At 46.6% G+C, this 72,089-nt stretch overlaps 2 protein-coding genes across 4 annotated transcripts; both read left to right on the top strand.

The window, feature by feature from the left end:
- The first annotated feature begins 16,913 nt into the window (after positions 1-16,913).
- LOC118209884 (aldehyde dehydrogenase family 3 member A2-like) lies at positions 16,914-36,424 on the top strand. 2 transcript variants are annotated; one of them, XM_035385603.1, is made up of 11 exons: positions 16,914-17,067; positions 22,873-23,038; positions 23,899-24,130; positions 24,208-24,293; positions 24,505-24,713; positions 24,831-24,948; positions 25,376-25,517; positions 25,699-25,865; positions 26,725-26,824; positions 34,654-34,892; positions 36,027-36,424. In XM_035385603.1, the coding sequence occupies exons 2-11, from the start codon at positions 22,880-22,882 to the stop codon at positions 36,045-36,047; spliced, it is 1,473 nt and encodes a 490-aa protein (XP_035241494.1). In that variant the 5' UTR covers positions 16,914-17,067; positions 22,873-22,879; the 3' UTR covers positions 36,048-36,424. The 2 variants fall into 2 exon arrangements, with proteins under 2 accessions (XP_035241494.1, XP_035241495.1); XM_035385604.1 differs by lacking the exon at positions 34,654-34,892.
- A 5,315-nt stretch (positions 36,425-41,739) lies between these two features.
- Positions 41,740-52,481, top strand: LOC118209883 (aldehyde dehydrogenase family 3 member A2-like). 2 transcript variants are annotated; one of them, XM_035385601.1, is made up of 12 exons: positions 41,740-41,860; positions 42,757-42,918; positions 43,322-43,553; positions 43,686-43,771; positions 45,145-45,353; positions 45,713-45,830; positions 47,627-47,768; positions 47,878-48,044; positions 48,586-48,685; positions 49,137-49,399; positions 50,368-50,424; positions 51,830-52,481. In XM_035385601.1, the coding sequence occupies exons 2-11, from the start codon at positions 42,763-42,765 to the stop codon at positions 50,380-50,382; spliced, it is 1,488 nt and encodes a 495-aa protein (XP_035241492.1). In that variant the 5' UTR covers positions 41,740-41,860; positions 42,757-42,762; the 3' UTR covers positions 50,383-50,424; positions 51,830-52,481. The 2 variants fall into 2 exon arrangements, with proteins under 2 accessions (XP_035241492.1, XP_035241493.1); XM_035385602.1 differs by lacking the exon at positions 41,740-41,860 and adding an exon at positions 42,106-42,121.
- The last annotated feature ends 19,608 nt before the right edge of the window (positions 52,482-72,089 follow it).

The raw sequence follows: 72,089 nt of genomic DNA on the forward strand, positions 1-72,089 counted from the left end.
TCTTTGGAGGCTTAAAATAATCCCCAGTGCGATCATTTTTTCCCGTAGGAAAATACAAATGCAGAAATTCCAACAAGCCGGGACAAAGAAGATATTCTGTCCACAGCCAGAGTTCTGTTCCATTGCAGTTCTTCTCTGCGCAGTTGCTCTTCCCCAGTTTAGCTCACGCTCACAGGTGCGTTCACTGTCACAGGTAACTCCGCCGGCCCCGTTGGGCACGCCTGCTCAACCGCTCGTTTAGTCTTCCACAAGTCTCCGCTTCTGGTCTCAGTCTTTAAAACTGTATCAGAAAACTCTGGAGCATATTTTTCGGACCGTATTTCTCGGAGCATATTTCTCGGACCTACTTCTCCTCCCACAGCCAACAGTCTATTCTTTTACTCCCCTTTCTTCTTTCACAGAATTCGGCCGGCGCAAAGCCGGATTTCCTGTGGGAGGGCTATCCTGATTGGATACAGTATGTGGGGGCGTGTGACCGAAAACTGAAACCTGGGCTATATAAGACCATTTCAGTTGCGCTCCAATTTGAAGAGCAGAATCACAGCAACAGGAAAGATGAATGCCTTATTTCACCGAATGGGCAGAACACGATGGTTCGCGGCTGTGCCAACGGAAGTGAACCATGTTCACTCTCAACGTATTGCGAAGAGCCGCATTACTATCACTGACAAAAGGATACACGGCACTGCCGTACGTGGAAATGTGGGTAAAACCAGGCCGCGTGAAGCGGCCCGTCCCCACGCAGCTGGAACCATGAGATACAGCAGCAGTGCTACGGCAGTCTACAGCGACCGTTTGTACGCGTCACGTACTACGCACAGGTTTACGAGCGCCAGCCAAGGCTCCCGAACGGCGAAATGGTGCAATGAAATGGTGGAAACCACAAGAGAACGCTATTACAAGCGCACGGTTCACAAAGAGAGTCTCCGGCCTCGTGAGACGTCTGAACCCCGAGAGCTCACCGTGGGCACTGCATTGCGTGCTCTGACTCGCGTCCTCATTGAAATCGTGAGATCATGGCTCTGAGGGCTCTGAACAAAACTTTGAGCTCTGACGTTGACTTCCTTGATAAAAATCTCTCAATAAAAGTTATTCTATGCACTCTGCTACATATTTTCTGTTTTCTGATTTTTATTCACTGACTGAATAAAAAACCAAGACAACCTGGAGTGCAACGCTCTAAAGACAGTGGAGATGGTTGTTGACTTCAGAGAGAACCCAGCCGCACCCGCCCCCATCACCCTGTGTGACGTCCCAGTCGACACTGTGGAGTCCTTCCGCTTCCTGGGCACCATCATCATCCAGGACCTCAAGTGGGAGCTGAACATCAGTTCCCTCACCACGTAGGCACAGCAGAGGATGCACTTCCTACGGCAGCTGACGACGTTCAACCTGCCAATGCAAATGATGGTGCACTTCTGCACCGCCATCATTGAGTCCATCCTCTCCTCCTCCATCACCATCTGGTATGCTGCTGCTACATCCAAGGACAAGGGTAGACTGCAGCGTATCATTTGTGCTGCTGAGAGGGTGATTGGCTGCAACCTGCCATCCCTCGAGGACCTGCTCACCTCCAGAGCCCTGAGGCGAGCATGAAAGATTGTGGCCGACCCCTCCCACCCTGGACACAAACTCTTTCAAACACTCCCCTCCGGCAGGAGGCTGCGGTCCATCAGGACCAAAACCTCACGACACAAGAACAATTTGTTCCCGACGGCAGCTAGCCTCATCAACAAGGCCCGGGACCCCTACTGACACTGTCTGTCATCCTGACCCCCACAGACGCGAAACAGACATAGCACCTGTACTTATTATAACACTTTGTCCCCTTGCACTGTGCTTATCCTTGCACTGTTTATTGTTCCTTGTTTACTGTTTGCACAATGTTTATGTTTTTTGCACTATGTTTTTTTAAATTTTATTTCATTTTATTTCATTTTATGTTCGCTGCAATGCATCGCCAGACCAAAACAAATTTCTTGTATGTGAAAACCTACTTGGCAATAAACCTGATTCTGATTCTGATTCTGAATCCTGTGTTTTACCTGGTGTTTCCCCGTCTCTCTTGACTGTTGGCAGCAGAGGCCAGTAATGCTGCTGTTGCTCCCATTGACAACCATTCACCCATTTGTTATCCCTCTGACTATTACTTTGCTTCAAAGACAATAAGTTTGAATACACCAGTCTGCGACAATACAGACTGGATGAAGTAGCCCAAAGCACAGATCTGAAGTAAGCAAATTCACAATAACGTCTTGTTGTTCAGGCTTGTAGCGACATCCGAGTCACAAGAGCTTACTGTTCACACTGGATTCTGTAGTCTTTGTGATAGCACGAATAATTGCTACTAAGTCTATGTTCATTTCTGTCCTCTGTTTTATTGTTCATTGTATTACTTCTACTTCCATGACCAACAGTTGATTCCTTTACTGCCCCTTTTACTTTCACAGTCGAAATGCAAAACCTCTCAGGTCTGCCTGCGGAAGTGTGGCGTTCGATCCTGACATACGGCTCTGAGCCGTTCGGCAGTCACTGATAGGGATGTGTAGCACAGGGAAGCACCTAGCTAGCTGCCTGGCAGAATATTTTCACCCTTTTTATTTTCATTTATTTTCTTTATTTTTATTTTTTTACTGTATTTACTGTTTCACTCTGTCTTCCTCAAACTTCTGTAGCTTTCAATTCGTAGAGATTGGAAGTACTATCGGTAGCCTACTATCCAAGCCAAAACAACAATCTAGCTACGTGTGGAAACAGCGTTAATCTCACCCTCTGTCTGACATATTTAATGCAGCTGCATACACAAGTGTGTGCGTGTGGATCATTCACTGCATTTTGATGTTCTTTGCAAGTCCCAAAACACTAAAGTTTAACATTTGCGTTAAACAGGCTACCATTGATCGCCGGTCAACAGTTTTTCTGCGCTCCATAAAGCCCCCTTATAGGTATTAGAGAGCGAACCGGCGAAGCCGCGCTTGGCACTTGCGGTGAGACTAACATTGAGTATATTAATACTAATAGGCGCAATGTATGACTACTAATATGCGTTATAAGTAGAGTGCCTTTTAAAATAAAATGAGGAAACATTTTTACCCAATGTAAGTTTATTTTGATAATTTGTCCTGCCGGCTAGACGATTTTTAGGAAAGTATTGTGCCGCATAAAAAAAACAATAGTCAAATGAAAAAACGAGAATAACGTCACGTTAAACATTTTGACAGAACATATATTTGTCGGTTAGCCGACCGGAGCCCCCGTCGGTGTAAGGATTCTCGTTTCCTTACACGAGGATTTTGACTTTGCGGAAGCCACAAAGAATAACATTCGGGTATGCGAATGCCTACGTTCGGATCGAGTCCGACTTCGGATATGACGATTTCCCGAAAGTGAGCTGTATATATCTGTATGGGCGCGCTTCATAGAACCATATGCGTCAGATTCAGTTGAGCTCCAATCTGAAGAGCAGAATCTCAGGAACAGGGAATATGAATGCCTTATTTCACCGACTGGGCAGAACGCGAAGCTTCTCGGCTGTGCCGATATAAGTGAAACGTTCACTGTCGACGTATTGCGCAGAGCCGCATTACTATCACAGACAAAAGGATACACGGCACTGCCGTACGTGGAAATGTGGATACAACCAGCCCGCGTAAATCGGCCCGTACCCACGCAGCTGGAACCATGAGAAAGAGCAGCAATGCTACGGAAGTCTACAGCGAGCGTTTGTACGCGTCACGTACTGTACATACAATTTGAAGAGCAGAATCACAGCAACAGGAAAGATGAATGCCTTATTTCACCGAATGGGCAGAACACGATGGTTCGCGGCTGTGCCAACGGAAGTGAACCATGTTCACTCTCAACGTATTGCGAACAGCCGCATTACTATCACTGACAAAAGGATACACGGCACTGCCGTACGTGGAAATGTGGGTAATTTCCCCACGCGTCCCCACGCAGCTGGAACCATGAGATACAGCAGCAGTGCTACGGCAGTCTACAGCGAGCGTTTATACGTGTCACGTACTACGCACAGGCTTACGAGTGCCAGCCAAGGTGCTCGAGAGGCGAAATGTTGCCAAGTAATGGAGGAAACCACAAGGGAAAGCTATTACAAGCACGCGGTTCACAAAGAGAGTCTCCGGCCTCGTGAGACGTCTGAACCCCGAGAGCTCACCGTGGGCACTGCATTGCGTGCTCTGACTCGCGTCCTCATTGAAATCGTGAGATCATGGCTCTGAGGGCTCTGAACTCAACTTTTTTCGGCCATCGCAAAGCCGGGTTTCAGTTCCTGTGGGAGGGCTATCTTGATTGGGTACAGTATGTGGGGGCGTGGGTCCGAAAACTGAAACCCGGCTATATAAAACCATTTCAATTGCGCTCCCATTTGAAGAGCAGAATCACAGCTACACGAAATATGAATGCCTTATATCACCGACTGGGCAGAACGCGAAGCTTCGCGGCTGTGCCGATGTAAGTGAAACGTTCACTGTCGACGTATTGCGCAGAGCCGCATTACTATCACAGACAAAAGGATACACGGCACTGCCGTACGTGGAAATGTGGATACAACCAGCCCGCGTAAATCGGCCCGTACCCACGCAGCTGGAACCATGAGAACGAGGAGCAATGCTACGGAAGTCTACAGCGAGCGTGTGTACGCGTCACATACTGTACATAGGCTTGCGAGCGCCAGCCAAGGTGCCCGAGAGACGAAACGGTGCAACGGAATGGAGGAAACCACAAGGGAAAGCTATTACAAGCGCACGGTTCACAAAGAGAGTCTCCGGACTCGTGAGACACCTGAACCCCGAGAGCACACCGTGGGCACTGCATTGTGTGCTCTGACTCGCGTCCTCATTGAAATTATGAAATTATGGCTCGAAGGGCTCTGAAATCAACTTTGAGCTCGTTAACTCCTATGATAAACATATCTCAATAAAAGTTATTCTGTGCCCTCTGCTGCATATTTTTTTTATTGATTCACTGACTGAATGCCGTCTATTTCCTGGTGTTGTCTCGTCTCTCCTGACTGTTGGCAGCAGAGGCCAGTAATGCTGCTGTTGCTCCCATTGACAACCATTCACCCATTTGAATAAATAAATGTTTTTTCGGACGTATTTCTCGGAGCATATTTCTCGGACCTACCTCTCCGCCCTTAGCCAACAGTCTATCCTGATTGTGTACAGTATGTGTGGGCGTGGGTCCGAAAACTGAAACCTATATAAGACCATTTCAGTTGCGCTCCAATTTGAAGGGCAGAATCACAGCAACAGGAAATATGAATGCCTTACTTCACCGACTGGGCAGAACACGATGCTTCGCGGCTGTGCCGATGGAAGTGAACCATGTTCACTCTCGACGTATTGCGAAGAGCCGCATTACTATCACTGACAAAAGGATACACGGCACTGCCGTACGTGGAAATGTGGGTAAAACCAGGCCGCGTGAAGCGACCCGTCCCCACGCAGCTGGAACCATGAGATCCAGCAGCAATGTTACAGAAGTCTACAGCGAGCGTTTGTACGTGTCACGTACTACGCACAGGCTTACGAGCGCCAGCCAAGGTGCCCGAACGACGAAATGGTGCAATGAAATGGTGGAAACCACAAGGGAGCGCTATTACAAGCACGCGGTTCACAAAGAGAGTCTCCGGCCTCGTGAGACGTCTGAACCCCGAGAGCTCACCGTGGGCACTGCATTGCGTGCTCTGACTCGCATCCTCATTGAAATCGTGAGATCATGGCTCTGAGGACTCTGAAGTCAACTTTGAGCACCGGCGTTGACTTCCTTGATAAAAATATCTCAATAAAAGTTATTCTATGCACTCTGCTACATATTGTCTGTTTTCTGATTTTTATTCACTGACTGAATAAAAAACCAAGACAACCTGGAGCTCAACGCTCTAAAGACAGTGGAGATGGTTGTTGACTTCAGAGAGAACCCAGCCCCATCCGCCCCCATCTCCCTGCCTGACTCCCCAGTCGACATTGTGGAGTCCATCCACATCCTGGGCACCATCATCACCCAGGATCTCAAGTGGGAGCTGAACATCAGATCCCTCACCAAGTAGGCACAGCAGAGGATACACTTCCTGTGGTAGCTGAAGAAGTTCAACCTGCCAATTCTAATGATGGTGCACTTCTGCACCGCCATCATTGAGTCCATCCTCTCCTCCTCCATCACCATCTGGTATGCTGCTGCTACATCCAAAGACAAGGGTAGACTGCAGCGTATCATTTGTGCTGCTGAGAGGGTGATTGGCTGCAACCTGCCATCCCTCCAGGACCTGCACACCTACAGGGCCCTGAGGTGGGCAGGAAAGATTGTGGCTGCCCCCTCCTACCCTGGACACAAACTCTTTCAAAAGCTCCCCTCCGGCAGGAGGCTACGGTCCATCAGGACCAAAACTTCTCGACACAAGAATTGTTTTTTCCTGACTGCAGCTGGCCTCATCAACGACGCCCGGGACCCTGTCTGACACTGTCTGTTATCCTGACCCCCACAGACACGAAACAGACATCGCACCTGCACTTATTATAACACTTTGTCCCCTTGCACTGTGCTTATCCTTGCACTGTTTATTGTTCCTTGTTTACTGTTTACTGTTTGCACTATGTTTATGTTTATTGCACTATGTTCATTTTATTTCATTTTCTTCATTTTATTTTATGTTCACTGTTATGCATCACCAGGCCAAAATAAATTCCTTGTATGTGAAAACCTATTTGGCAATAAACCTGATTCTGATTCTGATTCTGAATCCTGTGTATTACCTTGTGTTTTCCCGTCTCTCTTGACTTGGCATTTTTGCTCCCATTGACAACCAGCTTTTGGAGGGACACAAAATAAAAGAAGTCATCCTGACCACCAGCACGAACTGGAGATTCCAAAACAGACAACCTTGTACTCCCTTTGCCACCATTATTATTATTTATTATTATTATTATTATTATTATTATTATTATTATTATTATTATTATTGTAATACAAATAATTTTTAAAATATGTTCATAATTCCCACTCGCCCTGTTCTTTAAATAAAAAAATCCAATGTATGGTCACCCCAGAGTAACAAAAGTACTGAGCTGAAGACGGGTAATTTGTTCATCTGTCCCAGGTAACTCCGCCGGCCCCGTTGGGCACGCCTGCTCAACCGCTCGTTTAGTCTTCCACAAGTCTCCGCTTCTGGTCTAAGTCTTGAAAACTGTATCTGAAAATTTTGGAGCATATTTTTCGGACATACTTCTCCTCCCACAGCCAACAGTCTATTCTTTTACTCCCCTTTCTTCTGTCACAGAATTCAGCCGGCGCAAAGCCGGGTTTCAGTTCCTATGGGAGGGCTATCCTGATTGGGTACATTATGTGGGGGCGTGGGTCCGAAAACTGAAACCCGGCTATATAAAGCCATTTCAGTTGCGCTCCAATTTGAAGAGCAGAATCACAGGAACATGAAATATGAATGCCTTATTTCACCGACTGGGCAGAACGCGAAGCTTCTCGGCTGTGCCGATATAAGTGAAACGTTCACTGTCGACGTATTGCGCAGAGCCGCATTACTATCACAGACAAAAGGATACACGGCACTGCCGTACGTGGAAATGTGGATACAACCAGCCCGCGTAAATCGGCCCGTACCCACGCAGCTGGGACCATGAGAAAGAGCAGCAATGCTACGGAAGTCTACAGCGAGCGTTTGGACGCGTCACGTACTGTACTTAGGCTTACGAGCGCCAGCCAAGGTGCCAAAGAGGCGAAACGGTGCAACGGAATGGAGGAAACCACGAGGGAAAGCTATTACAAGCACACGGTTCACAAAGAGAGTCTCCGGACTCGTGAGACACCTGAGCACCGAGAGCACACCGTGGGCACTGCATTGCGTGCTCTGACTCGCGTCTTCATTGAAATGATGAAATTATGGCTCGAAGGGCTCTGAAATCAACTTTGAGCTCGTTAACTCCTATGATAAACATATCTCAATAAAAGTTATTCTGTGCCCTCTGCTGCATATTTTTTTTATTGATTCACTGACTGAATGCCGTCTATTTCCTGGTGTTTTCCCGTCTCTCCTGACTGTTGGCAGCAGAGGCCAGTAATGCTGCTGTTGCTCCCATTGACAACCATTCACCCAATGCGTTCTCCCTCTGACTTTTCCTTTGCTTCAAACACAATAAGTTTGAGTAAACCAGTCTGCGACAATAGAGACTGGATGAAGTAGCCCAAAGCACAGATCTGAAGCCAGCAAATTCACAATAACGTCTTGTCGTTCAGGCTTGCAGCGACATCCGAGTCACAAGAGCTTACTGTTCACGCGGGATTCTGTAGTCTTTGTGATAGCTCAAATAATTGCTAATAAGTCTAAGTTCATTTCTGTCCTCCGTTTTATTATTTATTATAATACTTCAACTTCCATAACCAACAGTTGATTCCTTTAATGCCCCTTTTACTTTCACAGTCGAAATGCAAAACCTCTCAGGTCTGCCTGCGGAAATGTGGCGTTCATTCCTGACGTCCAGCTCAGAGCCGTTCGGCAGTCACTGATAGGGGATGTGTAGCACAGGGAAGCACCTAGCTAGCTGCCTGGCAGAATTTTTTCCACACTTTTTTTTTTTTTTTTTTTTTTTGCTGTATTTAATGTTTCACTCTGTCTTCCTCAAACTTCTGTAGCTTTCAATTCGTAGAGATTGGAAGTGCTATCGGTAGCCTACTATCCAAGCCAAAACAACAATCTAGCTAGGTGTGGAAACAGCTTTGATCTCACCCTCTGTCTGACATATTTAATGCGGCTGCATACACAAGTGTGTGCGTGTGGATCATTCACTGCATTTTGATGTTCTTTGCAAGTCCCAAAACACTAAAGTTTAACATTTGCGTTAAACAGGCTACCAATGATCGCTGGTCGACAGTTTTTCCGAAAATTTGAACATACCAAAGCGTTAAACAGGAATATTTGATTATAAGAATCCCTACCTTCGGACCTAGTCCGACTCTGGATCCCGCTCAAGTTTAAGGATTCTCGTTTCCCAACACGACAATTTTTGACTAAGCTCGGATTTATACGACAATTTGACTATACTCGGCCTTAATATTGAGGATTTCCGATAAGAATATCGGATGGTCACATGTTTCGCGTAAGGATTTCGTAGCCTATTGTCACATGATTCGATAAAGGAATCAGTTCGGACTCCGATTCCGACTTTAGCATATACGAATTGTATTTTCCATTTTACTAACTCTTTGCTTCTACAAAAAGAATTCAATCTAGCTGAACCAATTTGTCAGTTGGAGTTTGCTCAGAAATATCTGTGTCACATAGAGTTAATATCCTCAGACCAGCTTTCGGAGGTAAACAAAGAAGTCATCCTGACCACCAGTACGAACTGGATATACCAAAACAGACAGTCTTATACTCCCTCTTTCAGCATTATATTATTATTATTATTATTATTATTGTTATTATTATTATTGTTATTATCATTGTTGTTGTTGTTGTAATAAAAATAATAATACAAATATGTTCATAATTCCCTCTCACCCTGTTCTTTAAATAAACAACCCAATGTATGGTCACCCCAGAGTGACAGAAGTACTGAGCTGAAGACGGGTAATTTGTTCATCCGGAAAAGCAAGCAAGGAGCATAGAGAGAAAAATCGCAGGTTTTTATTTATTGTTTTGTCAACTTTTTTTAACCTGTTGGAAGAACCATCTATGGAGTCTTAAAATATTCGTCAGTGCGATCATTATTATCTGTAGGAAAACACAAATCCAGAAATTCCAACAAGCCGGGACAAAGCAGATATTCTGTCCGCAGCCAGAGTTCTGTTCCATAGCAGATCTTCTCTGCGCAGTTGCCCTTCCCCAGTTTAGCTCACTCTCACAGTTGCGTTCACTGTCCCAGGTAACTCCGCCGGCCCCGTTGGGCACGCCTGCTAAACCGCTCGTTTAGTCTTCCACAAGTCTCCGCTTCTGGTCTCAGTCTTTAAAACTGTATCCGAAAATTTTGGAGCATATTTTTCGGACCGTATTTCTCGGAGCATATTTCTCGGACCTACTTCTCCGCCCTTAGCCAACAGTCTATCCTGATTGTGTACAGTATGTGTGGGCGTGGGTCCGAAAACTGAAACCTATATAAGACCATTTCAGTTGCGCTCCAATTTGAAGGGCAGAATCACAGCAACAGGAAATATGAATGCCTTACTTCACCGACTGGGCAGAACACGATGCTTCGCGGCTGTGCCGATGGAAGTGAAACATGTTCACTCTCGACGTATTGCGAAGAGCCGCATTACTATCACTGACAAAAGGATACACGGCACTGCCGTACGTGGAAATGTGGGTAAAACCAGGCCGCGTGAAGCGACCCGTCCCCACGCAGCTGGAACCATGAGATCCAGCAGCAATGTTACAGAAGTCTACAGCGAGCGTTTGTACGTGTCACGTACTACGCACAGGCTTACGAGCGCCAGCCAAGGTGCCCGAACGACGAAATGGTGCAATGAAATGGTGGAAACCACAAGGGAGCGCTATTACAAGCACGCGGTTCACAAAGAGAGTCTCCGGCCTCGTGAGACGTCTGAACCCCGAGAGCTCACCGTGGGCACTGCATTGCGTGCTCTGACTCGCGTCCTCATTGAAATCGTGAGATCATGGCTCTGAGGGCTCTGAACAAAACTTTGAGCACCGACGTTGACTTCCTTGATAAAAATCTCTCAATAAAAGTTATTCTATGCACTCTGCTACATATTTTCTGTTTTCTGATTTTTATTCACTGACTGAATAAAAAACCAAGACAACCTGGAACTCAACGCTCTAAAGACAGCGGAGATGGTTGTTGACTTCAGAGAGAACCCAGCCGCACCCGCCCCCATCACCCTGTGTGACGCCCCAGTCGACACTGTGGAGTCCTTCCGCTTCCTGGGCACCATCATCATCCAGGACCTCAAGTGGGAGCTGAACATCAGTTCCCTCACCACGTAGGCACAGCAGAGGATGTACTTCCTGCGGCAGCTGAAGAAGTTCAACCTGCCAATGCAAATGATTGTGCACTTCTGCACCGCCATCATTGAGTCCATCCTCTCCTCCTCCATCACCATCTGGTATGCTGCTGCTACATCCAAGGACAAGGGTAGACCGCAGCGTATCATTTGTGCTGCTGAGAGGGTGATTGGCTGCAACCTGCCATCCCTCCAGGACCTGCTCACCTCCAGAGCCCTGAGACCGGCAGGAAAGATGGTGGCTGCCCCCTCCCACCCTGGACACAAACTCTTTCAAACACTCCCCTCCGGCAGGAGGCTGCGGTCCATCAGGATCAAAACCCCTCGACACAAGAACAATTTGTTCCCGACTGCAGCTGGCCTCATCAACAAGGCCCGGGACCCTGTCTGACACTGTCTGTTATCCTGACCCCCACGGACACGAAACAGACAGCACCTGTACTTACTCTAACACTTTGTCCCCTTGCACTGTGCTTATCCTTGCACTGTTTGTTGTTCCTTGTTTACTGTTTACTGTTTGCACTATGTTTATGTTTATTGCACTATGTTCATTTTATTTCTTTTTCTTCATTTTATGTTCACTGTTATGCATCACCAGGCCAAAATAAATTCCTTGTATGTGAAAACCTACTTGGCAATAAACCTGATTCTGATTCTGAATCCTGTGTTTTACCTGGTGTTTTCCCGTCTCTCTTGACTGTGGGCAGCAGAGGCCAGTAATGCTGCTGTTGCTGCCATTGACAACCAGCTTTTGGAGGGACACAAAATAAAAGAAGTCATCCTGACCACCAGCACGAACTGGAGATTCCAAAACAGACAATCCTGTACTCCCTTTGCCACCATTATTATTATTTAATATTTTTATTATTTTTATTATTATTATTATTATTGTAATACAAAAAATTTTAAAAATATGTTCATAATTCCCACTCGCCCTGTTCTTTAAATAGAAAAATCCAATGTATGGTCACCCAGAGTGACAGAAGTAATGAGCTGAAGACGGGTAATTTGTTCATCCGGACAAGCAAGCAAGGAGCATAAAGAGAAAAATCGGTTTTTATTTATTGTTTTGTCCTCTTTTTTTAACCTGTTGGATCAACCATCTATGGAGTCTTAAAATAATCACCAGTGTGATCATTGTTTTCCTTAGGAAAACACAAATGCAGAAATTCCAACAAGACTTGCAGTTCTTCTCTGCGCAGTTGCCATTCCTCAGTTTAGCTCACGCTCACAGGTGCGTTCATTGTCCCAGGTAACTCCGCCGGCCCCGTTGGGCATGCCTGCTCAACCGCTCGTTTAGTCTTCCACAAGTCTAGGCTTCTGGACTCAGTCTTGAAAACTGTATCTGAAATTTTTGGAGCATATTTCTCGGACCTACTTCTCCTCACGCAGCCAGTCTATTCTTTTACTCCCCTTTCTGCTTTCACAGAATTCGGCCGGCGCAAAGCCGCATTTCAGTTCCTGTGGGAGGGCTATCCTGATTGGGTACAGTATGTGGGGGCGTGGGTCCGAAAACTGTAACCTTGGCTATATAAGACCATTTCAGTTGCGCTCCAATTTGAAGAGCAGAATCACAGCGACAGGAAATATGAATGCCTTACTTCACCGACTGGGCAGAACGCGAAGCTTCTCGGCTGTGCCGATATAAGTGAAACGTTCACTGTCGACGTATTGCGCAGAGCCGCATTACTATCACAGACAAAGGGATACACGGCACTGCCGTACGTGGAAATGTGGATACAACCAGCCCGCGTAAATCGGCCCGTACCCACGCAGCTGGAACCATGAGAAAGAGCAGCAATGCTACGGAAGTCTACAGCGAGCGTTTGTACGTGTCACATAGGACTGCACACAGGCTTACGGGCGCCAGCCAAGGTGCCCGAGAGGCGAAACGGTGCAACGGAATGGAGGAAACAAGGGAAAGCTATTACAAGCGCAGGGTTCACGAAGAGAGTCTCCGGACTCGTGAGACACCTGAGCACCGAGGACGCACCGTGGGAACTGGATTTCGTGCTCTGACTCGCGTCTTCATTGAAATGATGAAATTATGGCTCTAAGGGCTCTGAAATCAACTTTGAGCTCGTTAACTCCTATGATAAACATATCTCAATAAAAGTTATTCTGTGCCCTCTGCTGCATATTTTTGTTTATTGATTCACTGACTGAATGCCGTCTATTTCCTTGTGTTGTCTCGTCTCTCCTGACTGTTGGCAGCAGAGGCCAGTAACGCTGCTGTTGCTCCCATTGACAACCATTCACCCATTTGTTCTCCCTCTGACTTCTACTTTACTTCAAAGACAATACGTTTGAGTAAACCAGTCTGCGACGATACAGACTGGATGAAGTAGCCCAAAGCACAGATCTGAAGTAAGCAAATTGTTAACAAACAGTTGATTCCTTTAATGCCCCTTTTACTTTCACAGTCCAAATGCAAAACCTCTCAGGTCTGCCTGCGGAAGTGTGGCGTTCGATCCTGACATACGGCTCTGAGCCGTTCGGCAGTCACTGATAGGGATGTGTAGCACAGGGAAGCACCTAGCTAGCTGCCTGCCTGGCAGAATATTTTCACTTTTTATTTTCATTCTTTTTTTTACTGTATTTACTGTTTTACTCTGTCTTCCTCAAACTTCCTTAGCTTTCAATTGGTAGAGATTGGAAGTGATATAGGTAGCCTGCTCTCCAAGCCAAAACAACAATCTACCTAGGAGTAGAAACAGCTTTAATCTCACCCTCTGTCTGACATATTTAATGCAGCCGCATACACAAGTGTGTACGTGTATCATTCACTGCATTGTGATGTTCTATTCAAGTTCTAAAACACTAAAGGATAACATATGCGTTAAACAGGGTACCAATGATCGCCTGTTGACAGTTTCTCTGCGCTCCATAAAGCCTCCTTATAGGTATTAAACAGCGAACCGGCGAAGCCACGTTTGGCACTTGCGGTGAGACTAACATTAAGTATATTAATACTAATAGGCGTAATGTATGACTGCTAATATGCATTATAAATGTGAAAATGATCTCCCGTCCCTTTTCGATAGCCCACGAGTCCCCAAGAGCGTGAATAGCTCGCACATGTGTTAACTGTGTTTAGCGTAGCCGAGTGTTCGGTCATACCCATAAATAAAACGCAAAGCGATAATTCGCTCACATCCCCGTTTATTGCAATCGAACACCTCCACTTCCGCATTCACCTGTCGGCTGGGTTACTAAGGCGCGTGCGCGTCGTTCAGGTGCCTGCTTACCGGTTGAGTGGAAAACGTAATTTAAAGCGGGGGTGTCGATATTTTGAGACATGACGTATTTTGATGTAATATGATTGATTATGTATATCCAAGGATGATCTTCAAAGGAATAACCATCCTATTGTTAAAATGACTTGAATTGGTGTAATTTGTAACTGTTATTGCATGTATTACTTTTGTCCGTTGTGGTTATGGAAATTGGAGTACCCTGGGGAATGGTTTAGCCCAATTATGGGAAATATATATAATGGGGCTAGTTTCTTTCAGTAGTTTTTTTCTTCTTCTTCTTCATCCTTTGGATGAGCAGCTTGATGTGAGGCTGGGTAATGCGATCGTGCTCCATGTTAAAGCTATCTGCTTATTACTAATTCTACCTGCTACGAAAGCCATTTTATTGTTTCCCCGGGAATGTACAGTACCTTGCGTAGGATGTATTAAATTGAATCTGCACTTTGGCATCTCACTTCTGGAGTGACGCTGTCTCTGTACACCACCATCCAGCACCACCTGGTCACACTCATCCTGTTAAACAAGTGAGTCCTGTTAGCACGGCCTCACGATAAGTATAAAAAATAACAGTCTGCTTTGTTTTGCTCTGCTTTTTTACTGTTATCTCTGCACTCTGTTACTGCACTGTCACACCTGAACAACCGGAGGCACACCCCCCCCCCCCCCCCCCCCCAGCCCTTCTCTCTTGTAGCAGTCAAAGCACTTTTATCCTTTTATTCTGTTGTGCAAAGTGTAAAGCAGGAGAGACTCGCATATCCACAACCAAAGATGATGATGATGATGATGATGATGGTGAAGAAGAAGAAAGAAAGCCGGACAAAATGACTAATCAAAAAGTCCAAATCAAATCACAAACCACTTGTGGGACTGTTAGAAAACTGAACTCTCCTATTGATCTCACCCTGAGACTGTTCAGTTTTTAAAAGCGAAGCACAGTACAGCAAACATTATTCTTCTTCTTATTATTATTAATATTATTATTATATTCTTACTGTTGCAGTTATTTATTGGTTAGGGAAAACGCTTTTCCAGATGAGATAATACTGTCTGATGAACATTCAGTAATGAGTGGCAGATATTTTGAGTGAACACAGTTACATTCACATTTACCTCCATCCACACAAACAAACTCATAATAGAAACTAACACACACACACACACACACAGGAATTTACACATGCATACATGCGCACAGACACAGTGTAAAGAGCCTGTAGATGCGTAATTATCTTTTTTTGCAGAAGCACTTTATGAACAGTGATGGTTGGAAGCAGATTTCCATTTGGTAGTGAACAGAAATTGAAGGTTGGCGGGTTAAACTGATGGGGTGGGGAGGGGGGGTGGAAGGAGACTCAATTAGTTTCCTGTACCACTGAGAGACTCCTCCCACAGACAGACTCCTCCCTCTGAGACTCCTCCCACTGAGAGACTCCTCCCACAGACAGACTCCTCCCTCTGAGACTCCTCCCACTGAGAGACTCCTCCCACAGACAGACTCCTCCCTCTGAGACTCCTCCCACTGAGAGACTCCTCCCACTGACAGACTCCTCCCACTAAGAAACTCCTCTCACTGAGAGACTTCTCCCACCGACTGACTCCTCCCACTGCAAGACTCCTTCCACTGAGAGACTCCTCGGACCTTTGCCTCTGGACCTGGCTCGGCTCGGCTCGGCCAATGAAATGACAAGTCCGTATGCTTCTTATCAAACAAGAAAAAGCCTTCTGCTGGTTTAATGCAGGCTTCCCCCTCACACTCGCCCCCAAACTTCTGCCATGACTCCACCATGGTCACAACAGTGCTAGTGTGACCTCACCGACAAGATGTCTCTAACCAATCAAATATCCCCTGCCGCTTAACAGCATAGGTGGGCCTTTCTCATTATGTCCAGGGGGTAACCTTTGCTACAAGTTACATTTGTAGGTAGTTAAAAGGTTGTTGAGGGACTTTTAAAACAGATATGTCTGAATGTTTGGATGGGGGTGTGTGTTCTTTTCATCCAATTCCCCAAGCCAAAGACAAACTTGGACACGTGTCTGGATAAAACTTTGGACAAGCATACTCGCATTTTAAGGTCAACTGGCCTATTCAGGATCATTGATTACAAGTTACGTTACAAAGTAATGACAATGTAACGGTGTCATTTCATTCATTAAAAAAACTGTTCATTCATTATTAGCAAGTAACCATTAAGTTCTTGTTTCTTATTTCTGTTCCTGAAACGGAAAACGATTGGCCAAAAAGTACACGGATCCTGCCCAAGCACTGCACTTTTTTTTGTTTGTTTCTTTTGTTGTTGTTTTTCTTTGTCATGGTTCATGATGTGATTATAATTGTGTAAGACGACCCTGGGTTTGCTGCGGGGTGCAGTGCTCCTTAAACAAGCAGTTCAAGATAACGGTCACGTTATTACAATGTCGCAGGGCACCGTGAAACTCCCGTTTAAAACTTCCCTTTTATATTAGGGAACACCAAGCTGTTGAACGAATTTTAAAAGATTGGGGGGAAATTGATTTTTAAAACTTCATGCATACTGAGTTCATGTTTTATTTATCTTCCGTTTTCACGAACGTGCAAATTTGCTCAATAACTAAATAACGTTAGAATTACAGGATATATGTGCAGGCGCCATTGTTTTAAATTCAATATCACAATAATAAGTGTAACTTTTGTTGTGAAATTTCCCGCACTCGTTGTTACCGGAAGCCACGAGCTCACAGGATTCTATTAACTCCACTCACACCACTGAGGCGTGTTTTTGGATTGCTGACATTCATGTGCAAAAACACGGGCCAGGGACTTTGGAACTAATATCAGGTAAATAACTAAAAAAACGCTAACGTAACGTGGTATATTGCTAGCTTGGTACATCTCAAATCGAAGGTATACCTATGCGTGTAAAGCAGTAACTGTTTATATGCTTTAACGTTACTTGCAGAGGCGCTCGTTTCTGTTTGTTTGCGTCTTGCACTTCAGAGTTGCCCGTTTGTGTTTTGCATATTTGCCCGCACGTGAGATGGTAACTCCCATATGAACAACAAGGTAGGCTACATTCCATTAGTTTGTGGCCTGCACATAGACTGCGGTGCAGCTAGTTTTATATTGGGATATTCGGATTACGAATAGATCACGAACGAAACGTCCAGATAAGATAGGCTACTAACACTAAATTCGGAACCCTGGCAACGTAGACAGTCGACTGCAACCTCTTTTTCGAGATAATTACGCTTTGAAAACGAGAAATGACAATGATCTCTGCGCAAATCCGTCAGCGCACAGCGCATCCGTCAGAGTGTTTAGGGACCATCTAAAAAGTAGGCTACAACAAGAAATTGAGGAGTAGCCACTTTCGCCGGTACCCGTGGATAGTTAAGCTTAATTTCCCTTAACTTTTCCCGTTCATTCTCAACGGTAGTTCTTAACACTACGGATGTAATACGTTTTCGGCCGCACGTTGATTTCGCGGCGCTGTTCCGTCCCGGATGAAGGAACGACATTTTCGTCTCTGCCCTTAACTTTCCCAGTTCATTCTCAACGGTAGTTCTTAACGTTGCGGGTGTAATATAGTTTTGGCCACACGCTGCCGTGGCGCTGTTCCGTCCTGAATGAATGAACGACGCCGTATAAACAAATAAATTCAAATATTAAATACACGCGAGGCATTTTGCGGTTATTTTGTGGTACCTACGCTTCGGTAAGTCTTAATAATTTTATTACAAGCAGGTTCCTATTTTATATTGATGTCATCGAGGTATTCTGTCATTAATTCAGCTAAAAGATCAGTAGTTTCATTTTTCCTAGTTGACTTCATTATTGGTTTTCACGCCCCGTTTGTTGGCTTGTCCGTACATAATAATACTTCTAAGTGAGAATATTGCAGGTAAATGGGACATGTGTACATGTGCACGTTTGTGTCTCAATACATCAGCTATTATTAACATGGCCCTGCAATCATATTAGGGTTTAGTTTACAATATGTTTAATTTCCCCCTCACTATATTATTGCTGGTATCATCATCATTATTGGTATTGCCCCCTTTACATGTGCCTTGTGTAACACGTCATGGTCTAGACATAATTTAAAAAAATATATATTACTCTTATTACACTTGCTGTCAAGGCAATAAGTAGTGCCATCTCTAATTGTTTATTGTCAGTACTGTCATTCTGCCGTTTTAACAAACGTTTCGCTATCTATATGTTTCTATACTTACTATTATTATTATTATTAGTCAATTTAACTATTCAATATAGTACAGGACACAGTACAAATATTGCTGCCTCCACCTTCAGACAATACCAAATTTGTGTAATGCAATTCATATTAACTACCCCCTCCCACCCTATCCCCTGGATTGACAGCACACAAAAAAGGGAGATCAGTGGAAAATCATTATAATAACAATAATAATTTTCATGTTGAGAATTTGAAAATACTGGGTGATAGAGCTACACAAGGTTGTGTATCAAAATGGCAAAACATAAGGTCAAGGGCATAAAGAACCTACCATTTATACAGCATTATGATGTACAGTTCCCATGAAAATATAAATCCTCCCAAAAGTTTACTGTCCAGGTCTCTGTTTTAGAGTTAAGGTTATTTCATTATGGCGAGAATTCTTAAGTCATCAACTGTAGAGGTCCTCCTTGGCCTACCAGGCCCTTTGTGATTACTGAGCTCACCAGTGCTCTCGTTCTTAATGACGTTCCAAGCGGTTGACTTTGGTAAGCTTAAGGATTGGCCTATGTCTCTGACTGTTTTTTCATATATCCCAGCCTCATAATGGCTTCCGTCCATTGGCATACCTTATACTTGTACTGAAGAAGCAATTGAACACACCTGACTAATCAGAAACACATGTGAAACCATTTGTCCTGAACATATGACACCCTGAAAACAAGTATGTACATCCCCAATTCTAAAAAAGTCGGGACGGTAAATAAAATGCAAATAAAAACAGAAAGCAGTAATTTGTAAATTTGCTTTGACTTGAAAAATATTGCCCATATTTAATAAGCGTTATTAAAATAAATGGTAATGTTACACAGTGGTAAACACTCGACTGTCCCAACTTTTTTAGAGCGTGTTGCAGTCAACAGATTTGAAATGAGTGTATATTTTCAAAAAACAATTAAATTCTCAAGGTAAAACATCAAATAATGTGCTGTTGTAGTGTTTTAAATATGGTACAGGGTAAATAAAATTTACACTATTTACATTATCACTCCTTTTTGTTTTTATTAGCATTTTCCATACTGTCCCAGCTTTTTTGGAATTGGGGTTGTATGTAGGCTATGTATAGAGAGTGCTGTTATTTCTACAGGGTGAAATCAAAATATATTACAGCAGCCTTTCATAAAAGCTGAGCGCTGATAGCTGCACTTTAACCACATATGATCTGTTTGATTACAAATCTAAAATTATGAAGTACAGAAGCAAGTAAAGAAAATATGGCTTTGTCCCTAACATTATGGTGCTCACTGTATATAAAAATATAATTTGTGCTTCAGAAGTGGCCCATGAAGTACTTGGCAAAAGCAGACCAATGCCAGTACTCCACTTAACACCCAAGCTCCGAGGAGCTTCAGGAGACCCAGCAGCCGTGGCAGCATGTGACTGCAGGGAGTCCGACTGCATGTGTGCCAGTTGTCACCTTGCAGCCTCGGTAAATCCACCTGCTCCAGTCCCAGCCCCAATCCCATTTCATGCTTGTGCATATCAACCCTGCTAATACTGTTATGAACAAAAATACAAATATAGCTTCACACTTGCCTGTTGTTGTGTTTATTAAGAATTGTAATATGTAATGTTGTAATCTTATTTGTACTGTTGCAATAATTGATCTGATGTAAATACTTTGATAACTTTCCCTGTTTTGATTTGGCAGAAAAGATTTCCTGATCCTCTTCATAATAAAATGGAGATGGAGAACAAATATCATGTTAATATCAAACCTAAAAAAGAAGAAGCGATATCTGAGACACTTCTGTGAAAAACAAATCAATTATAAACAATTATTTATTTGCCCATGGGTGGATTCGAACCATAGTTTCCATGTAAGCGCGTTACACCTATACACGGCTGGCCAGCCATCGATCAACGTGTATAATAGCTCTTAAGTTTACTCCACAGTCCAAGGAATTTATGAAGACGATAATACAGCTTTTAGGTTAGTACGTTTTGAATCTGGTTGATGACTTTTTTTAATAAGATGTTTTTAATTTTGTGTAGTTTTTTTTTTAATTCTAAAATTTAATAAATTCCCAATAGTGCAATGGAAAGCACTAAAATCAGCGCCAGATGTTACATTGCATCCCATTGACAACGTTACAACTTTTAGGTTTGGAATTGGTTTATTTTAGTACTTTATTACAAATAAAATAATAATTCAGTGACTTGACAACTACCACTTAATAGAGGACTATTTGGCACACACTGCTACTTTCATATTTAGTCATTTTCTTAACTTCTGTTTAATTTAGGTAAATTTGTATTTGGAAAAAAAAATTCAAAAGCTTTGCAACTGTTGAACCACATTTTTTTTTAAACCTACAACTTTATACATTGCATCCATTTATACAGCTGGATATACACTCACTGGCCACTTCATTAGGTGACAGGAGTGGCACCCGGTGTGGTCTTCTGCTGCTGTAGCCCACCTGCTTCAAGGTTTGACGTGGTGTGTGTTCAGAGATGCTCTTCTGCATACCTCGGTTGTAACGAGTGGTTATTTGAGTTACTATTGCCTTTCTATCAGCTCGAACCAGTCAGGCCATTCTCCTCTGACCTCTGCCATCAACAAGGCGTTTTCGCCCAGAGAACTGCCGCTCACTGGATATTTTCTCTTTTTCGGACCATTCTCTGTAAACCCTAGAGATGGTTGTGCAGGAAAATCCCAGTAGATCAGCAGTTTCTGAAATACTCAAACCAGCCGGTCTGGCACAAACAACCATGCCACGTTCAAAGTCACTTAAATCACCTTTCTTCCCCATTCTGATGCTTGGTTTGAACTTCAGCAGATTGTCTTGACCATGTCTACATGCCTAAATGCATTGAGTTGCTGCCACGTGATTGGCTGATTAGATATTTGCGTTAATGGGTGCACTTTGCAGTTGAACAGGTGGACCTAATGAAGTGGCTGGTGAGTCTATACTGAAGCAATACAGATCAAGTACCTTGCTCAAAACAACAGCTTCATGTCCGGGCATTGTGTCGCCATGCTTCAAAGAGGACTCGATTAATTTAGGTGAATTTTTATTTTTCCTTTAATCTTTCTGTTTTTCTTGTTTTATGTTGGTCAGTTTTTATTCGGCATTCAATAGCTTTGCAACCATCTGAAGGACCGCACTGTCCCAACTCTGCTTAATAGAAAGCCACCTACTGGCTGTACTACAACTTTCAGATTTGAAAATTTCAAGATGGATTAATTTAGGTGAATTTTTCTTTTGTTTTTTGTTTTTTTTTTAGGAAAAAAAAATCAATAGCTTCACAACTGTTGGTAGGACAGTGTTAAAACCAACAATACTTAATGGAAGTGGGCATACCACAACTTTCAGATTTGGAAATTTAACTTCTGTTTAGTTTTAGTACATTTTTATTTGGGGGAAAAAAATTCAATAGCTTTGCAACCGTCAGTAGGACCGTGCTAAAACCAACAATACTTCATAGAAGGCCACACGGTACTGAAATTATCCCACCAGGCTGGAGACGGCCATCTTCTCTCTGTCTGCGGAGAAGAGGGGCACCTGCCAATAACCTTCTGTTAAGTCAAGAGTGGTGATGTAACAGGACTCAACCAGTCACTCAGTAAGTTGTGGGGTCATGGGGTCATGGGGTCATGGGGTATATGCCTCGAGCTTCGACACCACATTCAACCAGTGGCACAAGTCGTTGCAGAACCCAATGCTGGCTTTAGGCTTGGAGACCAACACCCCAAGGCTTGACCAGGGGTTGCAGGCTTCCTCTGTCACCCCCCCCCCCCCATTTCCTTCATCCTGGTGGCTCTTCTGCCACAGCTGCGATGTAGCCGCACGGTCGCCACCGTTTGCCTTGGCGCCTCAGTGTGGTGTTCAATTGGAGCGGTGCGCCCTGGGATTGGTGAACTCGTTCTCTTCCCCCCCCGGGGACCTGCCTGAGGCTCAGGCCCCCTCCCCACAGCGCACCGGATCGCGAGCGGCGACACCGTCCCTGTCCGCCTGGCGAACACTGGGGCTGCCGTGGGTCTCTCCACCCGCCTCTTCAGCACGCCTGGTGCTCTTTCCGCAAAGGCCGTTCGGCAAAACGCTCCAAAGTTTTTAGCCGACCTAAAACCATAACCGTCGCATTTCTGCTAAAATGTTGAGTGCAGACATTTCCAAATGTAGTCATTCGCTTCCTTAGATCTACGCTGCTGTTTGTTAACCAAGGGTCTGACATGAGAGCTCAGTACTTGTTTATAACCAAACTATTGGTAATCCTGTTTTACTAATCCCAGAAAGAATGGCATTACCCATCATCCCTTTTTCTGTGTTAGTTTTATTGGTCATGTTCTATTGGAAGCACCATGTCAGACAGACTGTGTGTGTGTGTGTGTGTGTGTGTGTGTGTGTGTGCGCGCGCGCGCGTGTGTGTGTGTGTCTCAGAAGCAGGATGTCGATGGACGAGGTGGTGCTTCGTGCGAGGAAGGCCTTCCAGAGTGGCAGGTCCAGACCTCTGGAGTTCCGGGTCCAGCAGCTCAAGAGCCTTCTGCGTTTCGTCCGAGACAGACAGACAGACATCACCACTGCCCTGAAAAAAGACCTCGACAAGGTCACTGAGCACTTAAGATCCCCCTGCTTACTGATCTCTGAGCTTACTGACCATACTGAGCACTAAACCCCCCCCCACTGATCTCTAAACTTACTGACCATACTGAGCACTAAACCCCCCCCCCCCCCCCCCTCACTGATCTCTAAACGTAGACCATATTAAGCACTAAACACCCCCCCCCCCACCCCGCCCCGCTTACTGATCTCATAACTTACTGACCAGCTGCCAATAGAACCCAGAGGAGCTGCTATCTCTTGTTTGTTCCAGGCATTTTCCTTGTTGGAACTACGAGTGTAAAACAGGTAAAGCGCTGTCACAGACTGATTAACTGTGTGTGCACCTGTGTCTGCATGTGTGCCTGTGTCTGTTCATGTGTGTGTGTGTGTCTGTGCGCCTGTGTCTGTGTGTCTGTGCGTGTCTGTGTGCACCTGTGTCTGTGCATGTGTATGCCTGGGTCTGTGCGTGTCTGTGTGCACCTGTGTCCGTGCGTGTGTGTGTGTGTGTGTGTGTGTGTGTGTGCGCGCCTGTGTCTGTGCATGTGTGTCTGCATGTCTGCGTGCGCCTGTGTGTGTCTGTGCGTGTGTGTCTGCATGTCTGTGTGTGTGTGTGCGCCTGTGTCTGTGCGTGTGTGTCTACGTGTCTGTGCATGTGTATGCCTGGGTCTGTGCATGTCTGTGTGCACCTGTGTCTGTGCATGTGTGTCTGCATGTCTGCGTGCGCCTGTGTGTGTCTGTGCGTGTGTGTCTGCATGTCTGCGTGCGCCTGTGTGTGTCTGTGCGTGTGTGTCTACGTGTCTGTGCGTGCGCCTGTGTGTGTGTCTGTGTATGTCTGTGCTCTCGTGTCTGTGCGTGCCTGCGCAGAGTGAACAGGCCTCGCTGCTGTACGAGGTGATGTGCATGGAGGGGGAGATCTCCCTGGCCCTGGACCGGCTGGCAGAGTGGGCGGCGCCTCGGCCGGTGGAGAAGACCTTGCTCACCATCACTGACCAGGTGTTCATCCAGCCGCAGCCCCTGGGGCTGGTGCTCATCATCGGAGCCTGGAACTACCCCTGGGTGATCACCATTCAGCCTCTGATCGGGGCCATCGCTGCGGGTGCGTTTGACGGACACGCCCCCTGTCTGACCCACACGCCCGCAGTCTGTGACTCCCTTCTGGCTCTCCCTCTCCAGGTAATGCAGCCGTGGTGAAGCCCTCAGAGGTCAGCGTCCACTCTGCCAAGGTCATGCAAGAGCTGCTCCCCCTATACCTGGACCAGGTATGCATATGTCGCTGTACAAGTGTGTATATATATATGGTGTTACTGCGTGTGCATTTGATGTTATTGTATTCATAGTGATCATATGCCCGCTGTGCGAGTGTGATATCATTGGATATGTGTCCCTGTGTATGTGCTGTCACTGCATGCCTGTCTGATGTACTTGTGTGTAATGATACTGTGTGTTCACTGTGTGTGTGTGTGTTTCCAGGAGATGTACCCCGTGGTGTTGGGGGGGGTGCCGGAGACCCAGGAGCTGCTGAGGCAGCGCTTTGACCACATCTTCTACACGGGGAGCAGCAGTGTGGGGAAGCTGGTGATGGAGGCCGCCGCCCGTCACCTGACCCCCGTCACCCTGGAGCTGGGGGGGAAGAGCCCCTGCTACATACACAAGGACTGTGACATCAGCACGGCCTGCAGGTAAGCACTGTGACATCAGAGTGGCCTGAATGTAAGGACTGTGACATCACTGTGGCCTGCATTTGTAAGTGGAGGAATGTTCAGCCTGTCTTCTGCTCTGACTCTCCACCTGTGCAGGAGGATCACCTGGGGCAAGTTCACAAACTGCGGCCAGACCTGCATCGCCCCCGACTACATCCTGTGCGAGCCCACCATCCAGGACCGGGTGGTGCAGGAGATCCGGAAGAGCGCGCAGGTCAGAGCTCGGTCGCCACGGCGATCTGCTCCCGTTAGCGGTGGCCGCAGGAGGCGGAGTTAATGCAGGAGGCGGAGTTAATGCAGAAGGCGGAGTTAATGCAGGAGGCAGAGTTAATGCAGGAGGTGGAGTTAATGCAGGAGGCGGAGTTAATGCAGGAGGCAGAGTTAATGCAGGAGGCGGAGTTAATGCAGGAGGCAGAGTTAATGCAGGAGGCAGAGTTAATGCAGGAGGCGGAGTTAATGCAGGAGGCGGAGTTAATGCAGGCGGCAGAGTTAATGCAGGAGGCGGAGTTAATGCAGGAGGCAGAGTTAATGCAGGAGGCGGAGTTAATGCAGGAGGCGGAGTTAATGCAGGAGGCGGAGTTAATGCAGGCGGCTGCTGCGCTATGACCTGGAGGGGCTCAGGCTGCGTTTGATTTGATCAGGAGTTCTACACGGACGACCCCGATGCCTGCCCGGACTACACCCGCATCATCAACCCGCGCCACTTCAAGAGGCTGATGGGCCTGATGGAGGGCTGCCGCGTCGCTCTCGGAGGGACGGGCGACGAGACGCGCCTCTACATCGGTACGTGGCCACGCCCTCACGGGGAGCCTCGCGGTCTCCAGAAAGCTATTTAACACGACTCACTTACCATGTGACAAAAGGAGAGTGGGACTGGTGGAACTTGTTTAAAAAAAATAAAAAAAGGACAGAAAAGCAGTCTCCCTTCAGGGCTGTAAAACTCCCATCACCCATTTCCCATCAGCCCCCACAGTCCTGACGGACGTGTCCCCCGACGCCAGGGTGATGCAGGAGGAGATCTTTGGCCCCCTGTTGCCCATAGTAACGGTCAGCGGGGAGGACGAGGCCATTCGCTTTATCAACGAGAGAGAGAAGCCCCTGGCCCTGTACGTCTTCTCCTCCAGCAATAAGGTGTGCTGTTGAGCCCTGTGCGTGTGTGTGTGTGTGTGTGTGTGTGTGTGTGTGTGTGTGTGTGTGTGTGTTTGCTTGCGTGCAGGCACGTATACTGCTGCCCACAGAGTTCACTGTGCCTTAGCTGTGCCTGTGTGTGTGTGTGCGCGTGTGTGTGTGTGTGCGGGCACATATACTGCTGCCCACAGAGTTCACTGTGCCTTAGCTGTGCCTGTAGTCCGCAGCTAATTATGATTCGCATCCTTAATTTTTTTAATTTTACACATCCAAATCCCACCTTAATTTGGAATGTCAAATGAGCTATTTTCAGCCACGTTCATGCAGTGATCCCCGCTGATGATTTGGCAAGAGTGAAAACGCCCGCAGTTCCCCTCCGGACCACACGGTGTCGCCAGCCTGCTTATTTTCACACCGCAACTCTCAGCCGAGCTCGCACAGAAATCAGTCTGAGGAAGGCATTTCCCCTTCTGGCTTTGGCAAGCAGTCCGCGGAGAGGGTCCCTAGAGTGCAGTCCCTTAACCGACTGAACCCTTCCGTCCCTCAGCGATGCGATCGCCAATTCCGCAGGGCTGTCGGCGACGATCAGCACTGGCAAAACGTTCAATCTACGACATGAGGCTCACTCAAGCCACAGGACGGGTGCTTAGCCCCGCCCCCTTCGGGTAATCTAATTTGGAAGGATTGGCCCGTGTTGAGTTTCAGGCATCCCTTCGGGTTGTGTGGCTGAGGCTTTTCCGCTGTGTTTGTGTTGGGGTCTGATTTCCCAGAATAAAAGGATGTTTGGAAGCCTCGCCTGTCTCGTTTGCACCCCTCCCTCCCCCCACCCAGTTTCAGCCTCTCTCTCTCTCTCTCTCTCCAGGTGATCAAGCGCTTCATCACGGAGACCTCAAGTGGTGGATTTCTAGCCAACGACTGCCTGGTACACTACACCATCAGCGCCCTGCCCTTCGGTGGAGTGGGTAAGTGTGCACTACCCTACAGCACTGTGAGTCAGAGTGCACTACCCTACAGCAGTGTGGGTAAGAGTGCACTACCCTACAGCAGTGTGGGTAAGAGTGCACTACCCTATAGCAGTGTGAGTAAGTGTGCACTACCCTACAGCACTGTGAGTCAGAGTGCACTACCCTACAGCAGTGAGTAAGTGTGCACTACCCTACAGCACTGTGAGTCAGAGTGCACTACCCTACAGCACTGTGAGTCAGAGTGCACTACCCTACAGCACTGAGTCAGAGTGCACTACCCTACAGCAGTGTGGGTAAGTGTGCACTACCCTACAGCAGTGTGGGTAAGTGTGCACTACCCTACAGCAGTGTGGGTAAGTGTGCACTACCCTACAGCACTGTGTATAAGTGTGCACTACCCTACAGCAGTGTGAGTAAGTGTGCACTCTACCCTACAGCACTGTGGGTAAGTGTGCACTACCCTACAGCATTGTGGGTAAGTGTGCACTACCCTACAGCACTGTGGGTAAGTGTGCACTACCCTACAGCACTGTGTATAAGTGTGCACTACCCTACAGCAGTGTGGGTAAGTGTGCACTACCCTACAGCAGTGTGGGTAAGTGTGCACTCTACCCTACAGCAGTGGAAGTGTGCACTACCCTACAGCAGTGTGAGTAAGTGTGCACTACCCTACAGCAGTGTGGGTAAGTGTGCACTCTACCCTACAGCAGTGTGAGTAAGTGTGCACTACCCTACAGCAGTGGAAGTGTGCACTAGGGATGTGACGATATACCGGTATGACGGTATACCGTAAAATTCAAATATGAAATAGCACTATCATAACGCAATACCGCGATAGTAAGTCACGTGACAAAAGCTATTTTAATGCGGGTAAGTTTTTTTTTCAACCAGAGCCCAAATGTACGATAATTTTGCCATTTCAAAAAAAGGGGAAGGAAATTACTAAATCCATTGGCTGCTGATTCAGGATCCGGTTTGCCTTTTCACAAATTTGTTCCTATTTAGAGGCAAAGTTTTAAAAACACAGGTTTCGTCTTTCCAGCCAATCGTTATGCTTGATGCATGACGTGCGTGCCCCCAGTGCCCCCACGGGAGCGAGCAGCTGCACGGCTGCCGTTTCCCCGCTCGTTCTGATGTAAAATGCAAGCTAGCTTGCTACCTACAAATGACCAGCGATGTTATTTTTTTCATTCATGTAAAAAACGAGTTGGAAAAAAACTAGCGAAATGCGTGCCGAGGAGTCAGGCGAAGGCAGGGGAGAGGCAAAGAGAAAGTCGTTGGAAGAACTGAGGTTGAAGTTGAACTCACAGACTAGGTAGGGCCAGTTATGCACTGAGAGACTTTTTGGACGTTTTGAAAAAGAGACATGCTTTCACAAGAACAAACAAATATTGATACAGCATATGAAATACATTGACACATCATAACGTTATAACTCTACACTGATGACTTATACAACTGTTGTTTCCATGCTGATGAATTGTAACGTTACAGCTCTCAATTATAACGATTACATGTTTGAGCGATTGCTATTTAATTGTAGGCTATTTGACATTGTCCGTAGACCAGGCTTTTCAGTGTGAGTCTCATTCATTTGAGTAGGGTCCAGGAGGTTGCCTGCTTCCACACAGCGTATGTGGTGCGCAAATGTTTTTCTCCCCTTTGTGGTTGTTGGTATTGCTCTCGTTGGCTGAAGTATGTGAGTAGGCGTGTCAAACAAGGTTGTTGCTTACAATAAATACGATATTTTTGTGAAATCACATATTTACACCTGTGATTTCTCTTTTTTTGGCTGTGTACAATAATTTTCTTTAAAATCTGTTAATTCTAAGCCTCCGGTACGATAGTACGATCGTAATATTTCCCATCAGGCAACGCGGGCTAGCTAGCTGTTACACATCTACACGGCATCCCCGTTTGCAGTCCCTTACAACACTTGCGATGTCTGATGCTGATTCTGATACTGACCGTAATGAAGAATTATATCCCCCCAAAAAGCGAACTCATTCTTCCGTGTGGGCTCACTTTGGATTCAGGAAAAAGGATTTTTATTATTTTAAATATACAATTACAAGGAGTGAACTATTCAGTTGCATTTTTAAAAATTTTTCAGTTAAAATGGTTTTAAAAACATCTGCAGGCCATAAATAAACAGATCGAGTTGTAAACTTTGTGATTTTTTTTTTTTTTAAACCTGATACCGTGATATACTGAAAATCGTGATATTGAGTAGTACGATTGTCATACCGTGAAATTTTCATACCGTCACATCCCTAGTGTGCACTCTACCCTACAGCAGTGTGGGTAAGTGTGCACTCTACCCTACAGCAGTGTGAGTAAGTGTGCACTCTACTCTACAGCAGTGTGGGTAAGTGTGCACTCCACCCTACAGCAGTGTGTGTAAGTGTGCACTCTACCCTACAGCACTGTGAGTCAGAGTGCACTACCCTACAGCAGTGTGGGTAAGTGTGCACTACCCTACAGCACTGTGGGTAAGTGTGCACTACCCTACAGCAGTGTGAGTCAGAGTGCACTACCCTACAGCACTGTGAGTCAGAGTGCACTACCCTACAGCAGTGTGGGTAAGTGTGCACTACCCTACAGCAGTGTGAGTAAGTGTGCACTACCCTACAGCACTGTGAGTCAGAGAGAACTACCCTACAGCACTGTGAGTCAGAGAGCACTACCCTACAGCACTGTGAGTCAGAGAGCACTACCCTACAGCAGTGTGGGTAAGTGTGCACTCTACCCTACAGCAGCGTGGGTAAGTGTGCACTACCCTACAGCAGTGTGGGTAAGTGTGCACTCTACCCTACAGCAGCGTGGGTAAGTGTGCACTACCCTACAGCAGTACGAGTAAGTGTGCACTACCCTACAGCAGTGTGAGTAAGTGTGCACTACCCTACAGCAGTGTGAGTAAAAGTGCACTACCCTACAGCAGTGTGAGTAAGTGTGCACTACCCTACAGCAGTGTGGGTAAGTGTGCACTCTACCCTACAGCAGTGTGAGTAAGTGTGCACTACCCTACAGCAGTGTAAGTGTGCACTCTACCCTACAGCAGTGGACAGTGTGCACTAGGGATGTGACTGGTATGACGGTATACCGTAAAATTCAAATATGAAATAGCACTATCATAACGTAATACTGTGATAGCTTTTGTCACGTGACTTACTATTTTAATGTGTGTAAGTTTTTTTTTCAACCAGAGCCCAAATGTACGATAATTTTGCCATTTCAAAAAAAGGGGAAGGAAATTACTAAATCCATTGGCTGCTGATTCAGGATCCGGTTTGCCTTTTCACAAATTTGTTCCTATTTAGAGGCAAAGTTTTAAAAACACAGGTTTCGTCTTTCCAGCCAATCGTTATGCTTGATGCATGACGTGCGTGCCCCCAGTGCCCCCACGGGAGCGAGCAGCTGCACGGCTGCCGTTTCCCCGCTCGTTCTGATGTAAAATGCAAGCTAGCTTGCTACCTACAAATGACCAGCGATGTTATTTTTTTCATTCATGTAAAAAACGAGTTGGAAAAAAACTAGCGAAATGCGTGCCGAGGAGTCAGGCGAAGGCAGGGGAGAGGCAAAGAGAAAGTCGTTGGAAGAACTGAGGTTGAAGTTGAACTCACAGACTAGGTAGGGCCAGTTATGCACTGAGAGACTTTTTGGACGTTTTGAAAAAGAGACATGCTTTCACAAGAACAAACAAATATTGATACAGCATATGAAATACATTGACACATCATAACGTTATAACTCTACACTGATGACTTATACAACTGTTGTTTCCATGCTGATGAATTGTAACGTTACAGCTCTCAATTATAACGATTACATGTTTGAGCGATTGCTATTTAATTGTAGGCTATTTGACATTGTCCGTAGACCAGGCTTTTCAGTGTGAGTCTCATTCATTTGAGTAGGGTCCAGGAGGTTGCCTGCTTCCACACAGCGTATGTGGTGCGCAAATGTTTTTCTCCCCTTTGTGGTTGTTGGTATTGCTCTCGTTGGCTGAAGTATGTGAGTAGGCGTGTCAAACAAGGTTGTTGCTTACAATAAATACGATATTTTTGTGAAATCACATATTTACACCTGTGATTTCTCTTTTTTTGGCTGTGTACAATAATTTTCTTTAAAATCTGTTAATTCTAAGCCTCCGGTACGATAGTACGATCGTAATATTTCCCATCAGGCAACGCGGGCTAGCTAGCTGTTACACATCTACACGGCATCCCCGTTTGCAGTCCCTTACAACACTTGCGATGTCTGATGCTGATTCTGATACTGACCGTAATGAAGAATTATATCCCCCCAAAAAGCGAACTCATTCTTCCGTGTGGGCTCACTTTGGATTCAGGAAAAAGGATTTTTATTATTTTAAATATACAATTACAAGGAGTGAACTATTCAGTTGCATTTTTAAAAATTTTTCAGTTAAAATGGTTTTAAAAACATCTGCAGGCCATAAATAAACAGATCGAGTTGTAAACTTTGTGATTTTTTTTTTTTTTTAAACCTGATACCGTGATATACTGAAAATCGTGATATTGAGTAGTACGATTGTCATACCGTGAAATTTTCATACCGTCACATCCCTAGTGTGCACTCTACCCTACAGCAGTGTGGGTAAGTGTGCACTCTACCCTACAGCAGTGTGAGTAAGTGTGCACTCTACTCTACAGCAGTGTGGGTAAGTGTGCACTCCACCCTACAGCAGTGTGTGTAAGTGTGCACTCTACCCTACAGCACTGTGAGTCAGAGTGCACTACCCTACAGCAGTGTGGGTAAGTGTGCACTACCCTACAGCACTGTGGGTAAGTGTGCACTACCCTACAGCAGTGTGAGTCAGAGTGCACTACCCTACAGCACTGTGAGTCAGAGTGCACTACCCTACAGCAGTGTGGGTAAGTGTGCACTACCCTACAGCAGTGTGAGTAAGTGTGCACTACCCTACAGCACTGTGAGTCAGAGAGAACTACCCTACAGCACTGTGAGTCAGAGAGCACTACCCTACAGCACTGTGAGTCAGAGAGCACTACCCTACAGCAGTGTGGGTAAGTGTGCACTCTACCCTACAGCAGCGTGGGTAAGTGTGCACTACCCTACAGCAGTGTGGGTAAGTGTGCACTCTACCCTACAGCAGCGTGGGTAAGTGTGCACTACCCTACAGCAGTACGAGTAAGTGTGCACTACCCTACAGCAGTGTGAGTAAGTGTGCACTACCCTACAGCAGTGTGAGTAAAAGTGCACTACCCTACAGCAGTGTGAGTAAGTGTGCACTACCCTACAGCAGTGTGGGTAAGTGTGCACTCTACCCTACAGCAGTGTGAGTAAGTGTGCACTACCCTACAGCAGTGTAAGTGTGCACTCTACCCTACAGCAGTGGACAGTGTGCACTAGGGATGTGACTGGTATGACGGTATACCGTAAAATTCAAATATGAAATAGCACTATCATAACGTAATACTGTGATAGCTTTTGTCACGTGACTTACTATTTTAATGTGTGTAAGTTTTTTTTTCAACCAGAGCCCAAATGTACGATAATTTTGCCATTTCAAAAAAAGGGGAAGGAAATTACTAAATCCATTGGCTGCTGATTCAGGATCCGGTTTGCCTTTTCACAAATTTGTTCCTATTTAGAGGCAAAGTTTTAAAAACACAGGTTTCGTCTTTCCAGCCAATCGTTATGCTTGATGCATGACGTGCGTGCCCCCAGTGCCCCCACGGGAGCGAGCAGCTGCACGGCTGCCGTTTCCCCGCTCGTTCTGATGTAAAATGCAAGCTATCTTGCTACCTACAAATGACCAGCGATGTTATTTTTTTAAATTCATGTAAAAAACGAGTTTAAAAAACTAGTGAAATGCGTTCCGAGGAGTCAGGCGAAGGCAGGGGAGAGTCAAAGAGGAAGTCGTCGGAAGAACTGAGGTTGAAGTTGAACTCACAGACTAGGTAGGGCCAGTTATGCACCGAGAGACTTTTTACACGTTTTGAAAAGAGACATGCTTTCACAAGAACAAACAAATATTGATACAGCATATGAAATACATTGACACAGCATAACGTTATAACTCTACACTGATGACTTATACAACTGTTGTTTCCATGCTGATGAATTGTAACGTTACAGCTCTCAATTATAACGATTACATGTTTGAGCGATTGCTATTTAATTGTAGGCTATTTGACATTGTCCGTAGACCAGGCTTTTTAGTGAGTCTCATTCATTTGAGTAGGGTCCAGGAAGTTGCCTGCTTCCACACAGCGTATGTGGTGCGCAAATGTTTTTCTCCCCTTTGTGGCTGTTGGTATTTCTCTCATTGGCTGAAGTATGTGAGTAGGCGTGTCAAACAAGGTTGTTGCTTACAATAAATACGCTATTTTTGTGAAATCACATATTTACACCTGTGATTTCTCTTTTTGTTGGCTGTGTACAATAATTTTCTTTAAAATCTGTTAATTCTAAGCCTCCGGTACGATAGTACGATAGTAATATTTCCCATCAGGCAACGCTGGCTAGCTGGCTGTTATACATCCACACGGCATCCCCGTTTGCAGTCCCTTACAACACTTGCGATGTCTGATGCTGATTCTGATACCGACCGTAATGAAGAATTATATCCCCCCAAAAAGCGAACTCATTCATCCGTGTGGGCTCACTTTGGATTCAGGAAAAAGGATTTTTATTATTTTAAATATACAATTACAAGGAGTGAACTATTCAGTTGCATTTTTTTAAATTTTTCAGTTAAAATGGTTTTAAAAACATCTGCAGGCCATAAATAAACAGATCGAGTTGTAAACTTTGTGATTTTTTTTTATTTAAAACCTGTTACCGTGATATACTGAAAATCGTGATATTGAGTAGTACGATTGTCATACCGTGAAATTTTCATACCGTCACAACCCTAGTGTGCACTCTACCCTACAGCAGTGTGGGTAAGTGTGCACTCTACCCTACAGCAGTGTGGGTAAGTGTGCACTCTACCCTACAGCAGTGTGAGTAAGTGTGCACTCTACCCTACAGCAGTGTGGGTAAGTGTGCACTCTACCCTACAGCAGTGTGGGTAAGTGTGCACTCTACCCTACAGCAGCGTGAGTAAGTGTGCACTCTACCCTACAGCAGTGTGGGTAAGTGTGCACTCTACCCTACAGCAGTGTGAGTAAGTGTGCACTCTACCCTACAGCAGTGTGAGTAAGTGTGCACTCTACCCTACAGCAGTGTGAGTAAGTGTGCACTCTACCCTACAGCAGTGTGGGTAAGTGTGCACTCTACCCTACAGCAGTGTGAGTAAGTGTGCACTCTACCCTACAGCAGTGTGGGTAAGTGTGCACTCTACCCTACAGCAGTGTGGGTAAGTGTGCACTCTACCCTACAGCAGTGTGAGTAAGTGTGCACTCTACCCTACAGCAGTGTGGGTAAGTGTGCACTCTACCCTACAGCAGTGTGGGTAAGTGTGCACTCTACCCTACAGCAGCGTGGGTAAGTGTGCACTCTACCCCACAGTGTTAGGAAATTAAAACTCCTATGCCCTAGTGCAGTGTGGATAAGATGGGGAAACAAGAGACCTTAATTCTGCACTTTAGTTAATGAGCGTAACAGGGGAGCCAATGGGAGCGCACAATGGCTCTTTGTGTGCTCCATTAGAGAGAGTTAATGCGATTACAGATGAAAGTGTCATTTAAATCTGCCAGCGTTCTGATTAAAGAGTACACCGTCTCCATGGATACAGAAGTACTACAGTAAGAGTAGCACAGGCTGCCGCTGGGAATGACAGCATGGTTGTACCCCCCCCCCCCCCCCTCCTGCCCCCCCCCCACCCCCCGCCGCAGGTAACAGCGGGACGGGGTGTTACCACGGCAAGCACACGTTTGATCAGCTGAGCCACCTGCGCGGGTGCCTGGTGAAGCCGCTGGGGTTCGAGAGGGTGAACGGCGTCCGCTACCCGCCGCACACGCCGAGGAAGCTGCGCTGGGCCTACTTCCTCTTCCTGCGGCGGATCAACGTGGCGCACCTGCGCCGCGCGGCCCTGCTCGCCGCCTTCGCCGCCCTGGCCGCGCTCCTCGCGCAGGTGAGGCCGCCCGGGCGGGCCGCCGACGGCCTCCCGACAGGTCTGAGGAGGAGCGAGTAGGGACTGCGTAAAAAAAACGTCTCGCGGTAATGAGACGTTTGTTAAATTCACGAGAACGAGCTAGCGCAAACTCGAAAGACCGATTTGAGGCTTAATAATCAAGTTTTTGATTTTTTTTTTTTTTTTTTTTAATGGTGTAAAATAATTTCCGGCGAGTTGACGTTTAAATTCTCTGAGAGTCCAGCGGCGGGTACGTCAGTGAGCTGTTAGCAGGCCCCAGTTAGCGCATAGCCAGCCCCTCTGTAACAAACCGCCATTAGGGTGAAGCCACACCTCCTCCGACGACATCACCTGACATCGCTCTCTCATGCCACAGCTGGTCGCTTGTGGCCGTAATAACATTTTTGAATGGGGGACGAGTTGTACATCGGATCTTTAATCTGATTGGTTATCACGCCCGTCCTTCCGGTCGCTCCACCGGGTTGCCTCGTTTCGCCAGCTATCCCAGCATGCCTTGCGGGCGCGAAGAATCGGCTCCCATTGAAATGAATGGAGGTGATTGTGGCGTCACCCTTAGAGGGGAGGAGGGGATCCCCTAGACGGACTGAGGTCATCTCGAGTCACCCACAGCTGCCCATCCTCCACCAAACTCAGTCTTGCTCCAAATACACAAGTCTCACGAAGCAGGGAGTTCACATCGCAGGCATATTCATCTCAGTCTCATATTAACACGATTCTAAAACTCTTAATCATGTTGCAGTTTGTTTACACGAAAAATTCTAAAATAAAAGAATACCATGAAAATAATATGTATCCCCCAAACGCAAAAACATTTAGACTTTATAAGCACTGTACAAATTTGCTTTTTATACTCCCACTCAGTAGATGAATGCTGTAGAACGTTCCCTTTGTGTGAGTCAGACAGTGCCCTGTTTTACGAAATATGACCCTAAATTAGTTTACAACCTTCCCTGTAATTATTCTGTACGCCCCGTTGAACTCTGAGCTCCCCAATCCTGTGCGAAAACCTCTGAGTGATTCTCTGTGTGAAAGTGCGTGTTTACATGCATGTGTGCGTGTACGATATCTGTGTGTGCTCATAAGTATGTGTGCGTGGATTTACGTGTTTTTCAGAGGTTTCGGCGGAGATGCTGAGGTGGATGTGTCGGTACCGGTGACTGGACCGGAACCGGACGCGAGAGAGCAGCCAAGTGGATTAACGCAAAGCTGGACGGGGATCAGCCAGTCCCTGGCCTGCGCATCTGAAGCTTCCAAATCATGAACGTTATTCTCCTCACGCGCCATGTCTCAACTGCCATTTCCCAGTCCGTTTTAATGCGATGTTGAAGTTAAACTTAAAAGCAGTTAAAACGGACATAGCACAAAAAAGTAATTTAAGCTTTATTAGAGCTTTGAACTTTGCGTGAACCAAGAGAGATTAGGTCATTTTTGTATTGTTTGGGTGAGTTTATGGGATTTTTGATGATTCGAGGCTTTTCTGCTTTATGGAAATAAAGCGAGTATACAATGCATCATTTTTGCGGATTTATTTTTTTATGTTTTGTTAATTTCATTGTGGCTTAATTCTTTATATTCTGTAGTATAAACTACATTAGTGCTGTTAATAGTTTTTTCTAAATTGCACTAGCCTATAGGCCCTACATAATAATTTTACTGTAACCCTATGTGCACATTGGCTGGGTGTTCCAGCCGACAAATACATTTTTGCTCCACAGAGAAACCCTATCTAGTTCCAGGGTTCTTTTCGGTTTAAAAATGGTTTAATCTGGGAGCTTTCACACTTTTCACACCTGTGATCCTATATGCATATATTTTTTTCTCTCTCTCCCTGCAAGCTGTCCTGTAATCGTGTTATCTAAAACGCACTTAACAACATCGTATAAAACAATAAGGTGTAGAACTAGAAGTAGTCTGTGTTAAACTAATATGCCATGTTTATCTAATCATCCTCGGAAGTATTGTTTCCATATAAATTCAGGTGTCCACTGTTGAGTGACCAAGTCTTGGGAACAAAGATTCATCTGTTAAGGGGATGAACACAGTTAGGTTATTCTCCACTCACCTCTGACAAAGAAAGTAGTAGCCTACCTGACCGGACTGAGCACACGAGTTTATTTCGGCATTTGAATTATATTACTACATCCACCGAGCCCCACTCTTTAAGGTGAGTCTATATTTTATGCCGCCGAAATTGTTGTCAACTCAGTTAATTGTAGACTATCCGCTGGTCGCACTTTTTAAAAATTGTTGGCTAACTTGCTGAAATGTGCTTTTGCACAACTGTCAGGTCTAAATAAGCAACAATTATTTTTGACGGATTTGAACGCGCTACGTTAAGCGCACACGTTATTCAAATAGGCTACACTACAAGAGCACGCGATACCTTGGTATAGGCTAGGCTATATGGAGGCATAATTTTGTTACTGACCGTTATAGTTCAAAAGACAACACCTTCATTCATATTTCCCAACCTACTAAATACTGCACCAATGACCACAATAATGCTCAGCTAGATGTAGCTTGTTGCAACGAAGACATTCACCTGACAAAAGCGCTTTTAGTCGCATATTAAACGTTGCCTATCGGTTTTGGGAATCAACTGCTATAACCTGTCAGTCAAAGCCGTATGCCAGTGACCTCATGTCAGCAGTCAACCAATCATCTTTACGGCGTATGCGGGCACTGGTTACTAACTACGCGCTTTTAATTTCTTGAGGAGGTCTGCGTCTTCAACGCGGCCGTGGTCTGACCGTCGCACATGCCGCACATTGCGCACAACCCCTACACAGACCTATTTTTACGTGTACTATGCAGAAGTATAAAACAGCCTTTAGTGTTACGACATAGTAAAGGCCTTTACGCCTAGCGGCTAGGAGACATCTATGGCGATGTTGGGTGAAGGTATATGAGCATGAGGACAAAACCATTTAACCCTCCTATGTTTGGGGTCAATTTGACCCCATTCAATGTTTACTGTCTCTAAAAATATGGTTATCATACTTTTTTCAGCTAGATATTTCATGACTTTTCCTAACTTTATGGGGAAAACATGGGAAACATGAAATTAATTGAAAAAAATATTTTCAATGTCCTGTACACATGTTGTACGCATCAGTGTTGTTGGGGTAATTTTGACCCCAAGCTCTGTTGTTATATAAAACCATTATTTCGATCTTGTTTTTGTTATTGGCTGAGGGCACTTTCACATTAATTTGTGTGTGTGTGAGAGAGAGAGAGAGAGAGAGAGAGTATGCGTGTATGTGTGAGGAGAAAACATAGTTCCCACGAGATCTCTGATCATTCTCGCAACATGGGGGCGGGGGCAAACTTATAATAAGGGCTGCACACACAGCCCTCTAAAACATTTCTCTTTGCACTTTTGCCTCAACTAAAGATTTTGAAAATGACCACCAGACAGAGGCGTATATTTTCTGCCACTGAGGTTCTGTCACAGATCTTGGAGTGTGAAAGTGATTTAGATGAGGATATGTCTGAGACTGAGGATAATGTTGAGGAGGACCCTGACTGTGTGGCATCCTCCTCTGATGATGAGAATGAAGCCTTTGAGATACCATATTTTGCCTCTCCTTTTGTTTCTCAACCACCACTAAACCGTCCTGTCATGTCTCAACCACCAAAAGACCCTGCTGTTATCTTTCAACCACCAAGAAACCCTCCTGTCATCTCTCAACCCCCAAGAACTGACATGTTTACTTCCAAAAATGGAGAACTACCATGGTCTGGATCCCCAGTTGAAAGACAGGGTAGACTTAGTGCTGCTAATGTCATCAAAATGGTTCCAGGCCCCACCAGATATGCTAGCAGTCATGTACAAGACATAAAGTCTGCATTTGAACTCTTCATAACACCATCAATGCAAAAGGATATTCTTGAGATGACAAACTTAGAGGGGAGATGTGTGTATGGTGACAATTGGAAAGAGCTGGATGTGACCCACTAGCAATGCTATATTGGGTTGCTTATTTTGGCAGGAGTGTACAAGTCAAAAGGTGAAGCAACAGCAAGCCTTTGGAATGCTGACACTGGTAGGGCAATTTTTCCAGCCACAATGTCTCTGGAGACATTTCATGTTTTCTCCCACATTATACGCTTTGACAACAGAGAATAAGGCAGGGACGACAGGAGTGTGACAAACTTGCACCTATCTCGTTTGAATAAAGAATTGATACCCACGGGTACCTAGTTGAGCTGTTATGTTCATTTTTTATCAAAACTCAATTCTGGTGACTCAATTTACTTTAAATTGGTGTTTCTTCATTATTGAATAACTGTTATACGTTACTTGTTAAAATATTACTATGCTTGATAATAAAAGGTGTGTTTCTTTCCAAATGTTATTTTTCTTTTTAATGAGCACTTAATACCAACATAAAGCCCTGCAAACACCAAAACATACTTTGTTTTCAATTTTAGGTCAATGAATGAGATTGTACAGTCATTCGCATATTTCGCAATGGTCATATAAAATCAATACTTGATGTATAAGGGGAGGATGGGGGGAGTCATGTTTTATTTATTGGGCTATTAAGATGGTCAGTAGAAAGGCCTAAAGTAGCTGAGAGAGAAACTTGAGTAACACTTTCAGTTACAATTATTTTCTGCAGATTTATATTGCTGGGGTCAGTCAAATTGACCCCAAACATAAAAGTTGTTAGTTAATTTGAACATAATCAGAGGATTAAAAATCGCTCCATAGGGGTTGCAATTGTGCCAATGCTTGGACCCCTCCCAACGCCGCTTGCGGCTTTAATTATGACTATTATTATTATTATTTGAGTGCTTGTTCAGTTCAGCTCTCTCAGGAGGCTTTCACATCAGGGACCCGGGCCTGGATCCGGGTACACTTGACCCCAAAGTCCAGTTCGTTTGATTAGTGTGAACACTGTGTACCGTACCCGGGCATGGATCACCGAACCGCGCCCGGGTCCACTTGAAAAGGTGGGGTCGAGTACGGTTCATGTGCACTCGGGTACAGTTCGCATCAGGTGTGAAAACTACTGTACCAAAACACGGAAGTGGACTGCTATTTAGAATGTGACATAACTATTCCGGTCAACAACTGGTCTGTTTCTCACCTTACTGACGAACGCGAGTAGCAGTCGGCGAGTAGAGCTACTAAAGGCATTTCTCAACGCCGCCTGTCTCCTGCAAAATCTGCGCATGCGCACAGCACGCGCCAATCTCACCCTCTGACCTGCACTGCCATAGCTGATAAAGTAGGAAGGCAGGCGAGAGGGTCGTTTTTGACATTGTCTCCAAAATAGCAATAACAGTAGGCACAGTGCGAAGGTCGACTCCATTGCATGCGCTTGGGATCTTGCGATTGGCGCGCTTTTCTACACTGGAGCGACAACATAAACAAATGTCGTGTAGTTGATGCCGCAGGTGTACTCAGGTACGGGACAACATCACTAATGTGAAAGCTGAGCGGCGGGGGAGTGGGGGGGGGCAATCGTACTCAGGCACGGTACGAAGCAATCGTACCCAATATGAAAACACCCTTAGCTACTCGTCTCAATAATTTGTCACTGATATCATTTGAACGGGAACTAAGTGACTCACTGGACTATGACGAGATAATCGGCGGCGACATAGCTCAGGAGGTAAGACCGATTGTCTGGCAGTCGGAGGGTTGCCGGTTCAAACCCCGCCCTGGGCGTGTCGAAGTGTCCTTGAGCAAGACACCTAACCCCTAACTGCTCTGGCGAATGAGAGGCATCAATTGTAAAGCGCTTTGGATAAAAGCTCTATATAAATGCAGTCCATTTACCATTTACCATTTAATCGCAGTTTTCAACAGTAAGCCCACTCGTCTCCGATTGATTATGTAAAGACATATCATAGTAAGTCAGAACTTTAAAAAATATCTTCAGTTTTAAATATGTCACACTTTATCTCTGGCTCTGTCTGCGTAGTCTGATGTTACCTAAGGGGAGGGCACACCTCATTGTTTAATAATGTAAGTGGATAAGGATAAGAACTCATGGGGTCATAACTTCATAGTCCGAGCTCTGGATGCCAGGGCTGATAACCCATGCTATTAAGGTGTTTGAATGTGGGACCAGCCCTTTTTGTGTCTTCAGAGTTGTTAAAATGTGTGATTGTAGCTGCTATGGCTGTGCGGTAGCATGCACATTTTTTCACGTTCCTTTACATGTCATAGTATACAGTGTGGGAGGGGAGACAAAGTAGGAGAGATGTGGAGTAGAGGTGAAAATGGAGATTAAAATGGACATTATCTTCATATTGAAAATCCCATAAGAATACTAAACGGCTTTAAGGTTTGTGCAATCTAAATAATATACTAAGGTAAAACAACTAATTATCATTTTTCTTGATGAATATTGTTAGAGTCCCTCAGACTATGTGCGTATAAAAAATTGGGAAGGTCTGAATATTGTTCAGTGACTAGTGCCCACCCTGTCTTGCCAAGGCCCACCCCCTGTTCCATTTCTGGTCTCCACTGGGCTATATAATAATGCCAAACTCTCTGTGCTGTATAGGTATGGGGCATGCCCCCGCCAAGGCGTAACTTGCCGGGATGGCATACCTGCCATCCCAATTTTACTGTAACCCTATGTGCCCATTGGATGGGTGTTCAACATATATGGTCCGTGTACTTGGCGGCCAGTGGATTTTCGTTTTGAAATGAGGTTTGGTGTAAAAAGTTTGAATGTAGTGCAAAAACTGTATGACTAGTTAGAGCTAAAAAAAAATTGGGCAGAAAGTGCAGATCAGAAAGAAAAAAAAAAGAAAAGAAAGATAGCAAGAGTGGGCTTGCCCGGAAGCAAGCCCACTAAATATGGAAATCCCTATTTCTAAATAGTTCTTGGGAAACAGCTCGTTTCCCGATTTTGGTTTTCTCATCTCAAAACGAAAGTCCGCTGGCCGCCAAGTACACGGTCCCCCGAGCCCCACTCTTTAAGGTGAGTCTAAATTTCATGCCACCGAAATTGTTGCCTACTTAATTGTAGGCTATCCACTCGTCGGCTAACTTGCTGAAATGTGCTTTTGCACAACTGTCAGGTCTAAATAAGTAACAATTATTTTGTTTAAATGATTTGAACGCGCTACTAAGAGCGCACGTTATCCAAATAGGCTACACTACAAGAGCACGCGATACCTTAGTACAGGCTACTGTAGGCTATATGGAGGCATAACCGTACTACAATATTTTACTGTGGAAGGTAAATAATAAAATCGGACAGTTCCGTGTGTATTCATGGTACAACGCTTGGTAAAACGCTTAATTGTTTTAGCCATTTTACAGCGCGAAATGAAAATGTAAGTATCTGAAGTAAATATTATTATTATTATTATTATTATTATTATTATTATTTGAGTGCTTGTTCAGTTCAGCTCTCTTAAAGATATTTTCATGCAGTGATTTGTCGACTATAACGCTGTGAAATTACTTTTTAAAAATTCTAATAGAACCTGGAATTATCTTTTATAAATGAGTAATATAGACAAGTTATGTGTCTGGCTAAATAATACCGACAAATGAAAGCAATCCTTACACCGTGATGGAAGTATTGTGCCATGAAAAATTATTTACCCCCTTCCTGTTTTTTTTACCTCTATTAGGCCTACTGCATCTTTGTCACACTGAACGGTTTTAGAACTTTGGACAAAATGTAAGATTAAACGAAAGGAAACTGAGTAAACAAAAAACACATTTGTAACACCCATTTTTCACAGCACTGTATGTGATATTTACCTGGTATATGTGATTGAGTTAAGGTGTGCAAACGTGTGAGATAATGTGTGCAAGGTGAGACTGTGATGTTGACTTTACTCACGTGCAGACGTGTGTTCATAGCTCATTATGGAGAAGCAGGTGGTGGAAAGGAGCAGAGCAGCCTTCCTGTCTGGGAGGTCGCGACCCCTGGGGTTCAGAGTTCAGCAGCTGAAGGCCCTGCGTCAGATGATGGCAGAGCATGAGTCCGAAATCTCCGCCTCTCTCAAACTAGACCTGCACAAGGTGAGACCCCGCAGCACATCCTAAACTGTTTAGAACAGGGGTGCGCAACAAGGGCCTTTTCCGTTTACGATTTTTGTAGCAACCTCTGCTCTTAATTATTTCATTTGCTCAAACATTCCTTGAGCTGACATTTGTATAAGCACCAGCTACAGGTGCAGGCTGGAAGTGCATCCTAAAGGCTTTACTGGGCTGCACAGGAGGGAACCAGCGTAGTTTGTAGAGCTGTCAGAAAACTACAACTAAGGTAATCAGTTCGAACAAAAAGCACCACGCAGACCTGCCCTCCAGGACCGGAGATGAGCGCCCCTGGTGTGGACTGTGAGAGTGTGACCACGGAGCCCCCTGCTGGGCAGGGCTGTGGTTATGGTGCTGATTGACGGTTTTTTTGGGTTGCCGTGGGCAGAGCGGTTTTGACGCGCAGCTGTTCGAGCTCATCGGCCTGGAGGGGGAGATCTCCCTGGCCCTGGACCGGCTGGCGGAGTGGGCGGCGCCTCGGCCGGTGGAGAAGACCTTGCTCACCATCAATGACCAGGTGTTCATCCAGCCCCAGCCCCTGGGGGTGGTGCTCATCATCGGAGCCTGGAACTACCCCTGGGCACTTACCCTCCAGCCCCTGATCGGGGCCATTGCAGCTGGTACATTTCCCTTCCTACCTACCTCTGTCTCTCTCTCTCAGATCAAATCCGTTCACGTTTATCAATTCCATGTGCATTGGCGCCATATACATTTAGTTCAAAATGCTAATATGAAATAGTACATCTCTGTAGGCAATGCTGCTGTGGTGAAGCCATCAGAGTTGAGTGAGCATTCCTCCAGACTTCTACAGGAGCTCCTCCCACAATACCTGGATAAGGTGATTTAACCAGTCACCCTCTGTGTCAGGTCTGCTTGTGCATGTGTGTGTGTGTGTGTGTGATGTCACTGTGTGCAATTTCACTGTTTGCACGTGTCACTGTGTGAGTTTGATGTCTTGCATGTATGTGATGTCACTGTGTTTATGATGTCACAGCACGCCTGTCTGATGTACAGTGCTGTGAACAAGTATCTGCCCCCTCCCTGATGTCCTCTATTATCGCATATTTGTCACACTGTGTTTTAGATCTTTGGACAAATTGTAAAATTAGACAAAGGAAACCTGAGTAAGCACAAAACACATTTTTTAAATGAATGTTTGATTTATTTAATGATTGCCCTGTCCAGGATTCATTCCTGCCTCTCGTCCAATGCACGCTGGGATAGGCTCCAGCCTCTTTGCGACCCTGACCAGGATAAGTGGGAATAGATAATGGATGGATTTATTTAATTAAAAAAGTTGTCAAACACCCATATCACTCGAACACCCGTATTACTATGAAAAATGAATCGATCAATTTACTCAATCAACCAATTAACCAAATTGAATTGATAATTGGATTCAGCTGATTGAATACAGCCAGACTTGATTGCTGCCAGCCCTGTTGAATCTCACTCATATTGAACCTTACCGTCAGAGTGAATTAGTCCCAACAATATTTAGACAAACTCACTATGCCACGGTCAAAGATATTCCAGAAGAGATGAGAAAAAAGTTGTTGAAATATATCTCATCTCGCATTTGCAAAAAAAGCACCTAGATGATCCCCAAGCCTTTTGGATAGTGTTTTATGGACAGATGAGTCAGAAATGGAACTTCCTGGACAACACAGGTCCCATTATTTTTGCTGTAAAACGAATACTGCATTTCACAGTTAGAACATCATACCAACAGTCACACGTGGGGATGGTTTGCTGCCTCGGGACCTGGACCACTTGCCATTTTTATAGGAACCATGAATTCTGCTCTGTAGCAGAAAATTATTAATATTAAGGAGAATGTCCGGTCATCTGTCTGAGAGCTGAAGCTGAAGCAAAATTGGGTTATTCAGCAAGAAAATGATCCAAGATCATTGGTTGCACCACGTTTAGAAAGTCATCCCTGCTAAACGTGGTGCAACCAGTTATTAAATTTAAGGGGGCAGTTACTTTTTCACATGGGTCATATGGGTGGTTGATAAATTTTTTCATTAATAATTTAAAAAATGTATTTTGTGGTTACTTGGGTTCCCTTTGTCTAATGTTACATTAGGTCTAAAGATCGGAAACCATTCAGAGTTACAAATATGCAATAACAGACGACATCAGGGAGGGGACAGATACTTTTTCATGGCACTGTACTTGTGTGTGATGTCACTGTGTGTGTGTTTCCAGGAGATGTACCCCGTGGTGTTGGGGGGGGTGCCGGAGACCCAGGAGCTGCTGAGGCAGCGCTTTGACCACATCTTCTACACGGGGAGCAGCAGTGTGGGGAAGCTGGTGATGGAGGCCGCCGCCCGTCACCTGACCCCCGTCACCCTGGAGCTGGGGGGGAAGAGCCCCTGCTACATACACAAGGACTGTGACATCAGCACGGCCTGCAGGTAAGCACTGTGACATCAGCACGGCCTGCAGGTAAGCACTGTGACATCAGCACGGCCTGCGGGTAAGCACTGTGACATCAGCACAGCCTGCAGGTAAGCACTGTGACATCAGCACAGTCTGCAGGTAAGCACTGTGACATCAGCACAGCCTGCAGGTAAGCACTGTGACATCAGCACAGCCTGCAGGTGAGATGCAGGGGGCAGGTGCGGGATGAATCAAAAACTGTTTTTGGAGAGAAAGATTCTGTTCAATTTGATGATTTTCATGTAGCTAAGTTTATAAATGTGCGTGTGTCTCTCTGTACATGTGTGTTCAGATGTGTGTGCACATCTTTGCCCTTCTGACCCTGTTTAATAAGGCGAATCACCTGGGGGAAGTTTTCAAACTGCGGCCAGGCCTGCATCGCCCCCGACTACATCCTGTGTGAGCCCAGCATCCAGGACCGGGTGGTGCAGGAGATCCGTCACACACTGCAGGTACACACCGTCTGAGCTCCACCCAAACATGCATGCTCACACAGGCTAGTCACGCACGCTAATCACACATGCTAATCACGCACACTAATCACACACGCTAATCACACATGCTAATCACGCACACTAATCACACAGGCTAATCACACAGGCTAATCACACAGGCTAATCACACACACTAATCACACACACTAATCACACACGCTAATCACACACGCTAATCACACAGGCTAATCACACACGCTAATCACACAGGCTAATCACACAGGCTAATCACACACACTAATCACACACACTAATCACACAGGCTAGTCACGCACGCTAATCACACAGGCTAATCACACACGCTAATCACACACACTAATCACACAGGCTAGTCACGCACGCTAATCACACAGGCTAATCACACACGCTAATCACATACACTAATCACACAGGCTAATCACACACACTAATCACACAGGCTAATCACACAGGCTAATCACACACACTAATCACACACACTAATCACACAGGCTAGTCACGCACGCTAATCACACAGGCTAATCACACACGCTAATCACATACACTAATCACACAGGCTAATCACACACACTAATCACACAGGCTAATCACACAGGCTAATCACACACACTAATCACACACACTAATCACACAGGCTAATCACACAGGCTAATCACACACACTAATCACACACACTAATCACACAGGCTAATCACACACACTAATCACACAGGCTAATCACACAGGCTAATCACACACACTAATCACACAGGCTAATCACACACACTAATCACACAGGCTAATCACACAGGCTAATCACACACACTAATCACACAGGCTAGTCACGCACGCTAATCACACACACTAATCACACAGGATAATCACACACACTAATCACACAGGCTAGTCACACACACTAATCACACAGGCTAGTCACGCACACTAATCACACAGGATAATCACACACACTAATCACACAGGCTAGTCACACACACTAATCACACAGGCTAGTCACACACACTAATCACACAGGCTAGTCACACACACTAATCACACAGGCTAGTCACACACACTAATCACACACGCTAATCACACAGGCTAGTCACACACACTAATCACACACACTAATCACACTCTAATCACACACGCTAATCACACGCTAATCACACACACTAATCACACACACTAATCACACACACTAATCACACACACTAATCACACACACTAATCACACAGGCTAATCACACAGGCTAGTCACACACACTAATCACACACACTAATCACACAGGCTAATCACATACACTTACCACACAATTTAATCACACACACTAATCACACACACTAATCACACACACTAATCACACACGCTAATCACACAGGCTAATCACACAGGCTAGTCACACACACTAATCACACACACTAATCACACGCTAATCACACACACTAATCACACACACTAATCACACGCTAATCACACACACTAATCACACACACTAATCACACGCTAATCACACACACTAATCACACACGCTAATCACACAGGCTAATCACACACACTAATCACACAATTTAATCACAGGTCCCTAATCACATGCACTAATAATGGTCAATCATACACACTAATCACATACACTAGTCACACATGCTAATCTCACACACTAGTTACACACACTAATCATACATGCTAATCATACACTAATCACACACGCTAATTACACAAGTAAATCACAGCCAGTGCTGTGGTCTAACTGCATGTCTTTCTTACTGTCTGTGGTTAATCTTGTGTCTGGTTGTAGGAGTTCTATGGTGATGACCCCATGACCTCCCCGGATTATGGACGCATCATCAGTCAGCGCCACTTCATTCGAGTCATGGCCCTGCTGGAGGGCTGCACAGTGGCACTGGGTGGCAGCAGCGACCAATCACAGCGCTACATCGGTACTGTGTGTGTAGTATGGAAGTTACAGGTGTGGGTACATTAGGTGTGTATGTAGATATCACGTGGAGCATGTTAAGACGTGTGTGTTTGACTTTCTCTCCGAATCAGCCCCCACTGTCCTGACGGACGTGCACCCCGCCGCCAGGGTGATGCAGGAGGAGATCTTTGGCCCCCTGTTGCCCATAGTAACGGTCAGCGGGGAGGACGAGGCCATTCGCTTTATCAACGAGAGAGAGAAGCCCCTGGCCCTGTACGTCTTCTCCTCCAGCAATAAGGTGAGACTCCGCCCCCCTGACTGCGCTGTAGTGCGGCTGAGACTCCGCCCCCTGACTGCACTGTTGTGTGGCTGAGACTCCGCCCCCTGACTGCACTGTTGTGTGGCTGAGACTCCGCCCCCTGACTGCACTGTTGTGCGTCAGGGTGAGACTCTGCCCCCTGACTGCGCTGTTGTGTGGCTGAGACTCCGCCCCCCTGACTGCGCTGTTGTGTGGCTGGGTGTTGACTCCGCCCCCCTGACTGCGCTGTTGTGTGGCTGGGTGTTGACTCCACCCCCCTGACTGCGCTGTTGTGTGGCTGGGTGTTGACTCTGCCCCCCTGACTGCGCTGTTGTGTGGCAGGGTGAGACTCTGCCCCCCTGACTGCTCTGTTGTGTGGCTGGGTGTTGACTCCGCCCCCCTGGCTGCGCTGTTGTGCAGCAGGGTGAGACTCTGCCCCCTGACTGCACTGTTGTGTGGCTGGGTGTTGACTCTGCCCCCTGACTGCGCTGTTGTGTGGCTGGGTGTTGACTCCGCCCCCCTGACCCCGCCTCTCCCGCAGGTGGTACGGCGCATGCTGGATGAGACGTGCAGCGGGGGCGTGACTGTGAACGACGTGATGATGCACTACACGCAGAGCTCCCTGCCCTTCGGCGGCGTAGGTGAGACGCGCCAACTGCCATGTGGGAGGGGTGGAGGAGCCGGGTGTAGTTCAGCTACCGCCAGATTTGGGAGGGGTGGAGGAGCCGGGTGTAGTTCAGCTACCGCCAGATTTGGGAGGGGTGGAGGAGCCGGGTGTAGTTCAGCTACCGCCAGATGTGGGAGGGGTGCTGGAGCCAGGTGTAGTTCACCTACTAGCAGATTTGGGAGGGGTGCAGGAGCCAGGTGTAGTTCAGCTACCGCCAGATTTGGGAGGGGTGGAGGTGCTGGCTGTAGATCAGCTACCGCCAGATTTGGGAGGGGTGCAGGCGCCAGGTGTAGTTCAGCTACCGCCAGATTTGTGAGAGGTGTAGGAGCCAGGTGTAGTTCAGCTACTACCAGATTTGGGAGGGGTGCAGGCACCAGGTGTAGTTCAGAGGAAGTAAACCCATCCCGCTGTTCTATCCGCTGCAGGCCACAGCGGAACGGGCCGGTACCACGGCCGGCACACCTTTGACCAGCTGAGCCACCTGCGAGGCTGCCTGGTCCGACCCCTGGCTCTGGAGGGCCTGAACCAGGCCCGCTACCCGCCCCAGTCCCCCGCCCGACTGCGCAGAGTTCGCTTCTTCATGCTCCGGCGCCTGTGCAGCTGTGCCAGGTTCACCTGCGTATGGGCCATTCTAGCCTCCATTTTGGCTCTGGGGCTGCTTATTGCTCTGCTGGTAGTGCTGCTGAAGGTGAGGATATAGCACCTGAACATGCATGTAAACAGATGCCATTTTGGCTCCTGGGCTGCTCATTGCCTTGCTGGTAGTGCTGCTGAAGGTGAGAATATAGCACACAAACACATGTAAACAGATGCCATTTTGGATCTGGGGTGGCTTATTGGCCTGCTGGCAGTGCTACTGAAGGTGAGGGTATAGCACACGGACACACATATAAACAGAGGCCATTTTGGCTCTGGGGCTGCTTATTGGCCTGCTGGTAGTGCTGCTGAAGGTGAGGTTATTGCACACAAACACACACATACCCAGAAGCGTGAACAATTTGGTGCAGGTTGAAACTGTTGTTCCAGTGTTCTCCAGGTGAACCTTTAGGTCTTTGGCAGTTGTGTGAAGTGCTTTTTCAACTGTCTAAACCAACTGGTTGCAAGAGTTGTGGTCAATTTTGCACTTTTGGTCTTGTCCTTGGAGGACTTCAAACGTAACATTACGAACTGTTGAAAGAGGAATGCCAAGCTATTGGAAAATAGCCTTGAAAATTTCCATTTGCAGTGTTGTGCAGAAAATTACTGAAGAAAATGAAAATGTAATTGAATGGTCATTTTTACCCTCATTTAAGGATGGAAATCAAATCAGTAAAAGTGTGAAGACCAAAATGGTTTTTCAGCTTTTTTCTACTTATTTTAGACATTAAATTTTTTTTTAAAGTAGAAATTTAATTTTAAGACATTCTAGGGTGTGCTAGGGTGCCAATACATTTGTCCAGACCACAACTGTATCCTCATCAGTTGTCCATTGGTTAATGTTGACTTTTGTAAAATAAATAAATAATAATAAATAATAATTTCATAACAAAATTACATGCACTAACTGTTCTAATGTACATTAGTCCAGTTTGTTCATATTTTGTCTTGAGTGAGAACACAAGATGGAGACTATAATCCCACTGAATATACTCAAATCTGTGTCTTTCTTTTTTTCAGAATCCACCAGAATGAAACTTCATGGGTTGTGTTAGCAGAAGTGTCATTCTTTTCATGGTAATCCTGTTTCTATGTTAATTATCCATGGCAAATTAACAGTCAATAATTGAATACAATTGAATGAGGTCTTTATAAAATGATTAATCTTTTTGTTTAAATTTTATTTTTTTAATTCGGAATGCTCAATCACATTTTTGTGCCGTCCCATTGCTGTAGAATGCTCTCAATCCATGAGAGCTCAGGCTAGCATGAGCTAATGCTAAAGCTAGCCGTTACAGGTGCAGCTAGTCCAAGCACACTGCATGCACCTTATTGACCAGTAAAGGTGCTGTTCTGTGATAGGGCAGGTAAACATTAATGGCAAAAGCCTTCTGTCATGTGACCGGTTATGTGCTGGTCTGTATCCTGTCTGGAAGGCCATGCTAATCAGTCTTTGGCTGGGATGCCATCTTTTGCAGAACTGGAATGTACTTTAATATACAGTAAATGTGTGGAATCTTTGGAAAATATAATAGAAATATTTCACAGGAATCTGTTTAAAAGTATATAATTCTATATCTGAAAGCGGCAATAATTAGCATATTTGCCTGTACGCTTATTGTGAAATGTAAGAAATATCTTGATAATATGTTTTATTTAAATATAGTTTGTAGTATATTCCATTTCTGTGATAATATAAACTTTGCAAGATGCAATGCATTATGGGAGAACACAGAAAGAGCCTGCATAGCCTCTCTTGTGCAGATGGGGATTAGAGACCAGGGACTGGAGTCTGCTGCTCAGTAGACAATATTTAACTCTGACACTCTTTTGACACTGACAGGACCTGTTTGATTTTACCTTGGTAAATGGACTGCATTTATATAGCGCTTTTATCCAAAGCGCTTTACAATTGTTGCCTCTCATTCGCCAGAGCAGTTAGGGGTTAGGGGTTAGGTGTCTTGCTCAAGGACACTTCGACATGCCCAGGGCGGGGTTTGAACCGGCAACCCTCCGACTGCCAGACAATCGGTCTTACCTCCTGAGCTATGTCGCCCACCTTGTCATGGTTTTTGGCATGTATGTGGTATGAAGTGATAAAACCAATGTGTTAATGTGTTACTAGATTAATGTGTCACTACAAAGATTTGAGGGACAAACATTAGCTGGCTTGAGCTGACTACTTTTGAAAATTCAAAATTTTAAAGAGAAAGTTAAAATAAAAGCAGGCATTGCATAGTCAAACGTGGTTGTATACAACCTGAAAGTAAAATGTCAAGTTATATGAATTTTTTAATGCAGAAAATCTGAGAACATCTTTAGTTAGTTAGCCATTGCATGGCTGGCTGGAACTTGCAGTCAAAGTTATGGTTATTGCATAATGTCCCCCTACTGTGCATTCTGGGTTGATAGAAGTTTATTCCTCGAAGCTACAGTAACTGCTGTCTGTAACCACTGGCATGTGTGGAATGTTTGTTTCCAGGCGTTCCCATGGTGATGGAGCAGCAGGACTAAAAGGGGGATGGTCCAGACATCATGAGATCTCCATAGGACCAGTATCTATTTTCAAATACTTATCAATATGAATAACTATTTCTTTCCTAATACTAGTGCAGTGTATTGTATTATTGTATTCTATGTCAAATTATTTTTTAAAATTTGGATTATATAAACAATAATGCATAAAGCAGTGTGTATGATGTAGAAGCTTAAGTGTAGAAAAGGCTTCCTGTGGCTGTTATATGGTCACACGCTCAGCAATTAAGTATTTCATACTAAAATTATGCTTACTTTGCAAATGCATTTTATAATCTGTCACTAAAATGTGTGCTTTTAAAAGGGATAGTTCGCTTTATCGCATTTGTAAATATTATTTTAACTTTAGTTTTTGATTGGCCCAGCTAGTTTCTGTTTGCTGTGAAGGATATTATGGATATTTAGAGAGTTTTCTGATGTCCTGCCAGCTTTATAATCTCTGTTCTGGTGTTTGAGGTCTAAAGCACGGAAAACAGTCATTTGGCAGAACCTTTAAGGTTACAGTTTCCCTCCAGTGGTTTACACATGTAGCCTTATACTGTTCTACGTAAAGATACAGTATGTTTAATAAAGCTGTGCAGGAGCTGCCTCTGACCACATGGTGTCGCTATATACCCTTTGAAGAAAATTAATACGGTACAATTTTTGGAAACTTATTGTAAATCAAACAGAATATGTATTTCATGTTTTTTACACATTGCACATTTTCAATGAACTGGTAATCACAACTGAACCTGTGATCATCAGTTTACAAGACCAGTTCTTTACCCATTGTACTACACTGCTGTACTATGTAGTATACTGCTGTACTATGTACTACACTGCTGTACTATGTACTACACTGCTGTACTATGTACTACACTGCTGTACTATATACTACACTGCTGTACTATATACTGTACTGCTGTACTATGTACTACACTGCTGTACTATGCCCATGTCTGCATCTGTGTAGTGTCAGCTGGGTTACCTAGCCCTAAGCCTAACCCAAACCTACCTACTAGCGACAGAATGATAAATTGCTATCTACGATCAAATAGGAAACTACTTTGTTAACACATAAATAAAATACTGTAGATCTTCATGTATTTTTTTTGTAAATAATGTGTGGCGACTATCTACTATTTTTTTTTTTACAAAAATCAGAGCCACAGGGCAGCTGGGTGGCAGGATTATTGCTGGAGTTGTTCTGTAATATTAACATAACCAAGGCTGGATAACTGTCACAGAAAATATTGGCTGAAGTCTCTGAGCAGTCACAGCAAAGTCGAAAATCACAGGAAAAAGCAGAAGAAATCACTGAGTGAATAAAAACGTTATTTTCCATGGCTGCGCATGAGATCTATTAATTTAATAAATCATGCGCAACTATAGCAACCGGAATAAGTGTTTGAAGTTTCACTAAATCAACAGGCAGTAACTGGCTGCTGGGCACAAATAGCCTATGAGTAAGTGGGGGGCATGGGTGCAGTGGGTGGCGCTGTCGCCTCACAGCAAGAAGGTCGTGGGTTCGAATCTCGGCTTGGGGCCTTTCTCTGTGGAGTTTGCATGCTCTCCCCGTGTCCGCGTGGGTTTCCTCCGGGTACCGTGGTTTCCTTCCACAGTCCAAAGGCATGCAGGAGATTCTAAATTTCCCATAGGTATGTGAGTTGAATGGTGAGCAAAATGTTTATTGGCTGGTGCATTTAATCACGGGAATAAAGGGCTCGCTATTTAGCCTTTAATTTAACAGAACCTAATTAGAAATAGGGCGTGCTCAAATTGCATCAGTGAAACGCAACACGGTTACCATGCGTCCATTTTTTATTTATTACAATTTTGTTTTGGTGCAATATGTTGTGCATAGCCAGGTTTGGCCTTTGATGGAGCGTCTCTTGTCACTGATGTTATGGTAGCGGGGGAAGGATCACTGGGCATCAACATCGTCGACAGGGGCCGTCAAACATCTGATTGCAACTGACATGGACGTTAATTTTAATCTCGCAATCCAGGATCTGTATAAATTGTCCTGCTTTGCTTTTCCCAGCAATTGGCAATATTGTTAAAATGCATAAGCCAATACAAACAATACTGTAGGCTGTGTTAAGGTTGACAGTTATCATTCAAAACTGCCTGAAAAACCACGAAAAGCACTAAAAACAGAGGAAATCGCAGAAAATGGCGAAAGGGGAAAGTCACTGAACTGCCAAAAAAAATCACAGAATCTGTGACACCTGTGACTTCCGTGTTAAACACCCAGCTGTAATTAAAATGCAGCCGAGTTCCCACACAGGAGCCCGATAACCAGAGCCGGCTCCAGGATTTTGGGGGCCCTGAACAGGACGTGACTGGGGGCAGGCGATTGTGGACCTGGGGGGATTTGTCCACGAACGTGGACCGGGGGAACTGGCGCGAGAACCATAGCATCAAAAAAGCTTTCGGTGTCCTCTCAACACTTCTCATTTAAAATGTCTTTCAACGAATAATTAAACCTGAATTGTCAAACCTGAATCCATGGTTGTGGCCCTGAATAACTGCATAGACTGTTTGTGCCAGCAGCCAGTTCCGAAAATGACATCAGTATGAGGTCATGTGTCACGTGTAGGGAGTGGAACTGGGTTTGGGAGATGGGCCTGTGGTTCTACCAAAATAACCCACTGCAGTAAAGTAATAGAGCTATTACATCGGCCCATAATCTGCAGACAATACGAAAAAAAACTCCAAACCTCTATCTTGCTAGCAAGGAGATATATTTGGGAGAAATCATCCATCATAGCACCCAGGTCAAAACAGGTTTCACCTGCTCTCTACATTCATATAATGCACAGTGAATCATCTCTAAATGAACTTTTAATCAGCAGTTTCTGTTCATGAAGAAGGAAACACTCTCATTAGCTGACTGCTCACAAAAAGTGGTACTGGACTACATCTATTGATTCTGGGTAGTAACCAATCAAAGTGCTTCAGTGGTTTTGTCAGGTAGTGACAAGCGATTAGACAAGAATCCTGGCCTCCAGCCACTGGCTGGATTGCTGATTAGAACATTGTGACATCCCCACGCAAGCTGTACCATGACATCATCCTTCCTCCAATGTGTTCTGGCTCAGGGCTGTTTTTTTTTTTTCCCAAATCTGGCCCAGTTTATCTCTGATTGGATTTCCCTTGAGTTGGGCAAAGGTCTACAGCGCCAGCCAACCTCGGACCATCTTGGTGCTGACCCGGCAACCTCCAGCCACCAGAGGGAGCCGAAGAGCCGAAGCACTGATGTGGTCAGGGCACGGCCAGTCAGAGCACAACAGGATGAAATGTAGATGTGAGGGTAAACTGTTGTGATAGCTCCATACAGACAGCTCTGTCTGACTGCGGTGTGCTTGGGTTGGGGTTACGTTAGGAAAAATTTTCTTTCCCAAGTTACCCCTGCTGAGGGCCCCTTGGGAAAGAACAGTTTGCACTGGCCATTCAGTGTACTGGAAAATTTAAGTAGAAAGAATTAGGTCCCTCTTGTGTTAATGTTTATGTGCATTTATTTAGTCCTCCTGGGAATCTGGTTTTGGGTTTGACAATCCAGCGTCTTTCTGTCCTGCATTTGTCTACTGGTGTTCAGTTAGCATTTGTTTGGAGGTACGATATAACGTAACGATTCTAATGCCCCGAGTCCATGGTGAAGGGAGTGAGCCACTAGGCGTGTGTCTCTGTGGCTTTTAATGTCATATATGTGTTGTGCTAATCTAGTCCTAATTGTATTCACTGTCTCTCCTACGTATTGTATATCACAGTGATTATGCCTTATAACTTTTATGCAGTTGATTGTGTTGACTGTAAGTGTTTGCTTGATTAGGTATGTGGTGTTTGTCGTGTTTTTCTTTGAGTGTAGCGCCCTTTTTGTAACACGCCGGGTCTTGCGTGGGTGCCGTGTTGATTTCTGGTGGTTTGCTGCTTGCCAGGTTCTTGTTTCTTTTGTAGGCAGAGGTGATTTTGTAGTCCTGGAGCAGGTCTGTGCTTTGCAGGGTCCTGGCTCGGTTCTCTTTGCTTTTCCTGTTTGTTGCTTTGCTAAATGCAGAGGAGGTGGTGATGAGTGGGATGATTTGCCTTGTGCCTTGTTGTTTTGTAGTAGGGTTAGGGGTTAGGGGTTTGGGTTAGGGGACCGTGCTCCACTCTCTTAGGAAAGCAGTGAGTCACTATCAGCGACAGGATCTCCCCTCTTGTTCCTTCAGGTGAACATCCTGTTTGCTGACTCACAGGCGTTTATACCTCTTCTCTCGGCTCTGAAATTAGAGGCTTTTTTTTGTGGGAAGGCACACGCTGCTGTACCTGCTGCCAGCTCTCTTCCGTCTGTCTCAGAGAGAGAGCGGCTCTGCAGGATGTCCAAGACGTGGGTGGCTACGTGCATATAAACACACACGCGTGAAGACAGACACACACACACACACACACACACACAAGCACGCAAACGCACATACACACACACATACATACACACACATACACACACACACATATGCACACACACACACACACACACACACACACGCATACATACACACACATGCACACACACACACACATACATACACACACATGCACACACACACACACACACACACATACATACGCATACATACACACACACACAAACACATACACACACACACGCACACACACATATGCACACACACACACAAACAGTGCATACACAAATAAGACACACACATGCACACAGATGCACACGCGCAGACCCACAGACAGATGATTGAATGTTTCTGAAATGCTCTGGAGCAGAATGCTCATGGCGATATGGCTCGTCATTAACCCTGCCATTTTCTAAGAAACCAAACAGGACGTCGGTCGCTCTAATTGGCCGTTTCATTTGGACGGCAGGAACTCTCCTCAGAGCCAATTCTGCGTCTCATCCATCAGCAGGAAGTCAGCGTTTCCTCCAGCTGCGCCAACGGTTCTCTGCAGATTACGATCGCGTTAAAAACGGCGAAACTCAAACACAATTACCCTTGAAGCGTAAGCCTGTGAGAGGCGTAGGATTCGCCGGCGGCCCGGACGCCCGGGCTTCTGTACGCGCGATCGCTCTGCGCGTCCGGCTCTGCGCTGAACAGAAGAGCCTTTCTGCCACACATCTGGATCGCATATACGCCGTGAAAACCGGGGCTTTTCCTCGGACGCTCGTACAATGCACAAACGAATGCGATCGTGCAATCTGGGCTCAGGTATATGCACAGCGAATGAGAAGCGTGCAATCTGGGCTCAGATATATGAGCAGCGAATGGGAAGCGTGCGATCTCTGTCCCCTTTGTGTTACTGACTCTTCCGGGGCTGACCTTGGAAGATCTCCAGGCGTGTGTTTGCATGTCTTACCGCCAAACCTATCTGGGGGCCTAAAGTAACGAGCATTTTATCTGTCTTGAATTAGCGTGACTGTTGCCGGCCAGCGGGGGGCGCTGTTGCTCTCGCCCACAATTTAGGGCTGAGAAGAAATCTTTTGTGGGAGACGAGGCAGAGTGGTCTCCCATAATGCACTTCTCTGTAAGAAATGCTTTACAGGAAGGGTGCTCTGTCTGGGGGCGTGGGGGGGGGGGTGTCAGTGTAGCCTGGCACTGATCTGCTCTTGCCTCTGTTCTTTGAGAAGGAAAACATATGACTGTCCAAGGCCTCATGTATGCAGGATCAGCATCCCACCCCCCCCCCCCCTCCCCGGCTATGACAGGATAATAAGTAACAGCTGTCCATAATTCTGTCCATAACAGCTGTCCACAACAAACTCAGAGTCAGTACATGTCAGTTTGCATGTTAGAAAACAGACTTAAAGTCAGCACAGAAACAGATACAGACATTACATGTTAGCACACAGACTCAGAGTCAGTACAGAAACAGGCGCTACATGTTAGCACACAGACTCAGAGTCAGTATAGAAACAGGCGCTACATGTTAGCACACAGACTCAGTCAGTACAGAAGCAGGCGCTACATGTTAGCACATAGACTCAGAGTCAGTACAGAAGCAGGCGCTACATGTTAGCACACAGACTCAGAGTCAGTACAGAAACAGGCGCTACATGTTAGCACACAGACTCAGTACAGAAACAGGCGCTACATGTTAGCACACAGACTCAGTACAGAAACAGACGCTACATGTTAGCACACAGTCTCAGAGTCAGTACAGAAACAGGCGCTACATGTTAGCACACACAGACTCAGGGTCAGTACAGAAGCAGGCGCTACATGTTAGCACACAGACTCAGAGTCAGTACAGAAGCAGGCGCTACATGTTAGCACACAGACTCAGAGTCAGTACAGAAACAGGCGCTACATGTTAGCACACACGGACTCAGAGTCAGCACAGAAACAGGCTCTACATGTTAGCACACAGACTCAGAGTCAGTACAGAAACAGGCGCTACATGTTAGCACACACAGACTCAGTCAGTACAGAAACAGGCGCTACATGTTAGCACACAGACTCAGAGTCAGTACAGAAACAGGCGCTACATGTTAGCACACAGACTCAGAGTCAGTACAGAAACAGGCGCTACATGTTAGCACACAGACTCAGTCAGTACAGAAACAGGCGCTACATGTTAGCACACACGGACTCAGAGTCAGTACAGAAACAGGCGCTACATGTTAGCACACACGGACTCAGAGTCAGCACAGAAACAGGCGCTACATGTTAGCACACAGACAGTTGTCTGCATTCTGCTGCGTGAGACAGTTTCTGTCGGACGGCGGCCATTCCCTTTGAGCTAGAGCCTCAGAACGTGCTGCAGCGGTGCCCTGTGATGGAAAGTTTCGGGGCGAGACAGCCGACCCCAAAGAGAGCTGTGAGGAGCCATGTTTCCGGTCAGCTTTTTTTCTTGCCCGTGGCTGCCAGAACTTTCTCCCCCTGTCAGGGAGGAAAGCGCTCCTGTTCGGTTTTTGGCAATTTCCCGGAAAAGATCAGGCTTAGAAGCCGGTCTCCGGAGCTAAGCTGGGCCTAATTAACAGTTTTCCTGGATCCTTCTGAGACGTACATATATATTTTTTTCAGGTGTGTAGTGTCACAGTGAGAGGGAGAATGAAAGAATGATAAATTAAATGACTGCTTCGGGAGTGGAAGAATTACAAGAGCCTGCATTTTTCGTTTTCCAATAAAACCACATTTGGCACCACAAGCCACTCGTCACCAGACAGTCATCTCTGGTTTCATTCCTGTTACACTGCGTGTGTTTTTCCAAATACCCCCACACTGTCATGGCTACTGCTATGTCTCTGTGCACCTCTGTCCTACGTTCTTGCTCTTCTCTACATCCCCCACACATCCTCTACTCTACATCCCCCCACACATCCTCTACTCTACATCCCCCCACACATCCTCTACTCTACATCCCCCCACACATCCTCTCCTCTAACATCCTTCTACACATCCTCTACTCTACATCCCTCTACACATCCTCTACTCTACATCGCTCTACACATCCCCTTCTCTACATCTCTCTACATCCCTCTAGTCCACACTCCTATGCACCTACACTATTCTACACTGCATCTTCTTTACTGTAGACTCCTCTACTTCCCACCTCCTCTGCTGTACACCTCTCTACTCCCCAACTCCTGTACTCTCCTCTACTCTACAGCTACTCTCGGCTGGTTCTAAGAGACTGTCACCATGGTTACTCATTAAGACACACTGACCTTGGCTTGTAAAGCGGTTATTATGAGGAAGTGGCCCCAGAGCACCCGCCCCCACAGGGAGAGGATGGGGTCTCATCACCGTGGTGACAGACTTGCTGACGCAGGTAGGGACGGTCATTACATATACCTTTGCCGTTTGACATCAGTGTTTAGAGCTCAGTGCGTGGCCAATCTGAACCCACTATGGGTTTTTTCCCAGGGTATGTCAGATTTCTTCAGATGAGCATTGTATTTTTACACAGTGTGCTTCTAACATTAGTACTGCTTACACAAACAGAGTGTGCCGGATGCTGTGTGACACTGCTGACCACAGGTCTTGCACAGTTTTAACCCTTCCACTCTTTTCATGGCAGCCATTATTGCAGGCTGATTTTCTGTCAGTTATACGGCGGGACAGTGGGCGGGGCAGTGGAGGGGACGTTGGCGGTGCAGTGGGCAGGGCTACAGCTGGGGCAATGGAGGGGAAGTGGGCGGACCAATGGAGGGGAAGTGGGCGGGGCAATGGGGGGCGTGGGCGGGGCAGTGGGGGGGCGTGGGCCGGGCAGCGGGTCAATCAATCAAATCAATCAAATTTTATTTATATAACGTATTTTACAATAGTTGTCACAATACGCTTTACAGACAACCCTAGCCTAAACCCCCACAGGAGCAAGCCTAAGGCAACAGTGGCAAGGAAAAACTCCCTGTGGCAGATGGGGAGAAACCTTGGAAGGAACCAGGCTCAAGGGGGAAACCCATCCTCCTCTGGTCGGCTTAGGGTGCCGACTGGTGACCAGCATGTCAGCCAGTTTATGCACAAGATATGATATGTGATGTGGCTCAGATGATGGGTGGGGCCGGGTGGCGGTGATGGGGAACAGCAGGTGGCGGCAGATGTGGGCAGGGTGGAGGCAATGACGAAGGAGGGGCTGGACCGTAGAGGTGGGGGAGACCACACGACTCTCGAAGCACTCTCGAGGGTTGGGGCAAGAGCCCCGCCGGCAGTGTGGGGAAGAGGGTAGAACGGCAATTAGGGAATTTGCAATATAGCAGACAGTGAGTAAAGTGCCAGTGGTATGTATTGGGGGGACCCCGCCAGGAGTAGAATATGGCTGCATATCTACTAGGACAGGGATGGAGAGCCCATGCAGTCATGAGGGGTAGACAACCATACCCGCCTATCAAGAGCCAGCCCATGTAAAGTCGGGTCACAGCTGATTGACAGGTGACAGTCAGGAAAGGATTGCCACCTACAAAGCTCTATGACTACAGGCTTCTCGCACCCTGTCTCCAGGCTACAACTGATTGTAAGCCTGAGCGTAGAGGTGCGTTTTTAATCTAGATTTAAATATTGAGACTGTGTCTGACTCCTTTATACATTTTGGAAGCTGGTTCCACAGTAGTGGGGCCCTGTAGGAGAAAGCCCTACCACCTTTTAGGCTCTTGGAAATTCTTGCTCTGAGTCACGCGCCAGTGGGTTAGAATTGCTTACCCTTCACCTTTGCCTCTCTCCCCACTGTCCTCTCTCTCTCTCTCTCTCTCTCTCTCTCTCTCTGATCTCCTCCCCCCCCCCCTCGTCCCCTCATCTCCACACCCTCAGGCTTCTTGGTTCACTGCCACCTCACAGCCTCCCTTCTGTGCACTTAATTAGCATCTCTCTTCTTCTGGCAGCGCTTCCCAGTGTTATTTTGGGTCAGTGCTTCCCCCCCCACCTCCTCCAGCACTGCCTGGGGACAATCTGATCAGCTGACCACTGACCATGGGTTTTCTGTTCGGGGGTGGGGGGGGTGTCTGAGCCCTCGGGAGCCTTTGGGGGGGGGGGGGTGGCGGGGGGGGTGTCTGAGCCCTTGGGAGCCTTTGGGGGTGGGGGGGTGGGGGGGGTGTCTGAGCCCTCGGGTGCCTTTGGCGAGTGACCAAGGGCCCTCTGCTCAGGGACCACCACGAGGGCCCGTTCGCCGTGAAGGTGAACGTGACCCCGCGACCCTGCGACCCCGTGACCCCGTGACCCGGCACTGAACCGTCCCGTCCTGTGGGGAAGGGGTCAGCTGCGGACAACAAGCGGCAGCATTTACGCACAGGTCCGGTCTGTGTCTGGCAACTTCCACGTATCGGCCAATCAGTCAACCTCATTTCATGTCATGCAGTACTGCTGCTCCAGGAATCGCAAACCAGACTTTACAGTGCGACTCTACAACGCGCCTGCGTCCAATTAGGAAAGAGTGTTCACACGCAGCCTCGATGTCAGCTAATAGAAAAACAAACTGAACATTATTCATAGGTTGTCCTTCAGTGAACCCTCCCAGTGGTGTGCGCTGGAGCTAATCAGTTCATCCTTTCCTTTTAAAACATGGAGGAAATGCAGGCGTATTTCCATCTATAAACACGAACACACAGCGTACATGCAAATCTTGGCGAGCAGGGTAGATTGCGTCATCCCTCCGGGCTCGGCGACAGAGCGGTTGTGCCTCCTGCGTTACTCACTCGAAATCTTCGGCGCTCCTCTGTGAGTCACGCGGATCGGCTGATCTGACGCTTTAAGTCGCAGCGATTCGCGGGAACAAAGGCTCAGTGCCGTGAGAGACGGTGGCGGTCCGTGTGGCGGTGCGGTGGGTTTTTGTGGGGAGTCTGGGAGAGCGGGGCGGCTCTCCAGAGCGATGCACCCTTTCGCGGCGTGGCGCGGTTCACCGTTCCGCACCGCCGCGGCGCGGCTGCGGTCCGGCCGCTGTCCGGCCGAGCTTTCGGCTGGGACCCTGAGGCTGACAGCCTGTTAGCTGGGCACAGTGGCAGCCTGTTAGCTGGGCACAGTGGCAGCCTGTTAGCTGGGCACAGTGGCAGCGTGGGTTAGAGCAGGTAGCATGAGAGGTGGAGCGGGAACGAGGTAATCACACAGAGTGACAGAGGGGGGGAGGGGGCTGTGGCGGATGGGGGGGGCGCAGGCTGTGGTGGAAAAGGGGGAGGGGGCTGTGGAGGAGGAGTGGGGGGAGTCTGTGGAGGGGGGGGGGGGCTGTGAGTCTGTGGAGGAGGGGGGGGGGGGCTGTGGAGGAGGAGGGGGGCTGTGGAAAGCAGGTACTGGCCTCTCACTGGAACACAGTCTCCACACTGCTCTGATGTTCAGCTGCCAGCCACACGGTAAAATGTCCAGTGTTAATTCAACTCTAACAGATAACATTTGGTCCCACTCTGAAATGTAAGACTAAATGTCAACTGTTAAGAGTTGAATGAACACTTGTTAGAGTTGAATGAACACTGGATGTTTTACTGCGTAGATGTCCTTGTGCAGAGGAAGCTGCTGACGGGCCTGTGATTTATGCCCCCGTGATTTAAAGCTGGGCTGTGAGAGGACTTTTTACGCAAGGTCACCTTTTAGCTGAGCGAGATCCTCCTCACTGTACAGTCGCACAATCAGCCTCACACCCCTGAGCTGAGACACAATGGGGTGACGTTCAGTCCGCAACAGATGAAAACAGAATTTGGAATTCATGTTGTGCAGTCGGCTGAGTGCTTTGGATCTCTGACGTGGTTGGCTCGCAGTCACGGCCATTTTAGTTCGAAAGGCTTCTTCTTCTTTCATCGGCAGTGTTTAGCCGATCGACCTGTATTGGCTTCTGTTCGGCTCCCATTCGGCCATCTGTCTGTATCATTCCGGGCCATTTAACGGTTACGATATTAACGGGGTGAGTTTGCAGCAGAGACAGCATGGGTACACCGCCCTCAAACCCCACCCCCCACCCCCACCACCACCACCCCAATCCTCTATCTCCCCTCTCCATCTGGTAGGCCTGCTTGGTGTTTTCAAGAGAGCAGATCAGCAGCCTCAACACTCCAGCAAGCGCAGTCAAAGCAGGCAAGCTCGCCCGGGCCCGTTTCTGACAGTACTCGTCTCTGTGTAGAGCGAACCTATGAGGCGTGGCGCAGAGTCCGTGCTGCATCCCTGTGTTGTCTAGTCTGTGACTGTCTGCCCAGGCGTACTGTGAGCAGGGCTCAGCGCCACAAAACACCACGATTGGTTCAAACCGGAATGCTGTTCACACAGATAGTGACAGCAGCCACTGCAGCAACATCTTAATACTGTATCTTAGCTGGGCTTGTGAAGCGGTGCTGTGTTGGTTGCATTGTTTTGTGTTGTTTCGGTCTGTGTAGCACTGTGATGAGCTGTGTTTGATTGTGTTGTTTTATGCTGACTTGTGTTGCACTGTTTTGTTGTGTTGTGTCATTTTACATTTGTTCAAATCTAGAACATAGAAATAGAATGAAAAGAGCTGCTCTGGGTTTTATTCACCGCAGTTATCCAGCTAACTCAGTAATCCTGCTTCGTGAAATACCCCCCTGGAAAGTTTTACATCCAGATAAGTTCACTCCTGTTTACATTTTCAGACTTTCATGTAATGTTTTGTGTTGTGTTTGCGTTATTCTGTATTTGTTGACATTGCAGTTTGTGCTGGTTTGTGTTGTATTGGTTTGTGTTGTGTTGGTCTGTCTGGTTGCATTGTGCTGCCAGTTGACTCTCGCTCAGTGTTGGTGGCGATCCGCGCTGGCTCAGCGCGGGCCGGGATGAAGAGCGACATTAGCGGAGAGTATGGATTTCAGATTAGCGAGCGTCCCGCACACAGCAATTACGGAGGAACCGCACGCGCCCAAGTTTCCACGCCGCATCGATCGGGGGTGTCTCCTTTCCCGCCGGCGTGACGGCTGCTTCCACAGATCCATCGGACGGCGGACGTTCGCATTTATGGATCTGTTTACCGAACGCGCCGATTGCCTCTGAGGAGATTGCGAACACCTGGCCATTCTTTGCTCTGGGCTGCTTTTTTTAAAATCTGAATCACGGAGCTTTCCTTCTCCTTCCCCGCCTTTTACGCAGGGCCAGTTTCCATCCGAATGGACGCTTTTATACTTCTGCTGATTGTGTTCAGGATGAAGCTTCTTTAAATAGCAGAGTAGGGGAGGTGGGGAGCAGGTGTGTAAACCAGGCCTCTGTCAGTCTGTCCATCAGTCAGTCAGTCAGTCTGTCAGGAGTAATACTATTCTGTACACTGCTGCTACACCCTTGAGTGCAGCACCTACTCTGAGCTGCAGTAACTGTCCAGGCAAATGTAAAATATAAAATATCTCTGAAGGAAGCAGAGAAATTATGTTCGTGTTTGTGTCACCTTGGCCATGTTGTGTGTGCTGCTGTTTGTGTTGTTGTTGGTGCTGCTGCACATGTTGTTGTGTGTATCAGCCTGTGTCCTCTTGTGTTAGTGTTGCTGTGTACGATGCTGTGTGTGTTGTTGTGTATATTGTTTTATGTGCTGCTATCCATGGTGTTGTGATTGTTGTTGTCTATGATGCTGTGTGTGTTGTTGTGTATATTGTTTTGTGTGCTGCCGTCCATGGTGTTGTGAGTGTTGTTGTGTATGATTCTGTGCGTGTTGTGTATGAAGCTGTGTATATTGTTTTGTGTGTTGCTGCTCATGGTGTTGTGAGTGCTGCTGTCCATGGTGTTGTGAGTGTTGTTGTGTATGATTCTGTGCATGTTGTTGTGTATGAAGCTGTGTATATTGTTTTGTGTGTTGCTGCTCATGGTGTTGTGAGTGCTGCTGTCCATGGTGTTGTGCATGTTGTTGTGTATGAAGCTGTGTATATTGTTTTGTGTGTTGCTGCTCATGGTGTTGTGAGTGCTGCTGTCCATGGTGTTGTGCATGTTGTTGTGTATGAAGCTGTGTATATTGTTTTGTGTGTTGCTGCTCATGGTGTTGTGAGTGCTGCTGTCCATGGAGTTGTGCATGTTGTTGTGTATGAAGCTGTGTATATTGTTTTGTGTGTTGCTGCTCATGGTGTTGTGCGTGTTGTTGTGTATGATTCTGTGCGTGTTGTTGTGTATGAAGCTGTGCGTGTTGTTGTGTATGAAGCTGTGTGTATTGTTCTGTGTGTTGCTGCTCATGGTGTTGTGAGTGCTGCTGTCCATGGTGTTGTGAGTGTTGTTGTGTATGATGAGTCACTGGATGTTCCCAGTCTGTTTGAGATGAAGCTGACTCAATGATCAGGACTGTGACCGTAGTTACCAGAATAATGAAATGTGACTGTTCAATCTCCTCTGCCAGGATGTTTATGTTTCCTGCTTAAGCTGTATACAGAGCCAGAATGTTCCCTCCTTTGGTATCATTTAAACACAGATCTAGTCCTACAATAAATGTGGCCATGTTTTCCCTCTTTTTTTTCTCTTGCTCTCTTCACATTTAGTTATACGTCTCGGAGCATGACCACGTGAGTCACGGTCATGAGTCACGGTTATGAACCCTGGTTCCCCAGCCCCCCCCACCCCCCCCCCCCGCCGGGGGGGGACAGGAGCTGGCCTGTGAGAGATGCACCGAGCTCTGGCATCGACCGGCAGCCATACGGGCTGCGCGACGGGGGGTTATTTTTGTTCTGCTGATACCGCGCGTTCGCAGCCGTGAGTCACAGCCGCACCGCCAGGAATCGTTCTGGGCACGAGACTGAGGGTTTTTATCTTTTCTTTATTTACCTCCGGCGTTTTGACCCCGGCGTGGCACGGCCCTGTCGTTCTGTGTTTCGGCTGTTTGTTTGCGTTTCTGCGTTATCTCTCTTTGCCCGGGGCGGGGCGGCCCGGCGGCTGATAAGACGGCCGCTTTTGGCGGCGCTGTGAAACGCCTCGCTCGCCGCTCGTAAAAAAAAAAAAAAAAAAAAAAAAAAGGGACCTGGCGCAGTTACGGGGCAGTCGAAGGGAGTTCGGAAGTCTTCGGGTGATTGGCCGCCCGCAGAATCTCCCATCGGGCCCCCTTCCTTGTTCCGAGACCAGCGCTGTCTGGCGTTCACGCCGTGCGGCGTCCTCACTCGCGCACGGCGGAGGTCAGAGTGAGCTGCGTGTGTTCGTGTGTGTGGACCCGCATGACAGAACGGAGCTTTGTACATCAGCAGAGTGCATGCTGGGTATTGTAGGCGAGGCTACCAGGCAGTAAAGAATGCCTTCATTCGTTATTGGAGGCAATTGGGGTAAAAAAAAAACAAAACAAAACAAAAAAAAAAACATTGAATTCTATATGCCTGTCTCATCCTGCATCAATCTCCGCCAATTCAGGAGTGGAGACAATAGTGCCCGTCATTTTCGAAGAGCGTTTTGCACTTTGCAGTCCCCCCTGCTGAGCTGCACAGTCATTGTGACAGGAAGCTGGTACAGTAGATTGCCTGCTCAGCTGGCCACGTCGCAGCAGGCAGCCAATCACAGGGAGGAATGTGCGGTTAGTCACACGTGACCCCACCGTTCGAGCCCCTCCTTCTCCGGTGAAAACTACGGCCAATCATGCACTTCCCTGCAGCCGGTACCGGAGTGGAGAGGAAGCGACACCGGTCTGTGGGCCCGGACGCAGCACTGGAAATGAGAGATTTAGCAGGACAAGCTACCTGGCAGCCTGGGCCTATTCACTGTAATGAGAGAAATCAGCTGTGTGTGCTGCCGGGTGCCAGACAGAGATTAGTACAGTGCCGTTTTGCGCTGAAATGAAACGGAGTTGGCAGGTAATTCTTTGAGTCACTCTGTATTAGTCCACCCAGCCGGTGTCGCGGCGCGTCAGACCTTAATGAACTGCTCGCTCGCACTCAGGCGCCGCCCTGGAGGGCCAAAGCTGCCAGGAGACCACTTTATTATCCTCTCAGAAAGCTGCCTTCGCAAGTCGCATTTCATATCCTCAGAGAGACAGGGCCTCGATATTACAGCCGGGTGTTTTTTTCCCCCAGGTAGTTTATATTGTTCAGCTCAAAGTCACAAATACCTGTGTGAACAGCTCTGGAGATTCAGGCCCTGGAAATGGAAAGCAAATAGAGGTGTAGAGTTTTGCAGAACCCATCTCTCAGTCTGATGCTCTTCTGGGGGATCCGGTGTGTCAGCTTATCCACAGAAAATAAACTGTCGCCATCGACAAAGAAACGGCTGCCTGCCGCAGCCTAACCTGTTTGAAAAACTGTGAAAATAAAAGTGTCAACGCTCTGTCATACTGCACTCTCGTGTGTGAGGCAATGAGATGGAGAGATGGAGAATGTGTGCGTGTGTGTGTGTGTGTGTGTGTGAGAGAGAGAGTGAGTGTGCATGTGTGTGTGTGTGTGTGTGTCTGTGAGTGCGTGTGTGTGTCTGTGTGTCTGTGTACGTTTCATAGAGTGAGCGTGAGAAGGGAGTGTGTTGCTAGAGAGAGAGAGAGAGAGAGGGGGTCTGTATAGCCATTTCCATTTGAAGCTGTGGGGGGGGGGGTTGTGGAATGTTCTTTGTGGTCAGATGTGCAGTGGAACTGTGGTCTGAATCACAGACTTCAGCAGAAATTTACGGCATTGAAAAATGGAGCACCACCACAGAAAGCTGATCCCTTTTTTCTCCTGCAGCACAGATGGGCAGCCTCAGCCTCCTCTCGCCCCAACAGGAACGAGCTGCGGGGAGCCCCATGCCACACCCCAGCACCTCCAAACCCTCACGCCCCCCCCCCCCACCCCACCCCCACCCTACTGCACTCTCCACACATTCACACCCCTGCTGTTCACCGATGAGTCATGTGATCGTATGAGACGGGATATTTCGAGAAAGAGCAGCTGTGATGTCACAATGCTGTCATGTGACCACACTGTATGCGGTATCCTGTGTGGGGGTTTAAGGTGTGTACTGATATCGCAGGGTGTACAGTTACCGCTTTAATAATTCAGCGAAGGATCGCAATGGTACCTTGCTCTCATCACGCCGCAATCACCTTGTGACTCACTGCGGAGGCTATTCTCGTCTGCCCCGCCCCTCCTCCCTGCCTCACCTCCACCTGCCCCACCTCTCCTCCCTGCCACGCCCCTCCTCCCTGGCTTACCTTTACATGCTACGCCCATCCATACTTTACATACAGTTCTGAGATTGTGGCTTAATGAACCCAAATTCAGGTGTAGTTTCCATACATTAGCAGTGTGCCAGCAATTTGGAAAATTCAGTGTTTTGCATTGCAAAGCAATGTATTTGATTTGTTCAGGTGAGGTGATTGACGATAGGGAAGTTCCATTCACTGTGCCATTACTCTTTTAGACTTTACCTGCTTTCAAATTCAGTTTCTAAGCTTTGTTTATCACAGCTGCCAATTTTCTTTTTTCAAAAACAAAAAACAAAAATAAGAAGTAAACATTCTGTCCTCTAGCTAGTTCACACTGTGCCTCATTTTGTTGCACTGAGAGATGGCAAGCGCATACATTTCAATATATCTTGATATCACTGAGCCAATTGTCTGTCTCCTGAAATCACACCAAGCCAATTACCTGCCTCAGCTCCTCACGTTCTCTGCTTTATACTTCCTGTGTGTCCTTGGTCATTTCCGTACACATGGTTTGTTTGTGCTTGACATCTGAGATCACAAATAACAAGAGTTAGGTTTTCCTGCAGAAAACAGAACTGTGTTTTGTTAGTTGAAATTTTAAATGTGATTTCTGAAGTGTAATTCAGGACAAATGCAGTGTCACTCCAGTAGAAAAACCCTTAAATACTTTTTACTGCAAGGGACACATTGTGCCATCAATACTTGGAAAGAGAAGCGAAAGCTTTTATGGAAATTAATGTAGTGGAAACTAAAATGATAATTCACTCACTCTCACTCACTGTTTTCCTCGCTGCCATAACTGCTACCGCTTCTACTCAACAGTGACAGTTCACCATGAACTTTAGCGGTGTGTGTGTGCATGTGTGTATGTACATGTGTGTGTCTGATGGAGAGAGTAGTGTGTGTGTGTATGTGTGTGTGTGTGTCTGATGGAGAGAGTAGTGTGTGTGTGTGTGTGTATGTGTGTGTGTCTGATGGTGAGAGTAGTGTGTGTGTGTGTGTGTGTGTCTGATGGAGAGAGTATGTGTGTGTGTGTGTGTGTGTGTGTGTATGTATGTATGTGTGTGTGTGTGTGTGTGTGTGTGTGTGTGTGTGTGTGCGTGCGTGTGTATGTATGTATGTGTGTGTGTGTGTGTGTGTGTGCGTGTGTGTGAGAGGTGCTTTAAAGAATAATGAAAAAGCCCTTGTTCTGCAGCCTCGTGGGGGGTGGTGGGGGGTGAGAGATGCGGAGTCCGGGCAGGCCCTTGCTCTCTAACACAAGGCTGACACATGGGAATAATCATATCCATTTGTTGATTCATCCAATATTTATACTGCACATCCATTCTGCATGGGCTCTGTGGTCCTGAAGAGGGGCAGGGGCTGTGGTGGGGGTGGGGGTGGGGGTGGGGGCTGCAGTGGGGTGGGGGGGCTGGGGCTGAGGCAACGTTGGGGTCGGGAGAGTTCTCCTGTTCCTTGAGACACAATATCACATGTGTTCCTCAGTCCCCCCCCCCCCCCCCCCCCCCTTCAGGTTTCTCCTGGGAAAAGGGTCCAGACCAGAGAGGGGGAGAGCCCAGCCAATGACAAGTGAGCAGGGGCAGTAGGATGGGTGGGTGGGCAGGGTGGCGATGAGGGTGGGGGCGGCGGGGAGGGGGGGTGGCCGGGGGGGTTGTCCTGAGCTAAGCCTTGCCTCTTGTCTCCCGGGACGTTTCGCATGCTTTTGGGAGACAGTGTTTTAGGACGTTGGTGTTTTGAGGGTTCCTGTCCAGATACTCCACATTCCACTGGAAAGCAGAAGGTCTGCCCTTGAATTTAAAGGGATTTTCACTCCCTGATTTTAAAGGGATTTCCTCACTGAAGGGCTCCCAGAAAACATCGCCTCCAAGCCTCCCTGCCCACGCATGCCCTCTTATCCCTTCAGCGTCTTCATCGTCATCGTCTTCATCAAGCTTATCCTCCATACCTGACAGCGGATGCCAAATGGTCTCTCAAAACTTTCTCACCCCCCGCCCCCCAATCCCCAGCATGATCTGTAGGTCCTGCTCTGTCTGCCTCACCCAAGAGTCTCCCCTAATGCCCTAGCCTCACCCCAGAGTCACCCCTAATGCCCTAGCCTCACCCCAGAGTCACCCCTAATGCCCTAGCCTCACCCCAGAGTCACCCCTAATGCCCTAGCCTCACCCCAGAGTCACCCCTAATGCCCCATCTGCTTAGGAATATGATGGCAGGGCAGTGTTTACCATAGGGTTTCACAAGGCTAGATCAGTGTTCCAGTCAAACTGAATATCATATCTGGGTACAGATTGTGAAAGACTATTAATAACAAGCATGCTTTGTGTGAATGCTGGCTACAGATCATGAAGCAGACGACTCTTACAGCACAACACACTCACACACACCTACACTAACACACACACACGCTCCCAACACACACACACACACACACACACACACCTACACTAACACACACGCTTCCAACACACACTCACACACACACACATGGTCCCAACACACACACACACCTACACTAACACACACACACACGGTCCCAACACACACACACACCTACACTAACACACACACACGCTCCCAACACACACACACACGCACACACACTCCTACACTCACACACACACACACACGCTCCCAACACACACACTCACACACACACACCTACACTAGCACACACACTCTCCCAAGACTCACACACACCTACACTAACACACACATGCTCCCAACATACACACAGACACACACACACACACACCTACACTAGCACACACACTCTCCCAAGACTCACACACACCTACACAAACACACACACTCCCAACACACACACACCTACACTCACTCACACACTCTCTCAACACTCACACACTCCTACACTCACATGCACACCTACACTAACACACACACGCTCCCGAATACCTAGTTTACATTTCCATTTCATTTGGCCATCTAGCTGGCGCTCTTATCCAGAGTGACTAGCATAAGTGCACAAAAAGGTTTGGGCAGCAATGAGCTTATGTGGAGTCATTAGACTCACAGCCCATCGTTAATACATAATTTACTGAGAGGTATTAAATACATCAAACTACAGCAGAAAGTTAAGTGCCATAGCAGGTGCAAGAGGGATGCTAGAATGCATTGCTTCAAGTAGCAAATGGGTTTGGGCATATGGTTTTTGATGGAGCCTAGGTTGGGCTATTCAAGCCACGAAAGACATTTAGCATTTGGCAAGCTGAGATGCCATTTTAAACAGGTGTGCTTTCTGCAACGGAAGACATTTCAGTCTGCGGTGGAAACACTGTCTCCCACACACCTACTCAAACACACTCTCTCCCACAGACACACCCACGCTTACTGTAACACACTCTCTCCCACAGACACACCCACACTTACTGTAACACTCTCTCACACCCTCCCACACACTTAGTGTAACACACTCACACTCTCCCACAAACCTACATTTGCAGAAACTTTGTAAATCCTGTAGACTGAACCCTCACTCTTTCACAGTCTCCCACAGATTCTTAGACTCACATGAACTCCCCAAAACACATCAATCAACCCCGAGACACTGCCAGGTGTACTATCCTGTCCTGGCTGTCTGTATCTGGTTCACTACCCTGTCCTGACTGTCTGTATCTGGTTCACTATCCTGTCCTGGCTGTCTGTATCTGGTTCACTACCCTGTCCTGGCTGTCTGTATCAGGTGTACTACCCTGTCCTGGCTGTCTGGATCAGGTGTACTACCC

The sequence above is a fragment of the Anguilla anguilla genome, chromosome 12 (genome assembly GCF_013347855.1).
Source record: "Anguilla anguilla isolate fAngAng1 chromosome 12, fAngAng1.pri, whole genome shotgun sequence".
In the NCBI taxonomy this organism is placed as follows: Eukaryota; Metazoa; Chordata; class Actinopteri; order Anguilliformes; family Anguillidae; genus Anguilla; species Anguilla anguilla.

Coding starts and splice junctions, on each gene's coding strand:
- LOC118209883 (XM_035385601.1), top strand. CDS start 42,763: ATGGAGAAGCAGGTGGTGGAAAGGAGCAGAGCAGCCTTCCTGTCTGGG. Junction 43,554..43,685: donor GATCGGGGCCATTGCAGCTG/GTACATTTCCCT, acceptor ACATCTCTGTAG/GCAATGCTGCTGTGGTGAAG. Junction 47,769..47,877: donor CCAATCACAGCGCTACATCG/GTACTGTGTGTG, acceptor TCTCCGAATCAG/CCCCCACTGTCCTGACGGAC.
- LOC118209884 (XM_035385603.1), top strand. CDS start 22,880: ATGTCGATGGACGAGGTGGTGCTTCGTGCGAGGAAGGCCTTCCAGAGT. Junction 24,949..25,375: donor AGATCCGGAAGAGCGCGCAG/GTCAGAGCTCGG, acceptor TGATTTGATCAG/GAGTTCTACACGGACGACCC. Junction 25,518..25,698: donor CGAGACGCGCCTCTACATCG/GTACGTGGCCAC, acceptor ATTTCCCATCAG/CCCCCACAGTCCTGACGGAC.